A 71115-nucleotide genomic window follows, 5' to 3' on the forward strand; every position below is an offset into this window, starting at 1 on the left:
ACATGACCTGAAAGGAGCACTGCGTCTGAAAAACGGGTCTGGCCGCACTGGCGGACATTTCCCAAGATCCCACCCAGGCGCCGTGGGCGGGGCCTCGTTCCCCGGAAGCGTCCCGCTGTCCTGCCCTCCCGCTTCCGCCTCGAGGTTGCTAGGCTACCGGGACCCTAGCAGAAAGCTGTGGCTGGCGAACGCCGGGAGCGTGTTCTCTGAGCGCTGCGAGCCTCGGCAGCCGTCCCTGCTGTGCGGTGGCCTCCTGCCTGCTTAGGCTTCTCTGCTGCCGCAGGCGTCGCGCACAGCCCTGCTGCCCCAGACGGGCCGGGGAGCGGAGGCGGTCGCACCCTTCCCTCTGCCCTCCTAGGAAATCTCTACGCCTCCTCTCCGACTCTTCAGGGAAACTACCCCTCACCACCTTCCCCGGCCCCAGGAAGCTCTGAACCCCTGAATTTCATTTTCAGGACCCGCTCTCCGGGCCCCTGACCTTTCTTTTTTTATCTACTCCGAGGTAACTCGGTCGGATCCCTCCAACCCCATTTCTTTCGCTTTCCTGTCGCGTCCTGGTCGGGGGTATCTCCCTCCTCCGAGAGGGAAGCATGGGAGCAAGGGTCCCGGCGCCTCGGGAGGCGCAGACTGGAAGACAAGCCCCCCTCCCTCATTCCTCAGGTATGCCTCGGGCCCTCAAGAATAGGAACCAGTAGCCCAGTGCTTGTACGTTTAAGAGGCTGGGTTGGCTGAGACAGGATTTCTTTTCTTTTCTTTTTTTAAGATTTTATTTATTTGACAGAGATCACAAGTAGGCAGAGAGGCAGGCAGAGAGAGGGGGGGGAAGCAGGCTCCCCGCTGAGCAGAGCCCGATGTGGGGCTGGATCCCAGGACCCTGAGATCATGACCTGAGCGGAAGGCAGTGGCTTAAACCACTGAGCCACCCATGTGCCCCTGAGACAGGGTTTCTTAAAGTCGCGTGCGAGCCGCGCAGGTGGAGGAGGGTGGGGTGAAATCGGCGGTTTTTTTCAGTTGTCCTGTTCTGGTTTTTTAGCTTCTGTGTAATCAGCTGCCCTTCTGGAAACTGGGCAGGGGTTGTGGCTGGATGCCGGTGTCACTGACTTGTCTTCAGCATACCATGCAGAAGTAACATGTTCCCAGCATTGGAAACAGAGCTAAAGCAGGAGGTCGGTACACCCCCCTCTCCAGGAACTCCACAGAAATCCAATACTACTAGATCAGAAGGTATATTCTGGTGGCACCTTTTTCTAGCAGGAGATCTTGATCCTCAAGATAGAATAATTTGCATGAATGTCTTTCAGTTGGTTTGTTTACAGAAGTCCTCACGAACTCAAGAACTGTTGTCCTTTGCAACGATTTTTGTGTGCCTTTTGTTAAGAGTTCAGTGTTATTTGAAAGGACTTTCCTGATTGATTCGGCTTTTCCTCTCACAGACTCTTCCTGATCCCTATGAAGACTTTATGTACCATCATCTTCAATACTATGGCTATTTTAAAGGTAATATCACATTCTTACCTAGCATCACCTTTCCTGCCTTCATGGAGTAAATTGTTAGATTAACTGGAGAGTTACACTCGGATAAATTAATGATGGCTCTTCTAGCACCCGGGAAAGATGTAGGGAAGTGAAAAGCACTTCATTATTGATCTGCTTTGTCACCTCTCTTGAGTGCCTGTGTATACAAGGGTCTGTCTATCCTTGTACCAATACCACCACCCTTTCTTAATTACACCATATGGCATTAAATGGTCTTGATAATCTGGAAAGACATGTCCTCCATCTGTTTTTCGGAAGTATCTTCGCCATTCTTGCCTTTAACATGTAATTTCAGAATTAGCTTGTGATGTTTAAAAAATTGGAATTGCATTGAATCTACAGATCAAATTTCACAAGAAATGAGAGTTTTCCAATACTGGGTTCTGCAATCTCTTTTTTATTCTCATTTTGGGCGGTGTCCTGCAACCTATGAATATACTCTAGTTCTACATTTACAAAGATCTTGCTTAATATCTCCCAATAAAGATTTATAATTTTTTCATGGAACTTCATATTATTATGTCACCATAAATGGTATCTCTTTATATTTTTATTTTCTAACTTTGTTCCTGGTATTTAGAAATAAAATTAAGTCTCAGTATTGATTTTCTTTCTATCAACCTTATTAAATTTTCTTACTATTTCATTTTTATTTTTTAAATTTTTTTATTTTTTAAAGATTTTATTTATTTATTAGTCAGAGAGAGAGAGAGAGAGCGCGAGCGAGCGCACAGGCAGACAGAGTGGCAAGCAGAGGCAGAGGGTGAAGCAGGCTCCCCGCCGAGCAAGGAGCCCGATGTGGGACTCGATCCCAGGACGCTGGGATCATGACCTGAGCCAAAGGCAACTGCTTAACCCACTGAGCCACCCAGGCGTCCCTTTACTATTTCATTTTTAAAGTGATTCCTAATTTGTTGAAAACTGAATTTCCAGTTTGCCAGATTCAGCAGAGCCCTCAAGACAAAGCAGCTTTGGGCACCTTGCTCTTTCCACCCCACCATGCTGCTTCTCAAGTCTCTCCTCACTGTAAAATGGAGAGTATGTGCTTAACTCATGGATATTAGAATATGAAAGCTCTTTAGAAAATGGGATGTATTCTTTGTAAAGACCTATGGTGGTGATGGGTAGTAACAGAAGTAGTGGCAGTTTTGGTAGTAGTAGTGGTTTGGGTATTGACCTAGATGTTACAGGCAATGAACCGGCCTTCCAGCACTTTTAATTACATTGTGTATTTGTAGCTCAGAGAGGCAGTTTACCAAACTCAGCCACGCACCAGCATGTTTGGAAGAATAATCCTCGGTACCTGGTGAGTGGCTCTTTTGGGGAAAGAGAGGATGTGATACCAGACCCGCTGCAAAAGGAGAAGCTACTATGTGAGTAATGATCAGTGTGTATGAGCCCCAGAAACCTCACTGCCTTGAGCCACTAATTGGGGTGTTTGGGAGAACATGGCCTAACACGGGGAAAGCCAGAGGAATAGCTTTGGCCAGTTTCTGACATCACTCAAAAATGTTATACCTAGGGGCGCCTGGGTGGCTCAGTGGGTTGAAGCCTCTGCCTTCAGCTCAGTTCATGATCCCAGGGTCCTGGGATCGAGCCCCGCATCCAGCTCTCTGCTCAGCAGGGAGCCTGCTTCCCCCCTCTCTCTGCCTGCCTCTCTGCCTACTTGTGATCTCTGTGTGTCAAATGAATAAAATCTTTAAAAAAAAATGTTATACCTAGATCCACTTTGGATTACAGGTTTATTTTATTTTATTTTATTTTTTAAAGATTTTATTTATTTGTTAGAGTGAGAGAGAGAGAGCACAGGCAGGCAGAGTGGCAGGCAGAGGCAGAGGAAGAAGCAGGCTCCCCACTGAGCAAGGAGCCCCATGCGGGACTAGATCTCAGGATCTAGGAACGTGACCTGAGCCGAAGGCAGCCACTTAACCGACTGAGCCACCGGGGCATTCCTGGATTATAGGTTTAAATTAAATTACTATACATTCCAGATTACTTTTCTTCAAATTATGGGAAACTTTGTTAAGACATTGTGGTCGGGCGCCTGGGTGGCTCAGTGGGTTAAAGCCTCTGCCTTCGGCCCGGGTCATGGTCCCGGGGTCCTGGGATCGAGCCCCATATCGGGCTCTCTGCTCAGCGGGGGGCCTGCTTCCTCCTCTCTCTGCCTGCCTCTCTACCTACTTGTGATCTCTGTCTGTCAAATAAATAAATAAAATCTTAAAAAAAAAAAAAAAGACATTGTGGTCGAGAGTAGCACACTGATTTTTACACAATTGTGGCGGGTATATATGTTAAGGCACTTTGTGTAAGAGTAGTGGAAACCAATTTCAGCTAGCTTAAAAATAATTTTAAAAAATACATATATATATTTATATAATATATTTTTATATGTATGTATATATGTATTTAAAGACCAAGAAGCAGGGGCAGAGGGAGAGAAACAAGCAGACTTCCCGCTTGGATTGGAGTTCAAAGCAGGGCTCGATCCCCCAACCCTGAGATCATGATTTGAGCTGAAACTGAGAGTTGGACGGTCAACCGACTGAGCCACCCGGACAACCCCGAAAAATAATTTTTCACAAGGATTTCAGAAGTTCCTTTGGAATCTAAGGGTAGGAGTACAGATGAATTTCTCCCTCAATACATAACCGTCCAAACATCACAATTCACTTTTCCCCATATCCTCCCTAATCCCAGTTCAGGCTGCCATCATTTCTCATTGTTGAAAGAGCCTCAATAATTGGTCTCCTGAATTCTTCTCTTGTTTCATGCTAACCCCTTTCAAGCCATTTTCCCCACAGCATTATTCTTTTTTATATGCAAATCTGATTGTGTCCTTTTTCCAGTTAAAACCTTTGAATGACACAAAACCCAAAAGCCATAAAGTACCATTAATAAAGCAAAATAACAAACTTTTAAAAAAGATTGTGACAGATATGTCAAAGGATTACTTTCTTTAATATAGTAGCTCTAATATGTCAATATATAAAAGGTGGCCAAATACAAAAGTGGGCAAAAGACACGAGCAAGCTTTTCGTAAAAACAAACACAGTCGGGGTACCTGGGTGGCTCATTCGGTTGGGTGTCTGACTCTTGGTTCCTACTCAGGTCATGATTTCATGGGTCATGGGATTGAGCCCTGTGACAGCCTCTGTGCTCTTTGGGGGCTCTGTTTGGGATACTCTCCCTCTGCCCCTTCTGCATGCATGCGTGCCTGAGTGGGAGCTCTCTCTTTCTAAAATGAATAGATAAATATTTTAAAAAACACACACAATTGGGGTGCCAGGGTGGCTCAGTCATTAAGCATCTGCCTTCAGCTCAGGTCATGATCCTAGGGTCCTGGGATGGAGCCCCACGTCAGGCTTCCTGCTCAGCAGGGAGTCTCCTCCCTCTCCCTCTGCCTGCTGCTCTGCGTACTTGTGCTCTCTTGGTATGTCTCTGTTAAGTAAATAAAAATCTTTAAAGAAAAGAATGTTAAAAACCACACACACATGCAGTCAATAAGCTTATGAAGAGATGCTCAATTTCACCTCTAATTAAAGATACAAACTAAAATGTCAAGGTGCCATTTTTTAAATTAATGGGATTTGGGCAAAAATAATTTTCCAATTACACCTATACATATAGGTCAGGGTATGGGGGAGCATTCTCCTACACTGCTCTAGGGCTGTGGGTGGGTAGACTACTTTAGGAAGACAATTTGGCAGTATTTGGGAAATTTTCTTATTAGAAATTTCTGCATAACCCTAGATGCAGTAATTCCATTTTCAGATAGATGTTTGCTCACAGCCCAGTGCCCTGAAGGCTCTTCCATTCTGCATCCCAAAGCTCCTGTCAGAGAGTAGAAAGGCAGGGGTTGAGCAAAGGAAACTCATCTGGGTGGGATGGCTTATGAGCCAGCTGATTGCCCCTCTTCCATTTCCTCCTGCCACATTTACTGACACTCAAGATAATAATAAGAAATATTTGCAAGCCTTAATATCATAAACACCATGAAATTCAAAACCCGCTGGTAGAGGTAACAAAATGTGAATGAGTTTTAGTGTGTAGTAAATGATAGGGCTTCTTTTATTCATTTTTTGCTCACATTGGCATGAAGAAGATTCTTTTTTTTAAAGATTTTATTTATTTATTTACCAGAGACACAGTGAGAGAGGGAACACAAGCAGGGGGAGTAGGAGAGGGAGAAGCAGGCTCTCGCCAAGCAGGAGCCCGATGCGGGGCTCGATCCCACGACCCTGGGCCGTGACCTGAGCTGAAGGCAGATGCTTAACGACTGCACCCAGGCGCCCCAGAAGATATTTTTTTTATCATATTTGAAGCAAAGCATTTTTTAAAAGATCTTACCTATTTATTTATTTGAGAGAGAGAGAGCACAAGCTGGGGGAGGATGGTCGGTAGGAGAGGGAGAAGCAGACTCTTGGCTGAGCAGGGAGCCGGACATGGGGCTTGATCCCAGGACCGTGGGATCGTGACCTGAACCGAAGGCAGATGCTCAACCAACTGAGCCACCCAGGTGCCATGCAAAGTGTTTTTTTTAAAGATTTTATTTATTTTAGAGAGAGAGAGAGAGAACGTGAGCAGGGAGAAGGGCAGAGGGAGAGAGAAAATCTTAAGCAGACTGTGTGCCCAGGACAGAGCTTGAGGTGGGGCTCAATCCGAGGACCCTGAGATCATGATCTGAGCCGAAATCAGGAGTCCAATGCTCAACTGACTGAGCCACCCAGCTGCCCCAGCAAAGCATTTTTTTAAAAAAAGATTTATTTATTTATGAATTTTTTAAAAAGATTTTATTTATTTATTTGAGAGAGAATGAATGAGAGAGAGCATGAGAGAGGAGAGGAGGTCAGAGGGAGAAGCAGACTCCCCAAGCTGCTGGGAGCCCGATGCGGGACTCGATCCCGGAAGTCTGGGATCATGACCTGAGTCGAAGGCAGTCGCTCAACCAACTGAGCCACCCAGGCGCCCCAAAAGATTTATTTATTTAATTTAGAGAGAGAGAACAGGAGCACGAGGGGTAGTGGGTGGAGGGGAGAATCTCATGCAGACTCCCTGCTGGTCATGGAGCCTGATACCACAGCCCTGAGATCGACCTGAGCCAAAATCAAGAGTCTGAGACACCCCAGCACCCCACCAGTTTGCCTTCTTGCCAGCAAGTTCTGAGAGTACTTGTTTACTTACACCTGTGTCGGGATGAATGTGAAAACACACAAATGATTTTCCTGTCTGTTAGGTAGTAAACTAGTATCTCCTTGTCATACTGGTTGACAGTTCTTTATGAGGGAAATGGAGCAAGTTTACCATCTTTTCAAGTGTTTATTGTTCCCTCCCCCCCATTAAACTAGGGAAAAGATTAAGAGATAGAAAAAATAGAGCCCTGAAATTAAAAAAAAATTTTTTTAAAGAAAAGACAGGTGTCTGGGTGGCTCAGTTGGTTAAGCCTCCGACTCTTGATTTCAGCTCAGGTCTTGATCTCAGGGTCATGAGATCAAGCCCTGCCTTGGGCTCCGCCTGCAGCATGGAGTCTTAGATGCTCCTCCCCATCACCACAGGCTCTCTAAAATAAATAAATAAATAAATAAATAAATAAATAAATAAATAAATAAAATCTTTTTTTTCTTTTTTTAAAAAGAAGGAACGAGGGCGCCTGGGTGGCTCAGTCGGTTAAATGTCTGCGTTTGGCTCAGGTCATGATCCCAGGGTCCCGGGATCGAAGGTCACATCAGGCTCCCTGCTTAGCAGGGAGTCTGCTTCTCCCTTTCCCACACAACGCCACCCGCCCCCATCCGCGCCCCCCATCCGCCCTTCTGTGTGTTTGCTCGCTCTCTCTCAAATAAATAAACAAAATCTTAAAAAAAAAAAAAAGGAAGGAAAGAAAAGGATAAATGGGGCCCTAACTCAGGGTTGGGGGGGGTGGTCAGTGAAAGGGATAGGGAAAGAGAGCAGAGAAAAAAGTCACAGATCCTTAGCACAAACCGTGCCTCCTCCTTCCTTTTTCTAGGGCCCACATGTCTACCTTCCACCGTGCACAGACAGACAGAGGCTGTGAGCAGAGGTATTCCTTGTCCTTCCAGACCTGAAAGCTCAAACCGCTTTCTGGGAGCTGTCTTCACTCACTGCTCTCCCCTCCAGATCTGGCACTCCCACACCCGGGGCCTTCTTCCTTTCCTCCCCCTCGCCTTGCCTTTCTTTTCCTTCTTCTTCTCATTTGCCTTCTTGTTCTCTGCCCTGGAAGCCTCTTTTCCTCCCTTTTTTCTCATTCTGTTTCCCAAGAGCTCATCGTTCTCTCCTGCCCTGCTCACCCCCCTCCCCTCCCCTTGGCCCCCTCTTCATTAGTCTCTCTGTCCTCCCAACCACTGTTTTTTGATCTTGAAAATTAATTTGTAGATTGTTTCACTTGGGTATTTTTCTCTAAAATGCTAATGGGTGAAATAAAAGTTTCCTCTTTTGCCTCTCTCTAAGCAAAAATAATATGACATGATTTGATTTAAAAGACAAAAATTGGGGCGCCTGGGTGGTTCAGTGGGTTAAGCCTCTGCCTTTGGCTCAGGTTATGGTCTCAGAGTCCTGGATCAAGCCCCTCCTTGGGCTCTCTACTCAGCAGGGAGCCTGCTTCCCCTCTCTGCCTGCCTCTCTGCCTACTTGTGATCTCTATTTATAATAAATAAAATCTTAAAAAAAAACAAACAAAATAAAAGACAAAAATTTTCGGGGCACCTGGGGGGCTCAGTCGTTGGGCATCTGCCTTTAGCTCAGGTCATGATCCCAGGGTCCTGGGATCAAGCCCCACGTGGAGCTCCCTGCTCATCAGGGAGCCTGCTTCTCCCTCTCCTTCTGTCCCTCTTCCTGCTTGTGCTCTCTCTCTCTGTCAAATAAGTAAATAAAATCTATTTTTTTAAAGATTTTATTTATTTATTTGACAGAGATCACAAGTAGGCCAAGAGGCAGGCAGAGAGAGAGGAAGGAAAGCAGGCTTCCCGATGAGCAGAGAGCCCGATGTGGGGCTCCATCCCAGGACCCTGGGATCATGACCTGAGCCGAAGGCAGAGGCTTTAACCCACTGAGCCACCCAGGCGCCCCTAAATAAAATCTTAAGAAAAAAAAAAAAAAGACAAAAAATTTTCTTTGAGCTTTACATTTAAATATTTAATAGACTACACAGAATGTTAATACAACTTTTTGTAATTTCGATGCTGTAATCCTAGACTGAATCTTCTCTTTAAAGGAGACACATGTCTAGGATTGTGCCCCTGTGCTCATATTCTAATACAGTGCTTCAAGTTAGTCATCACGGTTGAGCAGCCAAGTCTCCAGGGAGGAAAAGAAAGCCATTCGCTCATTCCCTTTCCCCTTGCAGATTCCCTCATGCTTGGTTCACCACTTAAGAGCAGACAACTTCTTCATGATGAATTTGGAGAAGTAAAGCCATATCTTCGAGAACCACGAGATCTCTTTGCCTTCTTCTCCAGCAGCGGGCCACTGCAGGCTCCAAGGTGGCCAATAGAATGTGAGGTCATCAAGGAAAGCCTTTGTCATATCGGTAATGTGACTTATGTGTCGTGGTACTGCTGTTCTGACAAACATTGTTTTTTTTAAAACAAAGATTTTATTTATTTAGTTGACAGAGAGAGAGAACACAAGCAGGGGAGAGGCAAGCAAAGGGAGAGGGAGAAGCAGGGTCCCCGCTGAGTAGAGAGCCTGCTGCGGGCCTCCATCCCAGGTCCCCACAGTCATGACCCAAGCTGAAGGCAGACGCTTATCCGACTGTGCCACCCAGGCACCCCCTGACAGACATTGTTATGAGAACTTATGAAGTCCAGCATACTGAAGTACAAAGTACATATATTAGCTCATCCTGAAATGATTAAGCCCTGGAAAACTGATACATACTGATCAAAGTAAAAAGTTACACTACTGTGTAAACTCAGATGATTCTGAGGTTATTGGAATGGGAGGATATCTTTCTAGAGGCCAAAATACATCAATACTTAAATCTGCTTTCTAGTATTCCTGTCTCAGTATTAATATGGTTGGTTGAGTTTGATGAGTTGTATTTTTACCAGCCTTGGTATAATTGATGAATACTATACGTACCAGAACATAGTGGTTATTGTTTTTAATTGTATTTCGAGTTTGTTGGAGTTTTTTTTAATGGGAATGGTGGAGGTTATTTTTGTGAGATTGCTGGTTATATCTCTGAGCTATTGGTGGTGCAGGTACAATCTTTAGCATTCATTATATGAGGCATTTCTGAGGTGGGTTCCATTGAAAAGTGGAGACTTTTCTAATGGCTGGAACACTTGTGCCTATCAAGCACTGTGTCTCTGTTTTAGACTACTAGATAAACAATTGGATGTTTCTTACTTTCACACTTCCCTCTTACACTATTCATTCAGTATGTATTTATTAAGCCTCTGCCGTATGGTAAGTACAGCACTCGTGTTACAGAATGATGATGAACAAGATGGAGACACCCAGAGTTCGCATACTGGTAGGGTTGCTGAAGATATACCCAGGGCATTGCCTAGAGTTTGGTCCCTCTGGGAACACTTAACCAAGCCTGGAAGATTAGGGAGGGTTTCTGAGGAGTTGACATGTAAGCTGAGATCTGGTAAGTTACAAGTGATCCACCTGAGAGAAAATATTCCAGTTAGAGGACATGAAGAAGAGCCTGGCATGTCTGGGCAACCAGGGAGCACTGAGCATGAAAAACAAGAGCTAAAACTGAAAATACAGGGATGTGCTCAACATCTTAACTGGGCACAGAACTGCTGTTTAGGTGTTTGAAAATCTGGGGGAGGGATGGCATTTTGAGTTAGCACAATAGCTGAGAAGTCCTAAGAGCATTTGTCCCTACCCTGGATAATTTTTGAATTGAAGTCCAAGTTGATCTGGACAAACAATGGGATTTTGCTATTCCTATATAAAATGGGCAAAGAAAATTCCTGTGAGGATTTTAGACTCAGTTCCAAGAGAGGGGAAAAAGTGGGAAACTGGAATTTAATAATCACATTATTGCAGGGGTAATCCACTAAAGCACGAGATTTTTTTTTTTTTTTAAGTAAGCTCTGTGTTCAACATGGGACTTGAACTCACCACCCCAAGATCAAGAGTTGCATTCTCTACTGACGGAGCCAGCCAGACACCCTAGCACTAGATCTTTTAAAAAGATCATTAAGGGACGCCTGGGTGGCTCAGTTGGTTAAGCAGCTGCCTTCGGCTCAGGTCATGATCCCAGCGTCCTGGGATCGAGTCCCGCATCGGGCTCCTTGCTCAGCAGGAAGCCTGCTTCTCCCTCTGCCTCTGCCTGCCACTCTGCCTGCCTGTGCTCGTTCGCTCTCTCTCCCTCTCTCTCTCTCTGACAAATAAATAAATAAAATCTTTTAAAAAAAAAAGATCATTTAAAAATTTTTAAAAAAATTTTTAAAATTTAAAAATTTTTAAAAGATCATTTAAAAATCAATTAAAAATTTTTTAATTTCAAGGAAATTTAATAATAAGCATCTTAAGATTTCAACCAAATTGACAGCCTCATCACTCCCTATCACCTTAAAGATAAGAATTTAGCATTGTTTTATTACTGAGCTGTGCCTTTATTATTTTTTCTATTTTTTTTCCAAGTTCAGCCAATCAGAAGATAACATTAGAAGCAGTAAAAAAAAATTTAAGGACAGATTTTGGAGTAATTCCAGTGAGGTTCTGGGCCCAGATCTACCTACTAACTGTATGACCTTGAGCTAGTTCTTTTTTTTTAAATTCAAGTTTATTTAAACTGAAAAAACAGGGGTGGTTAGGTGGTTCAGGTAGCTGAGCATCTATCTAACTCTTGATTTTAGCTCAGGTTATTATCTCAGGGTCATGGGGTTGATGCCCACATCAGGCTCTCTGCTCAGCGGGGAATCTGAGATTCTCTCTCTCCCTCTGCTCCTCCCCATGAAATAATAAATAAATAAATCTTGGACTGAAGAAACAAAAACAATTCACCCATTTCTCCCACCCACCTCTGGCAACCACCAATGAGCTTGTTTTTTTTGTTTTGTTTTGTTGTTTTCTGAATCCAGTGTGTAAGAGAAATACAATATTTTGCCTTTTTCTGTCTTATTTCACTTACCATAATGTGCTCAAGTTCTGTCCTTATTGTTAGAGATGACAAGATTTCATTCTTTTTTATAGATGAATAATATTTCATTGTATATTTATACCACAATTTTCTTATCCATTCATTCACTGATGAACACTTATGTTATTTCCATATCTTTGCTATTGTAAAGGATGCTGCAGTGGGGGTACACTTACCTTTTTGAGTTAGTATTTCCATTTTCTTCAGATCAATACCCACAAATAGAATTGCTGGGTCATATGGTAGTTCAATTTTTTATTTTTTGAGGAACCTCCATACTATTTTTCCATAGTGGCTGCACTAACCTAATTTCCACCAACACAAGGGTTCCCTTTTCTCCATATCCTTGCTAACACTTGTTATTTGTAAGTGTAAGTAACACTTGTTATTTTGTGTGTGTGTGTGTGTAATTTTTTTATAGATTTTTTTTCATTTAGTTTCTTTTTTTTTTTTTAGTTTTATTTATTTATTTGACAGACAGAGATCACAAGCAGAGAGAGAAGGAGAAGCAGGCTCCCCGCTGAGCAGAGAGCCCGATGTGGGGCTCAATCCCAGGACCCTGGGATCATGACCTGAGCCGAAGGCAGAGGCTTTAATCCACTGAGCCACCCAGGTGCCCCTAGTTTCTTTTTTTATCTCAGGGTCGTGAGTTCAAGCCCCATGGTAAAAAAAAAAAAAAAAAAAAATCAGGGGTGCCTGGGTGGCTCCATTGGTTAAGTGTCTGCCTTCAGCTCAGGTCGTGATCCCAGAGTCCCAGGATGAGCCCCGAGTCAAGCTCCCCTCTCAGTAGGGAGCCTGCTTCTCCCTCTGCCTGCCACTCCCCCTGCTTGTGCTCTCTTCTCTGACAAATAAATAAATAAATAAAATCCTTTTTTAAAAAATGAAAAAAAAAAAAATCAGGGAGCATGAAGTCTCCAGCTTTGTTCTTCTCTCAAGATTCCTTTGGCTATTCAGAGTCTTTATGGTTCCATAGAAATTTTAGCATTATTTGTTCTATTTCTATGAAAATGCCATTGGACATTTAAAAAATATTAATTCTTCCAATCCATGAATATCTTTTCACTTATTTGTGTCTTCTTTAATTTCTTTCATTAACGTCTTACAGTTTTCAATATACAAGTTTTTCACCTCCTTAGTTAAATTTATCCTGGGAATTTTATTCTTTTGATAAAATTGTAAATGAGATTGTTTCCTTATCTTATGTTAACTATCTTTCTGATAGTTCATTACTAGTGTATAAACATGTAACATATGTTTGTGTATTGATTTTGTATCTTGCAACTTCACTGAATTTATTTATTTTAATGATTTTTTTAATCAAGTTTAACGGGGTACCTGAGTGGCTCAGTGGGTTAAGCCTCTGCCTTTGGCTCAGATTGTGATCTCAGAGTGCTGGGATGGAGCCCCGCTCAGCAGGGAGCCTGCTTCCCTTCCTCTCTCTCTACCTGCCTCTCTATCTACTTGTGATCTCTCTATATATATCAAATAAATAAAATCTTTTTTTAAAAAGTCTTTAGTGTTTTTTGCATGTCATGTAATCTGCAAATAGTAACAGTTTGACAGTTTTACTCATTCCTTTCTAATTTGGATTCCTTTTATTTCTTTTTCTTGCCTAATTGCTCTAGCAAGGACTTAAAATTCTGTGTAGATTAGAAGTGGCTTGAGTTGGCATCTTTGCCTCGTTCCCGATCTTAGAAGAAAGGCTTTCAGCATTTAAATTTTGTTTTTAAGGTTTTATTTATTTGTTTGTCAGAGAGAGAGAGAGAGAGAGAGATGCAGGACTCGACCCCAGGACCTTGGGATCATGACCTGAGCTGAAGGCAGGTCTTCACTGACTGAGCCACCCAGGCATCCCACAGCTTTTTACATCTGAGTATGCGTTTAGATGTGGACTTTTCATATATGGCATTTACTATGTTGAGGTTCCCTCTATACTCACTCTGTTGAGTTTTTATCATAAATGGATGTTGAATTTTGCCAAATGCTTTATATCAAAATGATTATAAGATTTTTTACCCTTCATTTTTTGACTGTGGTATATCACATTAACTAATTTGCAGAAGTTGAACCATCTTTGGCTCCCTGGAATAAATACCATTTGATCAGGTATATAATCCCTCTAATGTATTGTTCAATTTCAATTGTGTTTTTGTATGCCCTTGGTGTTCATCAATGGCTACTATACTTAAAATAATACTGAGAAGTTGCCCATGTCCCATATAAGAAATTTTTAGAATCGAGTGTTAATGAAAAAATTTTGTTTCCCCTGAAATAATTGATATACTTGTTCCTCTATAGTAATAAAGAAGTACGTAGCTAAACTTATTTTCCTGACTTTAAAATATTTTATTTTATTTATTTGATAGAGAAAGATCACAAGTAGGCAGAGAGGCAGGCAGAGAGAGAGAGAGAGAGAGAGAGAGAGAAACAGACTCCCTGCTGAGCAAAGAGCCCATGCGGGGCTCGATCCCAGGACCGGAGATCATGACCTGAGCCGAAGGCAGCGGCTTAACCCACTGAGCCACCCAGGTGCCCCTATTTTCCTGACTTTAAAAAGAAGTTTGGCACACCTGGCTGGCTCCATCAGTGGAGCATACAACTCTTGATCTTGGGATTGTGAGTTCAAGGCCCATGATGGGTGTAGGGATTACTTAAAAATATAATCTTAAAAAAATAAAAAATAAAAATAAATAAAAAGTAGCTCAGGGCCAAATTTTAGAGAGTTGTTATAGGTCAACTATATTAACCTTTCTGGCTTATTTTTAACTCTTCTATTTAAAGTTTATGCTTCTGTTGTATATGCTTTTTGTTAAAAATCATGTCATAGTCCATATGGAAAGAAGCAAGACATAAATTTACAAACAAATCAGAAACTTGGGGTGGGATTTGGTTTGATTCAACCAAACTAGTCACTTGAATAATAAGTATTATAATTGTATATTACTTTTGGGTAAAGAACCTTTTTATATTATTTCTTATTTTGTGCTTTTTAATGTTTTTTTTCAGAGTGGGTTCCACCTCAACCGGAATATTTCTATCAACCTACAGGAAATGAAAAGTTACCAGAAATTGTAGGAGAAGAAAAAGGCACAGTTGTCTATCAATTAGATTCAGGTATTGTTATTTACACTGAACAGTCAGTGATTAATCATCACAAAATTATAATAAGCATGTTTTCTGTAATAACAGTGGTTTTTAAAAATCTGTAGTTTAGTGATAAATAAACTGTCTTTCTAGACCAACCTAAATAGGGACCCTGATATTCATGGCCAGTCAGCTTTTAAAATTTCAGTTGTTTTTTTAAAATGATGGTATTATGTCTTAAGAGTTCTAAGCCCAGGGAGCCTGGGTGGCTCAGTTGTTAAGCATCTGCCTTTGGCTCAGGTCATGATCCCAGAGTCCTGGGATCCAGCCCCGAATCGGGCTCCCTGCTCAGCTGGAAGCCTGCTTCTCCCTCTCTCACTCCCTCTGCTTGTGTTCCCTCTCTCACTGTGTGTTTCTCTGTCAAATAAATAAAATCTTAAAAAAAAAAAAAAGAAATCAACAACAGTGGGCGCCTTGGTGGCTCAGTCGGTTGAGCATCCTACTCTTGGTCTCAGCTCAGATCTTGATCTCAGAATCATGGATTTGAGCCCTATGTTGTATTCCATGCTGGGCTTGGAGCCTACTTAAAATTAAAAATTTTAAAAAATCAACAACAGAATGAAATCTGTTTGGAAATATTTGGAAATTGAACAGCACGTTTCTAAGTAACCCATGGGATAAAGAAATCATAAGGAGAATTTAAAAATGTTTTAAACTGGGGCACCTGGGTGACTCAGGAGGTTAAGCCTCTGCCTTCGGCTCAGGTCATGATCTCAGGGTCCTGGGATCGAGCCCCGCATCGGGTTCTCTGCTCAACGGGGAGCCTGCTTCCCCCCCTTTCTCTGCCTGCCTCTCTGCCTACTTGTGATCTCTCTGTCAAATAAATAAATAAAATATTTTAATTAAAAAAAATGTTTTAAACTGAGTGAAAATAAAATGACATATCAAAATTTTAAAGGAGGCAGCTAAGCACTGCAAGGTAAACATATGGCTTTAAATGCCTATATTTGAAAGGAAGAAAGATCTCAAATCAATTACCTAAGCTTTCACATTAATAAATTAGAAAAATAAGCACAAACTAAGTCCAAAGCAACCAGAGGGAAGGATATAAAAAGGTAAGGATGGGAATCAGTGAAAATGGAAAACAGGAAAATAATCTGGAAAATCAAACTGAAAGGTTCTTTGGAAACATCAACAAAATTGACAAAACTTTAGCTAGACCAACCATGATAAAAGAAGAGGAGATACAAATTACCAAGATCAGGATTGAGAGGGGACAGAAATATCAAATCTACAAAAATCAAAAGAATTACAAGGTACAGCTTAATGCCAACAAATTAAACAACATAGAAGAAGGGGAAAAGCTGTTAGAAAAATACAAATTACCACAACTGACTCAGGGAGAAACTTTTTTTTTTTAAGATTTTATTTATTTACTCAACGAAGATCACAAGTAAGCAGAGAGGCAGGCAGAGAGAGAGAGGGGGAAGCAGGCTCCCCACCAAGCAGAGAGCCTGATGCAGGGCTCGATCCCAGGACCCTGAGATCAGGGCCCGAACTGAAAGCAGAGGCTTAACCCACTGAGCCACCCAGGTGCCCCTCAGGGAGAAACTTTAAAAGTCTGAATAGATTAAAACAAAGAAGTTGAATTAGTAATTAAAAATCTTCCTGCAGGGGCGCCTGGGTGGTTTGGTCGGTTGGGTGGCTGCCTTTGGCTCAGGTCATGATCCTGGGGTCCTGGGATCAAATCCCACATGGGGATCCCTGCTCAGTGGAGACCCTGCTTCTCCGTCTCCCTCTGCCTGCTTCTCTGCCTACTCACACTATCTCTGTGTCCAACAAAACAAAACAAAACTTAAAAAAAAAAAAGTCTTCCTGGGCGCCTGGGTGGCTCAGTAGGTTAAGCCTCTGCCTTCAGCTCAGGTCATGATCCCAGAGTCCTGGGATCGAGCCCTGCATCCAGCTCTCTGCTCGTCAGGGAGCCTGCTTCCCCCCCTCTCTCTGCCTGCCTCTCTGCCTACTTGTGATCTCTCTGTCAAATAAATAAATAAAATCTTTAAAAAAAAAAAAAAGTCTTCCTGCAGAAGGGTGCCTAGGTGGCTCAGCCAGCTAGTGTCTGGCTCTTTGGATTCTGCTCAGGACATGATCTTGTGGGTCATGTGATCAAGCCCTGTCTCAGGCTCCACACTCAGTGGGGACTTTGCTTGAGGTTCTCTCCCTCTGCCCCTCCCCTCACTTGTCCATGGGTTTTCTCTTTCTCTAAAATAAATAAATAAATAAATAAATAAATAAATAAATAATTTTTTTTTAAATCTTCCTGCAAAGAAATTCCTTGGCCAGATGGGGACAGGGCTTGTTTGAATTGTATCAAACATTTAAAGATGAAATAGTACTAACCCTTCATAGACTCTGAAAATACTAGCTGGAGGAAGTCTTTCCAACTATTTATGAAGCTATTATTCAAAGTTAGACAACCCAGGAAAACTGTATTCCTTACAAATATAAATACAAAAAATCCTCAACCAAATACTAGCAAACAGGGGCACCTGGGTGCCTCAGATGGTAAGGAGTCTGCCTTTGGCTCAGGTCATAGTCTGCAGGTCCTGGGATCGAGCCCCTTGTTGGGCTCCCTGCTCAGTGGGGAGTCTGCTTCTCCCTCTCCCTCAGCCTCTCCCCCTGCTCGTGCTTGCTTTTTTTCTCTCTATAACTCTCTGTCTCAAATGAATAAATAAAATCTTTAAAAAACACAAATACTAGCAAACCAAATCCAACAGCTTATTAAAAGGGTTATATAACATGACCAAGGGTGGTTCAAGCTAAGAAAATCAATGTGACACACCACGTTAATAGAACAAAGGGAAGAAACACACAGTCATGTCAACTAATGCAGAAAAAGCATTAGAACACTCCGAAAACTAGGAATAGAAGAGAATTCATCTGCTTGAAAAGGGTATTTATGGAAAGGATGGATCAATTTCTCACTCACTAAAATAGCTATAATAAAAATAAAGACTAACAAGTGATTGGTAGGATATGGAGCTGGTGGTAATAACATTTAAGACAGAAAGGAGATGAGGGCGCCAGGTTGGTTCAGTCGTTAGAGCATGCTGGAGGATGGGACTTTTGATCTCGGGGTCATGAGTTCAAGCTCCCTATGGGGATACGGTATAAAAATTTGCTTAAAAAAAAAGAGAGAGATAATGTTCAAGGGTAATGAACCTGGAAATGTAATAGGAACCTTCCCAAGGAAGAGGAAGTAGCTTTGAATTAATAAGGTCAAGATGCCAAGTTAGTAATAGGGAGGGGACATGGCAAGGTAAAGAAGCTGCCAATAAGGGCATCCTTTGGGGTACGGGGGTGGCTCAGTCTGTTAAATGTCTGCCTTCGGCTCAGGTCATGATCCCAGGGTCCTGGGATTGAGTCCTGCAACAGGCTCCTTGCTCAGCAGGGAGCCTGCTTCTCCCTCTATCTGTCCCTCCCTCTGCTTTGTGTTCTCTCTCTGACAAATAAATAAAATCTTTAAAAAAAAATAAGGGTGGGGCACCTGGGTGGCTCAGTGGATTAGGCCGCTGCCTTCAGCTCAGGTCATGGTCTCGGGGTCCTGGGATCAAGCCCCGAATCGGGCTCTCTGCTCAGTGGGGAGCCTGCTTCCTCCTCTCTCTCTGCCTGCCTCTCTGCCTACTTGTGGTCTCTGTCTGTCAAATAAATAAATAAAATCTTTTAAAAAAAATAATAAGGGCATCCTTTGTCATCACTAAAAATCATCTGATACTTATTGCACACAAAGGCACAAGAGCTAATCAGAACTTCTTTTTTTGAGATTTATTTATTTATTTGAGAGACAGAGACCAAGAGCGCAAAGCATGAGCAGGAGGGGCAGAGAGAGAGGGAGAGAAAATCTCAAGCAGTCTCTGTGCTGTGCATGGAGCTGAACGTGGGGCTTGATCTCATGATGCTGAGATCATGACCTGAGCTGAAACAAGAGTCGGACACCTAACTAACTGTGCCACCCAGGCGCCCCTAATCAGAACTTCTTAAGGGTTCTCTGAGGTTGGGAAATGCTGTGTTCAAAAAAATAGAAAACAAGAAAAGTATTCTCACAATTTGAAAATCAACCTCTGCTACATAGGTAATGATCAGAAAGGAAATCGATTTTATTGGAGGAAGAATATGTACCAAGTTGAGTTAGAAATAAAGTGTATCAAGTCCAAGAAATCAGGGGAGGCTTTTAGAGAAACAACCAGAGGTAGGAGGGAGGGACTGTAATGTTTACATTTCTACAACTAACTTTGATATAATTGCATATTCTCTGCTCCCAGTTCCGTTCATGATGAGCTCTCCTGTTAGTAATACTGTGTTGGAAAAACCTATATGCAGTGAAGGGAATAAGGTGAAGCAACTCACAGTTTGTCTAATTCCACCTTCTGGTGTGTCTAAGGAGGATGTGGAGAGACTTTAAACTAAGTGTAAGATCTTAAGTGGGTAGATTTAAGTTATAAATAATGGAGAATGTATTTCTCCTGCCACCTCAAGAAAGTCTTGGGTATTAAAAGTCTGTTTTACCTCCTGCGGACCTGCTTGTAGTCATTGTCAATAAATCGGAAGACCATGAATCCACACTGCTTCATCTGTTCTATTCAGAGACATTTCCGCATAGGAGGAAACCCTAGGGGTGAAAGCTTATTCTCCTGAAAGGGCAGCTTTTGTGAGTTATTCTTATTGTCCTGTTTTTTGTTTTGTTTTTTTTAAGATTTTATTTATTTATTTGACAGACAGATCACAAGTAGACAGAGAGGCAGGCAGAGAGAGAGAGAGAGGAGGAAGCAGGTTCCCTGCTGAGCAGAGAGCCTGATGCGGGGCTTGATCCCAGGACCCTCAGATCATGACCTGAGCCGAGGGCAGAGGCTTTAACCCACTAAGCCACCCAGGCGCCCCTCTTATTGTCCTGTTAACACACAGGACACTGCCAGTTGTGGCAGTGGTCTTGGTCTTGTCCGTTGTATTCATAGGAAGAGTTGAGCCCACCCTGTTGGAGGAATGAAGAAACAGAAAACCAAGAAGATGGGACTCCAGGGAGAATTTGGGAGTTTGTCAGTTTACATGCTATAAAATATTAGAGAAAAGAAACAAGTTTTGTTTTTTGAGAAATATTACTGTGGGCTATGAATTAGATCATCTTTATTGTTGCCTGAGAAACTCAAAAGAATGTTAAAACTCCCATATTAATTGTATCTGGTTGCTGGTCTATACTTTGTGGTTCTAGGAAGAGACTGGACCACATGGGTCCCCAGCTTTTAATCGGATTATGTGTGCTCTAAATTTTTTTAAAGATTTTTTTATTTATTTGAGAGAGAGAGAAAGCATGAACAGGGGGAGGGACAGAGGAACAAGCAGATTCGCTGCTGAGAGTGAAGGCTAACATGGCACTCAATCCCAGGACCCCAAGATTGTGACCTGAGCCAAAGCCAGACGCTTAACCCACTGAGCCCGAGGTGCCCCAGTTATTGGGGCCTCTTCTGCTCCTGCCTCCTCTGTGTTTGCTTTCTTCTATTATCCACTTCTTTGTATGTTTGCTTTCCCTTTTGCTCTCATATTATCTAAATGTTTATTACCTGAGTCTCCACAGTGATAGAGTTGCCTGTCAAACCAAAAGTCATCATAATATGAATATATTTGCTAATGAAATGACTAATATAATAAGGCCTCATGCATATTACTATTTAATGCTTGCACCTGTCCTGCCCCACGGTCAGCATCTTTGTTGTTATCAGTCACTAGCTGATTGGTGGATAATATTAATATCTGACAACATAATGCAAGTATAGTAAAAATCATTTGCAAAGTGAAATTATCCTTACAGGACATGCAAGATTTTATGAAATTGATGAATGTTGAAGAATTACTTGAATCACTTGGAAAGCCACTGACAAATGAGAATCTAGAAATTTCTTGTCAGTTAACAAGGAGAAAATCAATAAAAGATGACAAAACGGGTTCTTCTAGACACAATGATAAGAAAATCGTGGTACAAAGTCCTTGGGAAAACTATGAAGCCTTAAAATAGTTCTGCAAAAGTAACTGTAAAATTCAAAGATGTCGTATGGCAGCCTCACTGAATTTGTCTGAAAAATTGCAATCCAGGGCCCCTGGGCTGCCTCATCAGTGGAGCATATGATTCTTGATCTTGGGGTTGTAAGTTCAAGCCCCATGTTGGGTGTAGAGATTACTTCAAATAAAATCTTTAAAAACAAATTACAAGGGCATCTGGGTGGCTCAGTCGGTCGAGCATCTGACTCTTGGTTTCCGCTCAGGTTGTGATCTCAGGGTCTTGGGATTGAGCCCCAGCTGGGGTTCTGCACTCAGCAGGGAGTCTGCTTAAAGATTCTCTCTCTCTCTCTGCCCCTCCCAAAGCACATTCTCTCTTCCACCCTCCCAAATAAATAAATAAAATATTTTTTAAAGTTGCAACCCCCACCAAAAGGATAGAAAGAGATGACTATAATCTAAGTTTTGTAAATAAAATAAATTTTATTTTTTTATTATTTTTTTTTATTTTTTTATTTTTTAAAGATTTTATTTATTTATTTGACAGGCAGAGATCACAATCAGGCAGAGAGTTAGGCAGAGAGAGGGGGGAAGCAGGCTCCCTGCCGAGCTGAGAGCCCGATGCGGGGCTCGATCCCAGGACGCTGGGATCATGACCTGAGCCGAAGGCAGAGGCTTTAACCCACTGAGCCACCCAGGCGCCCCGTAAATAAAATAAATTTTATATTTTATTTGTTTTAGCATCACTTTAAAGATAAAATTTCAATCATAATCTTTTCTCTAAGTACTATGATATTTTTGTTCCCTTAAGTTAATTCACACGTGCCAATTCTCAAACTTCTAATTTTTTTTATGTTTAAATCTGGAAGGATATACCAAAAAATTATATGGAGCATACTTTATCTTCTCTTTTTTGTTTTTTCCTTTACCTTTTAAACTTATTTATTTTTTTAAAAAGATTTTATTTGTTTATTTGACAGAGAGAGACAGCAAGAGAGGGAACACAGCAAGGGGAGTGGGAGAGGGAGAAGCATCTTTCCTACTGAGCAAGGAGCCTAACGTGGGGCTTGATCCCAAGACCCTGGGATCATGACCTGAGCTGAAGACAGACGCTTAACAACTGAGCAACCCAGGCACCCCATCCTTTACCTTTTTAAAATTAATAAATAGATACCTTTTTTTTTTAGCATTAAGAATGTAAATGTTGGGACGCCTGGGTGGCTCAGTTGGTTAAGCAGCTGCCTTCGGCTCAGGTCATGATCCCAGCGTCCTGGGATCGAGTCCCACATCGGGCTCCTTGCTTGGCGGGGAGCCTGCTTCTCCCTCTGCCTCTGCCTGTGCTCACTCATTCTCTCTCCCTCTCTCTTTCTGACAAATAAATAAATAAAATCTTTAAAAAAAAAAGAATGTAAATGTTTTCATTTCTATGTGTAATATCATTTGTTTGAAAACATGCTTTTAAATTAGGGCTGAAATGGGTACAAACAGTATCTGAGATGCCAAGGGCACAGGCCATGCAGCCATACACCACCTTAGAGGTCTTCAAAGAAATCCAATGTTTAAAATTAAAAATCTCAGCAAGCACGGTTGGAAATCTGAATCTTCATTATTGTTAACCTAGAATGGCATCGAACACACAGAGGAACTCAGTAAATATTGGCTGGATGAATGGGTTCTAAGTGGAACCTGCCCTGAATATGTCTGTCTCATCCACAGTGCCCACCGAAGGTTCCTATTTTACCAGTGCCAGAGTGGGAGGCAAGCCAGGGATTATCAGGGAGCTTGCCGTCACACTGCAGGGACCCGAGGATAATACTCTCCTGTTTGAGTCAAGGTTTGAGAGCGGGAATCTGCAAAAAGCCATCAGAGTGTGAGTAATGGGAATTTCCCAAGGGGGCGATAACTGGAGGGACTGACCCATGTCTTCAGGAGTCATATAAGGAGTCAGTAGTGTTTTTGAAAAAGAGAGAGGTGGTAAGAAATGGTCATGAGGATGAAGAAGAATGGAATAATTGTGACTCATTTTCCCCCAGAGCAAAAATTTACCTACATTGTTTTTTCTGCTTGTGTAAGAAATTAGTGCTCATTTAAAATTTGTATCAATAGGGGCACCTGGATGGCTCAGTAGAGCATGTGACTCTTGATCTCGGGGTCGTGAGTTTGAGCCCCACCTTGTGGGTAGCAATTACTTAAATAAATAAAACCCTTTAAAAATGTTTTGTGTTAATAAACATGCATAACGTTAAAAAAATGAAGTCCTATAATCATACCTCCCTAGATACACCAGCTGTTAACAGTTGAGTATATATGCAATAATTTCCCCCTTCTTTCTGTTAATGTATAATATACAGAAATGATTTTTTTTTTAAGATTTTATTTATTGGGGCACCTGGGTAGCTCAGTGGGTTAAAGCCTCTGCCTTCGGCTCAGGTCATGATCCCAGGGTCCTGGGATCGAGCCCCACATTGGGCTCTCTGCTCAGCCTGCTTCCCCTCCCACCCCCTCTGCCTGCCTCTCTGCCTACTGTCTATCAAGTAAGTAAATAAAATCAAATAAATAAATAAAATCTTTAAAAAATAAATAAAAATTTTTAAAAATTTTAAAATAAGATTTTATTTATTTATTTGACAGAGAGAGAGAGACAGAGAGAGAACAAGCAGGTAGAGTAGCAGAGGGAGAGGGAGAAGCAGACTCCCTGCTGAGTAGGGAGCCCAATGCAAGGCTCCATCCCAGGACACTGGGATCATGACCTGAGCCAAAGACAGGCGCTTAACCGACTGAGCCACCAAGGCACCCCAGAAATTATTTATTTTTAAAAAATAGCATGATGGTATATGTACTGTTTTACAAGTTGCTTTTTGCCACTGAATAAATTTTATTTATTTTCCTATGACAGTACCACAGATTTATCTCCTTATTTTTAATAATTCATATTATTCATTTTCTTTTTTTCTTTTTTTAAAAGATTTTATTTAGGGATGTCTGGGTGGCTTAGTTGTTTTATTTATTTGTCAGAGAGAGAGAGACAGCGAGAGAGCACAATCAGAGGGAGAGGCAGGCAGAGAGAGAGGGAGAAGCAGGCTCCCGCCAAGCAAGGAGCCCAATACAGGGCTCAATCCCAGGACCCCGAGAGCATGACCTGAACCCAATGCAGATGCTTAGCCAACTGAGCCACCCAAGCACCACCCCCAAGCAAACTTTCCTTACCTAAATTTCTGCCAGCCTTATAGTTTGAGTAGGGGGACCATGTAAATTAGAAAATTAAGGCTTGATGTAGCAGTCTTTCCTGTTCTAATAAGATCTGTTTTTGCCAGGGGGAAACAACACTTTTTTGGATTTGCTTTTTGAGGGGGGAGGGATGTGAGGTGACAGAGACAGTCTTCAATTTTCTCCATTACAGAGATACCTATGAGTATGAACTCACCTTGCGAACTGACCTCTACACAAACAAACACACTCAGTGGTTTTATTTTCGGGTTCAAAACACTAGAAAAGATGTGACCTACCGCTTCACCATTGTCAACTTGCTAAAACCCAAGAGCCTTTATACTATAGGGATGAAGCCACTCATGTACTCCCAACTGGATGCCGACACCCACAACATTGGCTGGAGGAGAGAAGGAAAGGAAATCAGGTACTTCAAGAACAACACGGAGGATGGGCAGCAGCCCTTTTACTGTCTTACGTGGACCATCCAGTTTCCGCATGACCAGGACACTTGCTTCTTCGCACACTTCTACCCATATACGTACACTGACTTGCAGTGCTACCTGCTGTCTGTGGCGAATAACCCTGTCCAGTCTCAGTTCTGCAAACTCCGAACATTATGCAGGAGCCTAGCAGGAAATACCGTCTACCTGCTCACCATCACCAACCCATCCCGGACCCCGCAAGAGGCGGCTGCAAAGAAAGCTGTGGTCTTGAGCGCCCGAGTCCACCCTGGAGAAAGTAATGGCTCGTGGATCATGAAGGGCTTTTTGGACTTCATCCTTAGCAACTCCCCAGATGCCCAGCTCCTCAGAGATATCTTCATCTTCAAAGTGGTTCCTATGCTAAATCCAGATGGAGTGATCGTGGGGAATTACCGGTGTTCGCTGGCAGGAAGGGACTTAAACAGGCATTATAAAACCATTCTGAAGGAGTCCTTCCCTTGCATCTGGTACACCAGAAACATGATCAAAAGGTGAGCCCCTTGATCTGTTGATCTTCCTCCGAATGCTGTGAGCACCGTCTGATGGGTGCGGGGGCTCTTCTTACATAGGACTCGGGCGCGGCTTCGGAGACTGTCTTTACTGTTCTGTTTGCAGTCATATAGGTGTGTTCAGTTCCAAACTTTTAAGTCCTGTTTTATCTTTCTTTTCAAAGATTATATTTACTTATTTGAGAGAGAGAGGAGAATATGAGCAGCGAGAGGGGCAGAAGGAGAAGCTGACTCCCCGCAGAGCAGGGAGCCCGACGCGGGGCTCTATCCCAGGACCCTGGGATCGTGACCTGAGATGAAGGCAGACACTTAACTGACTGACCCACCCAGGCACCCCAAGTCCTGTTTTATCTTTGGGCTGAAACTGAACATGCAACATTTCAGCTAGAGGCATTTCTCTTATTAGTGAAACAATGGACTAGAGAGTTCAGAAGTCAGAGAAGTTCATAGGCCTTCGTCATGAGGCCTGTGTAGTAATAACAGCAGCACCTAACAATCAGGCAGTGTTTGTGTAGAGGGGACAGGTGATATTCTCAGTGCTTTACACACAGGACCCATGGAGTCTTCACATTAACTCTCTGACGCAGGCACAGTCAGTATCCCCAGTATGTAAACGGTGAGGAAATTAAGTCCACAAAAGGTTAAGCAACTTGCGCAAGGTCACAGAGCTAAAAAGTGACAGAGTAGCTATTTGAACAGAGGATCTCGGGTTCTAGAGTCTGAGTTCTTTATTACCTCTTATATTGCCTCTCATAAGGAAAGAATAGTAAGTAAATCAGTTAATATTTTCCAAGCTTCTGTGAAAGCAGTTGAAAGCTATGATGGAATGGCACCCGCCTTACCAGAAATGGAACCACAGCATAGAAGAATATGTGAGCGCACACACCTCATAACCGTATCTGTGCGAGGCGGGGGAGTTGTGTGGGGCCGGCAGGCAAAATGGCTAAGACCATGTGCTTGGAAATCAGACAGGCCTGGCTTCGAGACCTGGTGTTGCTACGGGCTTGTTCTGTGACTTGGAAGCAATGGTACCTCTCTGTGCTTCAGTTTTCCTGTCTGTAGAGTGGGGCTCAGCTCGCCTGCCTTGGGTGGTTAGCTGTGAGGATGAAATGGGAGGGTCCGTGTCATCTGTCTAGCACGGTGCCCTCATGCTGTGAGTGCGTGGCATTACTGTCCTCCTCATCATCATGGAGAAGGTGACCATGTTTGGAAGACTGAGCCAGGTGTCTGGGTGAGGAGGAGACAGAGGAGCTGAGCCTTACAGGAACTGGCACTGGAAAGTCAGGGACCCAGGCTTTCTTTGTTTCTTTTCTTCATCTGGGCACTTACACCTCTCTCCTTCTGTCCCTCCTTTTTTTTTTTTTTTTTTTTTAAGATTTTATTTATTTGACAGAGAGAGAGAGAGACAGCAAGAGAGGGAATATAAGCAGGGGGAGTGGGAGAGGGAGAAGCAGGCTTCCTGCCAAGCAGGGAGCCCAATGTGGGGCTCGATCCCAGGACCCTGGGATCATGACCTGAGCCGAAGACAGACGCTTAAAGACTGAGCCACCCAGGCGCCCCTACTTCTGCCCCTCTTTCACCAGGTCTGTCCCTAGATTTCCTCCACTTCGTTGTCAGCTTACACAAGGCCTATCCACCACCCCCTTCCACAGCAGGGTGTTTCCATCCCAAGTCCCTCTGACTGTCAGGGGCAAGGAGTGCTGGTAGCATGTTTATAGCAGTGGCCAAGAATGGAGATAGGGTCCTTTGAAGGGGTTGACATTTTCTTTAGAGGGACAGTAGCAAGACAAACTTAGATCCTTGATGATTGTCATGTATTTGGATGTCTACTAAGTCCTTTGTTTGCCCCCCTCAATAGACTTCTGGAAGAAAGGGAGGTTCTCTTGTATTGTGATTTCCATGGCCACAGCCGCAAGAATAATATCTTCTTGTACGGCTGTAATAGCAACGATCGCAAGTACTGGCTTCACGAGCGTGTCTTTCCTTTAATGCTAAGCAAAAATGCACCAGATAAGGTAAGCACATAAGGTAATTTCCCATCCATTGACTAAGGAAGAAGAGAACTCACTGCATCCTGTATGCCACTTTACTTTTCTTTTCATTATCTTAGATAAATCCCAACAAACTGGAACTCAAGAATTTACTCTTTTTTGTTTTTACAATACAGTGATTCAGCAGTTCTACACATTATTCAGTGCTCATCATGATAAGTGTACCCTTAATCCCCTTGATCTATTTCACCCATTCCCCCACCTACCTCCCCTCTGGGAACCACCAGTTTGTTCTCTGTACTGAAGACTCTACTTTTTTGTTTGTCTCTTTTTTCCTTTGTTTTGTTTTGTTTCTTAAATTCCACATACCAGTGAAATCATATGGTACTTGTCTTTCTCTATTTCACATAGCATTATACCCTCTAGATCCACCGATATTTTTTTTTTAAAGATTTTATTTATTTATTTGACACAGAGAGAGAGATCACAAGTAGGCAGAGAGGCAGGCAGAGAGAGGGGGAGAAGCAAGCTCCCTGCTGAGCAGAGAGCCCAATGTGGGGCTCGATCCCAGGACCCTGAGATCATGACCTGAGCCGAAGGCAGAGGCTTAACCCTCTGAGCCACCCAGGCGCCCCTAGATCCACCGATATTGTTGCAAATGTCAAGATCTCATTCATTTTCATGTCTGAATCATATTCCATTGTAGATCTATACCACAGCTTTCTCCATTCATCTATTAATGGGCACTTGGGTTGCTTCCACATCTTGGCTATAGTAAGTAATGCTGCAATCAACATATGGGTGCACATATCTTTTTGAATTAGTGTTTTGTTGTCATTGGGTAAATACCCAGTAGTGGAAGTACTGGATCATATGGTGACTCTCTTTTTAATTTTTTGAGGAACCCCCATACTGTTTTTCACAGTGGCTGCACCAGTCTGCATTCCCCCCAACACTGCACGAGGTTTCCTTTTCCTCCACATCCTTGCCAAGAAAGACATCCTTTCTTGTCTTTGACTCTAACCGTTCTGATGGGTGTAAGGTGATATCTCATTGTGGTTTTGATTTGTATTTCCCTGATGATGAGTGATACTGAGGATCTTTTCATGTGTCTGTTGGGACTTCAAGAATTTAGAAAGGTGTGGCTTTAAGAATCACTCTGTGTAGGGGCGCCTGGGTGGCTCAGTCAGTGTATTATCTGACTCTTGATTTGGGCTCAGGTCATGATCTCAGGGTTGTGGGATCAAGCCCTACCTGAACTTCACACTCAGCAGGGAGTCTGCTTGAGATTCTCTCCCGCTCCCTCTGCTCCTAATAGAACAACTGGTCTCCAGGGTGCACTACTTTAAAACCCTAGTTGGTGAGGGAACTTCCAACTGTAAAGCATTTTCAGCAGGATAAGATAGGTTGGGATGGCTGCCAAGTGTATGTTACAAACCCCAAGTAAGGAAAGAGGGTTGGAATGGTCATGAAAGACAGTGGGGGATATTGGACTCTGAGCCAAGAACATTATGTGAGAGGAAGTAAGAATTCCAGGCAGAGATTACAGGGGTGAGGCATACCCGAATCACAGATAGAGGATAAACCCAACCAGAGCCAAGGGCTCTAGTTGGGGAGGGATAGAAAAGAAACCTTAGAAAAGTCAGCTAGTGTCTTGAATGTCAAAGTAAGCCAGCATTCCCAAACAGGAGTTCAAGGCACCCTGTTCCTGCAAAATGTCCCCGGGAAAGGTGGGGAGGGGAAGAAAAGGTCACAGGCAGTAAGAAACAGAATCTACCTTCTCCGCTTTGGAGACTCACAGTCTACAATAGCATACTAAATGCTCTGAGAAGTCCTGCACAGGAAGTCTGTGTAATTTTATTAGTCCGTCCTTCCTCCTGAGCAACATGACTGTAGAACTCATTTTCTCCTCTGTAATACCTGTTAACATTCCATAGAATTGCTATTTTATGGAACATACTTTAAGAAATAATATATAGATCCCCAGGAAACCATTCTTGTATCCTGTCAATGACTCTTAGGCATCTTGTGTTTGCCAGTTTATGTTTAGCGGTGGATTTGGGTTTCTCTTTAGTTCTCTTTTCAGAGTTGTAACTTTAAGGTGCAGAAGTGCAAGGAAGGCACGGGCCGAGTCGTGATGTGGCGCATGGGCATCCTCAACAGCTACACCATGGAGTCCACCTTTGGGGGGTCCACCCTGGGTAAGCTCTCTCATACGTCATAGGTCAACCCGGTAAGGGGAAGCCAAGCAAAGCACGGAGGGCATGAAATCCCTTCTAACGCTGGAAAAATGACTGACCTTGAGGATTTTCCTAACTGCACCTTCTCCTGAACTTGACCAACCTAAATATGAGGGTGAAATGTTACCCTTGACGGGGCAGCATAGCGTAGTAGCTGCTCGGGACCTGGAGTCGGGCAGCTCCGGGTTTGACTTTTAGCTCCACTTACAAGTGGTGGGATCTGGCTAAGTCACTTAACTCTGTGAACCTCTTTTTTTTTAACCTGGCAATAACAGTAGCACCCGCCTGGTAGGTCCTACCCAATGAGCTAATGTCCATAAAGCCGTTGGCACAGCACCTACCACGGAGTAAAATTTCAGTAACTATAGCCATGTGACTGCAGATTTTTCTTCATTGTCAAAGATTCTTCTGAACCAAGCCAGAACTACAGGGAGAAAGACCCTGTCCAGAAGTACAATATTCTAGAATCAAAGGTGGTGTTGTTAAGGAGGTGTTCATAAATTAGACTGCATTTGCTCATTCAGATTTGTTAAGAAATGTTTATGATTTTCTTTTTCAGGCAATAAAAGAGATACTCACTTTACCACTGAGGATCTAAAGTCTCTAGGTTACCATGTTTGTGACACCCTTCTGGATTTCTGTGATCCTGACCGAACCAAGGTAAAAATGGGCTTTCAAGAACTGTGGTGATGCTACTGTGATCAGTTTTACATGGGTCCGAGGTCAGCCCAGTGAGATTTTAGGTGGTCTTTATTTTCCTCTTAATATCGTTCTGAAGTTTTTATTATCAATGAAAGTAAGAAAGCCCCCAGCCCGCACACCTTCTGCCAAAGGCAAGACCTCATAACTCTCCCAGAAGGTAGGAGCCTTCTTGCCGACTATCCATCAGCACACCTCTCTCTCACCTTGCTTTTTGGAAAAGCCCGGAGTCCTTTCTCTTCTCCAAAACCAACCCTGCCCTTTGCATACCTGCCAGCCCCCACTCTGTGGCCTCCCTAAGGTCGTGCCGCATTCCTTCCCTCCTCCATTTTCTGTGTCCTCAGTTTTTTCCGTCGTCTTACTTCTTCCCATCAACTGCACGTGTTCTCAGCCCCCGCAGTCCTGACTCCTGCATGGGTTTCGTCTGGCCAAGTTTCTCCAATGGAGGCAGGAGGGTACCCCTAGTTCCCTTTATCGCTCAGCTTCTTAAAAGGGAGTTTGCGCTCATGGGCTCGTTCTAACTCCTCTCTCTTGCCCCCTCTCAGATGGCCCTGGGGACACTTACACAGACTGCTCTGGGTGCAACTGCTTAAGAAAACATATCTAAAGGAGAATGCGACCACAGCATGGCCTATGAAATCACATCTGGCGTGGGCCAAAGTCTGAATGACCCCATTCTAACGTTTCCTTTTTTGCTATTCAAAAAAATAAAATAAGTTAGACCTTTGCATTAAGAAGTTTATTATTGCCTATAGCCGGGAAAAGTGCCTAAAGCAGTGTTCACTGATGTTCTGCCTTAGAAACACTTGCTACTGCTCATATAATTTATATGTTAACATGTCCTTACTAACAGAGGTGACAGCCCACTCATCTTTATGTCCCCAGCAATAAATAAAGTGCCTTTCAGCATATACTTAGTAAATATTTGATACATAAATCAATGGATAATCAAAAATGTTCTTTTTTCCACTTCCACAGTTCATGCAGTGTTTGGCAGAGCTTAAAAAGCTCTTACAACAGGAGATCCAAAAGAAATTCAATGAACTTGGACAAGATATAGATTTAGAAGGAAGTTGGAGTGACATCTCTTTGTCTGACATTGAATCCAGGTAAAAAATTTCATTTCAGAGAAAAACCAGAGAAGTTCTTTTTTTTTTTTTTTAAGGTTTTATTTATTTATTTGACAGAGAGAGACACAGTGAGAGGGGGAACACAAGCAGGGGGAGTGGGAGAGGGAGAAGCAGGCTTCCTGCTGGGTCTCGGGGTTTGATCCTAGGATCCTGACCCAAGCCGCAGGCAGATGCTTAACGACTGAGCCACCCAGGTGCCCCTATTTTTTGTTTGTTTGTTTGTTTGTTTGCTCTGCTGTTTCATTGGTTTTGAACCTCAGGTGCAAAATAATGAATAAATCATGGCATGCTTAAATATATCATTTCTTCAGCAACTATGTATTGAGTGTCTGTTCTCTGACAGCTTCATTTCTGAGTTAGGGAGATGAGCAGGCAATACGTGTAGGGCCTTTAGGCAATTGTAAAGCCTTTGTCTTTTACTCCAAGGGAGGTGGAAAGCCTTTGGAAGGTTTTAAGTAGAGAACTGTCATGTTCTGACTTGGGTTTTAGTTTAAGTAGGAATACCCTGGCTGCTATATGGAAAATAGATTGTGAAGAGGAAAGGTGTAAGCAGGAACATTCATTAGGAGGCTCTGGCAATAACACAGGTAGATAGAGATGGTGGGCTAGACCTGAGTAGTTATAGTGGTTGGGGGGTGTATGAATTGGTTGGAGTCTAGATAAATTTTGAAGTCTCAAACAGGATTTTCTTATGGATTGTATATGGAACATGAGAGAAAGAGAATGTGTCCATAATTGGTTGAATGGAGTTGCCTTTTACTAAGATGGGGAAGATCAAGGGGGTGGAGAAGGTTAGGGGAGGGATGAAGACCCAGAAGCAAGTGTTAGGCACATTCAGTCTGAGCTGTCGATTAGATATCTAAATGGAGATATTGGATGGGCAGTTGAATATATGAGTCTGGAGTTCAGTGACGTGGTCAAATAGGGTCATCACTGGATAGGTGATATTTAAACCTTGAGACTAGCGATACCTGGGTGTCTCAATCGGTTAAGCATCTGATTCTTGGTTTTGGCTCAGGTCATGATCTCAGGGTTGTGAGATCAAGCCCCGTATCGGGCTCCGAGCGGGGTGTGGAGTCGGCTTGAGATTCTCTCCCTCTCCCTCTGCCCCTTTCCCCTCTCACATGTATGCACATTCTCAAATAATTAAATAAAACCTTTTGAAAAAATAAATAAAAAGGTAAATAAGCCCTAAAACTAGATGAAATCCCAAGAGAGCAAGTGCAGACAGAGCAAAGAGAAGGTCCAAGTCTAAGCTGGGTACAACAGCTCTAAAAGGTCACAGAGATGAGGAGGAGCCAGGAAATGAGGTGAAAAATCCAGGACCCCACAATGGCCTCCAGGCTATGGGATCTAGCCATCTCCTTACAACCTCCACCGTCACCCTCTCATACACCGCTACAGCTACACTGGCCTCCTCACTCTTCTTCAGATTTGCTGGCCCTGTTCTGCCTCAGGGCCTTTGCGCCAGCAGTCCCAGCTGCCTAGAATGCTCTTCTCCCAGATATCTATGTGCTCATTCCTCACCTCCTTCAAGTCTTTGGTCAACTTTTTCAATGCGGCCTACCCTTGTTACTCTAATACTGCCACTTGCTCCCCTGCCTTTGCCTTCCTGCCATTCATTCCCTATCCCCCTGAAATGCTCTACTTTTTCCCAAAGCATTTCATCACCTCTGTCCTTCTATGTCATTTACATCTTTATTGTGTTTATTATGTGTTGTCTGTGTCCCCCTACAAGGATGTAGATCTGCAAGGTCAGAGAGCTTTATTTTGTTCACCTCTGTATCTCATGCACCTAGAACCGTACCCAGCCCATGGGGAGAGCTCAATACATATTTGTTGAATTAATTTAGTGTGTAGGATATCACCCCCACCCTAGTCATCTCCACAAGTATTTTAGGAAACCGTCAGGTGGGTGGGTGTTTCACAGATGTGCAAGAACCCCTTCTACTCCAGCTTACTGGCCAAGGTGCCCCAAGCCTGCCCTGGCTGCCCTCATTCAGGTTCCTGGGCTGGACATGGCAGTCCTTCTCCAGAGGAGGCGCTGTAGACCACAGCGGGCAGGGCAAAGGGGCTGGCTGGCTGTCCTACTCTACGTGGCACATGGATGGACATCTGGGCCCTGGAGTAGTTCTGCTGGCTGGATCTCCCAAATGTCTTCTTAGGAACCTTAAATCAGAGCATCAGGCTAGCCGGTGTGCCCATTCGCTATGTTGCCTCCTCCACTTTCCCAGAACTCTCTGCCTAGCTCTCAGGGACCACTGCATAAACCACGCTTCACTTTCAGCCTCGAAAACAAAATGCCCCTGCATGTCAACCCATTAAGATAGAGCCCAGGGGAAGTCAACTCAGAAACAGGGAGACTGCATTCTAGCCGGCCCAGCAGGGGTACTCTGATACAGCGAGTTAAAAATTATTGAAACCAGTTTGCCGGCGTCTGCATCAGGAAGCCAGCTATCAGAACCCTCCACGGGGCTCCACTTGCCCATTCTCACTGTGACGCAGAAAAGCAGACTGTGAGTATCCAACCCTGTGTGTGCGCCCACACAGTCTTCAACATTTTCTGGGGCATACTGCATCTAATGCTTTTGTCCCGTTTATTAAAGTCTTCTGTTACCTCTGAAAGGGACTTCAGAGACTATTATCCAAAGGCCTCAAAGGCTTACTATTCAGACTAGAAAAGCCTTTCGAGAACACGGAATGGGGAATTAGATCAGAGAAGAGAGGGCTTTCTTCCTGCTGCCTTACTGTGGGGTTCCTCATTGTGCACCGAAGAGAGGGAGGAGGAGCATGAACAGGATGAAAGGTGTGATAAAAAGAATGGCTTGAAATGCCATCTTTTCCCAGGAGATCTGAGTTTTGTGATTTTTTTTTTTATATATGGAGATTGGGTGGTAGAGCACAGCTCCCAGTTCTAGCCAGCCACACCCCAGGAAAGGGAAAATACAATGTGACACTTGAACAATGGATGTGATGAAGGCAGCAAGGTGGATTATCTGAGCCCTCGTTCATCGTAGCCTTTGCAGGAAGGGGGCTGACCACTTGTGAGGGAAGACTTTAGGTCAGTCCGGACATCCATCCGCAACTTTTGAAGCAAGAATTGGGGTAATGAAAGTAATGCCTCTGGTCCCCAACCTACAGATTTCTTGCTATCAAATATGTTTATGTGTGTATTCAACACAGTTTTGGGTTTTTTTAGGAGTTTATCCATTTATTTGACAGAGAGATCACAAGTAGGCAGAGAGGCAGGCAGAGAGAGAGAGAGAGGGAAGCAGGCACCCCGCTGAGCAGAGAGCCCAATGTGGGGTTGATGTGGGGCTCGATCCCAGGACCCCGGGATCACGACCTGAGCCGAAGGCAGAGGCTTAACCCACTGAGCCACCCAGGCGCCCCTCAACACAGTTTTTAAGAGTGCCTGGTAGGATTCTTGCTCTTTGAACTGGTCCTGGCCAGACAGGAATGAATGAAACCCTGCTTTCAAACAAATCATCGTCCCCTGGTCTTGCCCAGGGCTGCACACTAAGAATCTTCCAGCCTCTCACTGTCGCTGCCCAGGGCACCTTGGCCCACCTGGCCAGTATTTATTTTGCCACACGGATTGCAAAGTCCTTGGGGTCAGGGGCTCTGCCACGTTCATCTCTGTGCTCGATGTGCTGCCTGGAATACAGTACACATTCAGGATGAATGAATAAACATGCCTGTCAAGAATTCTTAGGCATCGAAATGCAGGCATTGGGGGCAAGTAGCAGACTGGATGTCCTAATCCCATGCTGCCAGTCTGCTAAATGTTCCCCTTCCTAGACATTAGTAACAGGTATTTCCCTCTCCTCATTCCTTTTGGAAACAGCACCAGTGGTTCTGACAGTTCCCTCTCGGACGGTCTCCCTGTTCACCTACTGAACATAGCACATGAGGTAAGATGGGATAGACCATCACTCCAGGAAGGAGCAGCCGTAAGGAAAGTATGGCCCTCCGGGATAGTTTGGTGGAATGTCCCAGATAAAATTTATAGAAAAGGGGTGCCTGGGTGGCTCAGTCAGTTAAGCATCTGCCATCAGCTCAGGTCATGATCTCAGGGTCCTAGGATCGAGCCCCACATGGGGCTTCCTGCTCTGCGGGGAGCCTGCTTCTCCCTCTGCCTGCCACTCCCCCTACTTATGCTCTCTCCCTCTCTCTTTCTCTGCCAAAATAAATAAATAAAGTATTTTTAAAAAATAAAATAAAATATGTAGAAAATATAGCATTGGTATCCTAACTGGTTACCCTACCCTAGAATCTTTCATTTTGCCTTTATAACTTCCCTTTTAAAAATCTAGGGGAAAGGGACACCTAGGTGGCTCAGTTGTTAGGCATCTGCCTTTGGCTCAGGCCCTGATCCCAGGGTCCTGGGATCGAGTTTCGCATTGGGCTCCTTGCTTGGTGGGGAGGCTGCTGCTCCCTCTCCCACTCCCCCTGCTTGTGTTCCCTCTCTCGCTGTGTCTCCTCTCTCTGTCAAATAAATAAATAAAATCCTTTTTTAAAAAATCTGGGGGAAGGGGCGCCTGGGTGGCTCAGTGGGTTAAAGCCTTTGCCTTCGGCTCAGGTCATGATCCCAGGGTCCTGGGATTGAGCCCTGCATCGGGCTCTCTGCTCAGCAGGGAACCTGCTTCCTCCTCTCTCTCTCTGCCTGCTTCTCTGACTACTTGTGATCTCTGTCTGTCAAATAAATAAATAAAATCTTTTAAAAAAATGGGGAAAATCTAGGGGAAAAAATGTGAGGATTCCATGTTTATTACAAAGTTCACTAAAATGAAAAAAAAGTTTAACTAAAAGTGAAAACCATCTTAAGAGATAGGAGTTATTAAAAATGACCCATACTTATTTATTTATTTAAGATTTTATTTTTATACTTCTTTCTCTATACCCAATACGGGGCTCGAAATCATGACCCCAAGATCAAGAATGGCATGCTCCACTGACTGAGCCATCTAGGCAGCCTGACCCATACATTTTTATAAGATTTTTTTTTTTTTTAAGATTTTATTTATTTATTTGACAGATCACAAGTAGGCAGAGAGGCAGGCAGAGAGAGAAGGGAGGAAGCAGGCTTCCCGCTGAGCAGAGAGCCCGATGCGGGGCTCGATCCCAGGACGCTGGGATCATGACCTGAGCCGAAGGCAGCGGCTTTAACCCACTGAGCCACCCAGGCGCCCCCTGACCCATACATTTTTAAAAAGTGTTTCTCTGTTCATGTAGTTGTAGATTGTTTTTTATACTTCCATATATTGTTTTTTGTCCCGTCTTATTCACAGACTTTTTCTTATGTAGATAATATAAAAGCTTTACAAACAGCAAAATATTTGTTATAGTTCGTTATGCACATGATTTCCTAGTTGCATTAAGAAATATCTCCATCTGAGGGCGCCTGGGTGGCTCAGTGGGTTAAGCCTCTGCCTTCGGCTCAGGTCATGATCCTGGGGTCCTGGGATTGAGCCCCGTGTCAGGCTCTCTGCTCAGCGGGGAGCCTGCTTCCCCCTTTCTCTCTGCCTGCCTCCCTGCCTACTTGTGATCTCTGTCTATCAAATAAATAAATAAAATCTTTAAAAAGAGAGAAATATCTCCATCATAAAAAAAAAAAAAAGAAAGAAATAGCTCCATCATAAGTCGAGCTGGAGGCTGAGTCAGGTGGAGCCAGCCGAATCAGACTGGACCCTGTAAGTTTTTTTTTTTTTTTTTTTTTTTTTTTTTAAAGATTTTTATTTATTTATTTGACAGACAGAGATCACAAGTAGGCAGAGAGAGAGAGGAGGAAGCAGGCTCCCTGCTGAGCAGAGAGCCCGATGCGGGGCTCGATCCCAGGACCCTGGGATCATGACCTGAGCTGAAGGCAGAGGCTTTAACCCACTGAGCCACCCAGGCGCCCCAACCCTGTAAGTTTTTTATTTTTATTTTTTTATTTTTTTTAAAGATTTCATTTTATTATTTATTTGACAGACAGAGGGGCGCCTGGGTGGCTCAGTGGGTTAAAGCCTCTGCCTTCAGCTCAGGTCATGATCCCAGGGTCCTGGGATCAAGCCCCACATAGGGCTCTCTGCTCAGCAGGGAGCCTGCTTCCTCCTCTCTCTCTGCCTGCTTCTCTGCCTACTTGTGATCTCTGTCTATCAAATAAATAAATAAAATCTTTAAAAAAAGATAAATATCTCCATCATAAAAAAAAAAAAGAAAGAAATAGCTCCATCATAAGTCGAGCTGGAGGCTGAGTCAGGTGGAGCCAGCCGAATCAGACTGGACCCTGTAAGTTTTTTATTTTTATTTTTTTATTTTTTTTTAAGATTTCATTTTATTATTTATTTGACAGACAGAGATCACAAGTAGGCAGAGAGGCAGGCAGAGAGAGGGGGAAGCAGGCTCCCTGCTGAGCAGGGAGCCTGATGTGGAGCTCGATCCCAGGACCCTGGGATCATAACCTGAGCTGAAGGCAGAGGCTTTAACCTACTGAGCCACCCAGGCACCCTGGACCCTGTAAGTTTTTCAGCTGGATTTACAACATCAGTATAAGCTTCACCACACCATAGGTCCCCAGATAATTGGTCCTGAGCTTTACTTGCTTAATTAGTAAAGCCACCTCATGGTAATAGCCAAACTGAATCTTTTAAATTTAAAAAAAAAATTTTTTAAGGGAGAGAGAGGGTGAGCAGGGGTGGGGCATGGGGGAAAAGCCAGAGGGAGTGAGAGGGAGAGAATCTTAAGCAGGCTCCTCCACACCCAGCACGGAGCCTAACAAGGAGCTCAATCCCACAACCCTGAGATCATGACTTGCGCTAAAGGAGTCGGGCACTTAACTGACTGAACCACCCGGGGGCCCAGCCAAACTGAATCTTTTAACCACACACTTAATAATATTATCTGTAGCTGACATTATTGCCATAAGTAATCTGGTTTTATGTTGTGAAACACAGATACATGGTTATTGGTGTAGGTGCCCCTTTGGCAGTATGCCTATAGTAGTAGGATTTGGGGATGTTAAATGGGGAGTGGATTCTGCTACGGAGGTAACTGAACTGTTTGTTCCCCAAAGGAGCAGGAGTTCAGCACCACCATGTACTGGGTCAGTCGTTGTGGCTTGAGGGTCGGGTGGAAGTGGGCTCCCTGTGGGTGCCCTTATTTCTGGAATCCCCAGTGACGACTTTCTCTGTGCTTTCTGGAATAGGTGAATCAAAAAAAGAAGATGTATAAGAAGAAAAAAAAGAAGCCACTTCAGACGAGGAAACAGCGAAATGAACAGTATCAGAAAAATAATTTGATGAGGGAGTTAAAGTTAACGGAAGATATCCCGGTAAGAAGGCTCTGTTGCCCACCTCTGCTCTCTGGCCAAAGAGCATTCCATGGAGGGAGCAGGACAAGGAGATAAAGTTTACCCTAAACCAGAAGGGAATGGGGAATGGGGTAGAAGGAAGCTAATTTGAGTTCAGAGCTCTTCCATGAGTCCTCTGGACATCTCTGAGCAGATCTCAGCCTTGACCCACCGATTCTGTACTACACTCTGGCATGGGTTTTGACCATGGTGGTTACTGGAGCACTGGTGGCTGGAGCCAGTCCAGGCTTGCTGGGTAGCTGGGGTGTCTGGCCTCATCCAGTATATGAGGCTGGGCTCCTTCCCAGTGTCCTCCCAGCTACCATCCCCACACCACGCCCCCTGCTTCCTGACGATGAAAATGCTTTCAGACATGGAAGTTTTACTGTTGAGTGAATTGGGTAGATTAATTGCAATGGATCAGTTGAAAATATTCTCTTTGCACTCAATCCCTCCAGGAAAGGGCAGGGTTTGCTTCTACTCTGCAAAAGCAGCCTACCTTTTTCAGAAATTCAGAGAATGCCAGTTCTTCCACGATGCGAAATGAAAAACCAAGGTTAAATGAGGTAGTAGTTTTGCTTGCTTTTTTTTTTTTTTAAACTCTTTCATGGAAAATTTATCAGAACTTTTTTTGGGTAATATATTTAAAGTGTACAATGTGGTATTTGATATATTTACACATCATGAGAGGGTTGCCACCTGAGTTAATTAACACATCTACCACCTCAAGTAATTATTTTTTTTTCTTTAATAACTGAAAGTTTATATCCTTTTACCATCTTCTCCCTATTCCCCCCACTCTCCAGCAACCACCATTCTACTCTCTGTATCTATGAGTTTGATCTTTTTTTTTCGGTTCCACACGTAAGTGATAACCATGTGGTGTTTGTCTCTCTACAGCCACTTTCATTAAGCATAATGCCCTCCGGGTTCATCCATGTTGTGACAAATGGCAGGATTTTCTCCTTTTTTAAAACTGAATAACACTATTTGCAGATATTTTCTCTCATTCCATAGGTTTTCTTTTGGTTTTGGTTTTATTGGGAGGGTTAAATTTTTTTTAAAGTAATCTCTACCCCAACCATGGGGCTTGAACTCACAGAGTCACATGCTCTCCCAACTGAGCCAGCCAGGCACCCCTGCCTTCTGATTTTGTTAATGATTTCCTTTGCCATGTAGAAGTTTTTAGTTTGATGTAGTCTCACTTGTTTATTTTTGCTTTTGGTGTCAAATCAAAAAAATCATTGCCAAGGCCAGTATCAAGGAGCTTATCCCCTCAGTGTTCTTCTGGGAGTTTTATGGTTTCGGGGCTTCGGTTTAAGTTTTTAATCCATTTTGAGTTGACTTTAGTGTATGGTACAAGATGGGGTATAGTTTCATTCTTTTGCATGTGGATATTAGTTTTTCCTAATACCATTTATTGAAGAGACCATCTTTTCCCCATTGTATATATTGACTCTTTTATAAAAAATTAATGGATTGTATATGCATGAGTTTATTTCTGAGCTCTCTATCCTGTTCTGTCTTGGACTCTTTGTTGCAGATTCTCTGATTTTTCCAATTAGCAGGTCCCTTCTACCAGCTGAAGAATACAATAGGCCCCTATCTATGTCACCCTCCTGTCAATGCCACCAGGAGCAGGGGAAGCTTAAAATTACTGGGGGCATTGACACTGCTTTGGATTAGACACTACTGAACTCTAACAACCACTGGTGATTTGTGATTTTACACCTAGAACATAAGAACAGGCTGCTGCATCCTCTGTCTATCCCTCTGGTCAGCAAATCGAACTGTGTGACCACCACATGCTTCACCTGCTACTGAGTGCTGGGAATGCAGCATTGAACAAAACACTATCTCTGCCTTAGGGACCTTGGAGTCTACTGGGGATTTTAACAAGGAAGCAGGAAATTACATCACAGAGTAGGATGAAGTAGGGGCACAGAGGAAAGGTGCCCAGTCAGTTTTTAGTACTTTGGAATTGTGTGGCTCTAAAATCCTTGCTGGATTGAGTCTTTTAAGATTTATTTATTTTAGATTGAGAGAGAAAGAGTGAGAGAGCAAGGGGAGATGCAGAGGGAGAGGGAGAGAGAAATCTCAAGCAGACTCCCTGCTGAGCACAAAGCCTGATGTGGAGCTTGATCGAACGACCTGAGCCAAAATCAAGAGTTGGATGCTCGTGGCACCTGGGTGGCTCAGTGGGTTAAGCCTCTGCCTTCAGCTCAGGTCGTGATCCCAGGGTCCTGCGATCAAGCCCTGCGTCGGGCTCCCTGCTCAACGGGAAGCCTGCTTCCCCCTCTCCCACTCCCCCTGCTTGTGTTCCCTCTCCCGCTGTGTCTTTCTCAGTCAAATAAATAAAAACCTTAAAAAAAAAAAAAAAGAGTTGGATGCTCAACTGACTGAGCCACCTAGGTGCTCCTTTGGGTTTTTTATGTATAAAAATAAGCTTTGGTGGGGCACCTGGCTGGCTCAATCAGAAGAGCATGCCACTCTTGATCTTGGGGTCATGAGTTCAAGCCCCATGTTGGGCATAGGAATCACTAAAAAATAAAAAATAAAATTAAAAAAAATTTTAAGTTTTGGTATACTAGTAGATAACTCTTAGTGGATAGGGTGGGAAACAGGCCCTTCTCATGCCGAATGCTACCCTTGGTTAGCAGGGATCTAAAGTGGTCCCACGGTGTTACACTGAAGAACCCCCACAGAGCGCGGCCCACACTGAGCACCATTCAGTTCTAGTGTGATGGCGGCAAGAGCACAGCTTTCAAGTCTGTCTTGAGTTCAAATTCCAGCCTCACTATCACTTTTCATGAGCTACTTAACCACTCCAGGACTTGGTTTCTGTATCTAAAATATTGGGGTAATAATACATGCATCATAAACGTTGTTGAGAAAGTTAGATGTGAAACTATGTGTCAAGTGCCTGCCATATGGTAGGCAACTCCACAAATATTAGTTTCCTCCTTTTCCTTGAATTATTATTCCTCTGTGGCTTGCCTCTCTTTTCGTGTTACAGTACTGTGATGACTTAACACACAGGAATAAAAAACTGTCAGTGTCTATTCTGTGTAATGACACTTGTGCATGTGGAAACGTTACTGAAAATGTGTTCGTTTATCTCCGTCACAGCTACATGGGAGAGACAAAGGCAGCTCCCTGGACCCATCGAAAATGACCTCCTTGATTCTGACAAAGAATAAAGAGAGAATGCAGGTATTTCCCCTACTGTGTTTACGTGGATGCCAGTAGCTAATCCGACTTGGCTTTCAAGTGTGTGACATGATCTGGAGGGGGAGTGAGCCACAGCCCACAGTTTCACCTCCTAGGATTTGCTCCGCTCGGGTGAACATCTAAGCCTCCCGACTGCCAAGGAACACAGCCCACAAGGTGCCACAGGATGGGAGGAATCCCACCTCGAGCCCTAGAGAATTTAGTTTCATTTTAGCCAACGATTGTTAGGTGACTGTCATTCTGTAAGTCCGTGGCAGCAGATAGTGAATAACGCAGCGGTTCTTGACCCTAGGAGATGTTAACAAGAACCCGGGGTGCCACCATCCATCGTGAGGTGTGCCTCACGCCCACAGTTACCAGAGAGCGTTCCATACCGAGGTTTGTGAATGATTTGCTTTTTGAAAGGAGTAAGTTAGAATGAGCTCGTATTCATCTAATAACATCTCTCTCGCTCATTTGCATTTGCATTTTCTTTCCTGAGAAGGAGGGAAAAGAGGTGGAGAAACAGCTAAGAAGCTGTGGTGTCAGAGAGCCCTGGGGAGTCTGTGGGAGGGTGCGGCTCACGTGCACCCCGGGCGAACAAAGATTGAGAACCCCTGGACTCACCTAGGTCTACCAGAGAGAGAATGGACGGTTCTCCCACGGGGAGGTCACTGCTGTCTTCCCAAGGCTGTTGTTCGGGACTTCTCAGATCCGTGCTCCCATATACCTGTCAGTATCTTCTGGAGACTGTCCGAGATGGGGGACCCCTGAGGACTGTGAGACAGGATCCCTCCCCTAAGGCAGCCATCCTCTAGGAGGGGTGGAAGATAAAGTGCGATAACCATGGCATCACAGAGCCTGGAGAGCAGTGGGAAGACAGGTGTAGGTAAATTCAAATCAAAGAGGATTTCTGTCCTGACAGGCATGTGAGCCACGAGCTGTCCACTGGTGCCCCCACCCCGAAGGCATTCACTGCAGGAGGTCTCCACGTTGCTCAAGCCATATCCCACCCATCCTCAGAACCTGCTAGTTAGGCTGCAACATGCAACCAGGGATTCAGTTAAACCCAATGTAGCGGGGGAATGCCACCCAGGCTTTTATCTTTACCTCCATTTTCTTCTTCTTCTTTTTTTTGATATTTTCTCTATTTGTTGAAGAGAGAGAGAGCGTGAGCAGGGGGAGGGGCAGGGAGAGAAGCAGACTCCCACTGAGCAGGGAACCTGACACAGGGCTCCATCCCAGAATCCTGTGATGATGGCCTGAGCAGAAGGCAGACAGAGGCAGACGCTTAACCAACTGAGCTACCCAGGTGTGCCTACCTCCATTCTCTGGGGGAACATTTCTCTAGCAGAGACATAGGCATTTAACTCACATAGTAAATAAGCAGAGTCACAAACAGTGGGGCAATCTCCTCTCTTGTAGATCAAGTTCTTCTCTTTGTATAATGTCTTTAGAGTTTATGAAATGCAGTCATGGCACTATGGGCCATTAAGGACCTTTCTTCGACTCTGAAGGCAAATGCTTGACTCCCCTCTGCCCTGGAACATCAACTACTTTCTACTTCTGTATTTGGGGGGAAATGCAAATACTTCTCACTAACTCCTTGTAAAACCAACCCAGCCCTAACTATAACTTTAGAAATCGCAACCTAAAGTGATTCAACTTTTATATCTTGTTTGCACAGACAGAGAAGCCAGGATTCACAGTGTCGTGCTCTCCAAAGAGAAGCACAAATCCCAGCCAAGAGCCGGTTCCAGATATGAAGCCAAGCTGGTCCAGGAACAGATATCCTGCCACAAAGAGGGGCCGCGCCACCATGACAGTGTACCCATCCTTGCACATATACACATACCCGTAGGCTGCCACGTTTTGGGTGAGACACATTCTGTAATGAGGGGAGTTGTACGACTGGGAGCTACGTTTACTTGCAGTATACTGTGTGGCGTGTTCATTGTGCACTGACCTTACGCTGTGTGCTTGCGTTGCATGCGTGTCCTCCTGATATATACCTCATGTATTAGATTACTTTTCTCATAAAGTAAAATTTTATTATGATGTTGAGAAAAGCTTCCTTTGTCAGAAATTGAAGTGTGTGCTCATGAACCTACAGCCCAGATATACCTCACTTTAACCAATAGACATTCTCTCTAAAATTATGCGCAAATCAATTTTAAGAGCTCAGATTCCATTTTAAACATATTCTGGGAGTGTGCTTTGTTCAAAAAAAAAGTCTTGCATCAAAGCTTTCTAGCACCGAATGGTCAGTTAGTGATTTATCAGGTTTGCTCCTGCTGAGGTGTTACCACACAGAGAAAACAATTCATGTGTTAGCCCGAATTTAGTATGACATATATTATGTTCAACACAGTTACGTACATTTTTTAGCCCACTGATTAAAATTCTTTCTCTCTAGCCAGTTGTTTCCTTTGATCTGTTAACTGCATCACCTTACATGAATGGGTGTTTTATATTTTCATCTCTCTCATGAGCGGCAAGCACAGCCTGTCGACTGCAGCCTGTCGTGTCCACAATTCCAGTGTCTGTGCCTTTTTTTTTTTAATTAATAGACTTTATTTTGAGAACAGTTTTAAATTTACAGAGAAATTGAGGACATAGCTCAGAGAGCTCCCGAATACTGCCCACCCCACATCCCGCCTCACACACTGTGTGAGTGTTTTTCAAGGTGATGATATCGGCCCAAGCTCTTTGCTGTTGTTTGGTTTGGTTTCTAATAGGGAACACCTCACGAATGTTCATGTCTTCCTTCTGCAGGGGTCATGCTACTCTTCCCTGTATCTGTATCTCCTTGAGTGTATGCACTGCCAAAGCAGGTGTCTGCCCTGGTCCTGTTCCATACCTTACTCACACGCTAAAACCTAAACTCACACCCGAAAACCCAGCATTTTAAGTATCTAGAAAGCAAACAGCCAAAACCCCACTTTTGTCCCTAAGAGGATATCTTTCAAGGACAAGTCCCTAAACAGTTACAAACTGCTGAGGGCCAACCTTTGAAAGTTGTTCGGAAATACTTGTTTTTGGTTCAGATAATTTTGGAGAAAGTTTGTAAAAAGTATCCCAGTATGATGATATTTTTGGAATCAAAAACCAAAATATGCAGGGGCGCTGGGGTGGCTCAGTTGGTTAAGCCTCCGACTCTTGATTTCAGCTCAGGTCATGATCTAAGGGTCGTGAGATTGAGCCCCATATCTGGCTCCACGCTCAGCTCGGAATCTGCTTGTCCCTCTACCTCTGCTTCTCCCCCCTCTCATGCACTCTCTTTATCTCTAAAATAAATTTAAAAATAAAATCTTAAAAAATAAAATAAGTTAATCTTTGAAAAATTAGAATATGTGATCAGATTCTTCCTCAGAACTTATGGAATTTCTTTTTCTGTTTTTTCTTTTTTTTTTTTTTAAGATTTTATTTATTTGAGAGAGACAGCATGAGAAGAGGGAGGGTCAGAGGGAGAAATGACCCTCTGCCAAGCAGGGAGCCTGATGTGGGACTCAATCCCAGGACCCTAGGATCATGACCTGAGCTGAAGGCAGTCGCTTAACCAACTGAGCCACTCAGGGATCCCAGAATTTATTTTTCATAAACCATGCCTTTTTATATTCAACACTGAAGATTTTATGGTCTGAGATGATTGGTCATAGTGAGTTGGCAATAATGTATAGAAAAGAATCGTAATATAGCTTTTGTACTTCACCCATTAGACTACTTGGAGTGATGGAGTGATGAAATTTTGCCTGCTTAAGCAATCAAGATCTGTGGGGTTATGATTAAATTTTTTTAAATTATTAAAAAAAAAAGATTTTAGGGGCACCTGGGTGGCTCAGTGGGTTAAAGCCTCTGCCTTCGGCTCACATCATGATCCCAGGGTCTTGGGATCGAGCCCCGCATCGGGTTCTCTGCTCAGCAAGGAACCTGCTTCCTCCTCTCTCTCTGCCTGCCTCTCTGCCTACTTGTGATCTTTGTCTGTCACATAAATAAATTTAAAAATCTTAAAAAAAAAAAAGATTTTATTTGAAAGAGAGAGAGCACGAGTGGGGAGAGGGGCAGGGAGAGGGAAAGAGAGAGAATCTCGAGCTCACTGTATGGTCAGCACAGAGCCCAACACAGTGCTCAGCATCATGACCCTGAGAACATGACCTGAGCTGAAATCGAGAGTCAGACACTTAACCGACTGTGCCACCCAGGCGCCCCTTTAAGTACTTTTTGAAAGGAAAAAACTTCCTGAGGTGGGGGCCAGAGGGAAAGCTTCCTGAGACGTGGTTTGGATGCTAAGATATTGAAGGGGCAAAAAAGAGAGAATCCATGCAGTCCAGGCACAGCCTCCACATCTAGTAATCGCCAAAAAGTGGTGCGGTTGGAGCTGAGCCCTGCTCAACGCACCGCCCTGCAAAGGAGCGCTACATGTTTTCTTTAGAAGGGAGGCAAGCTTTCCTGCTCTGGTGATTAGGAAGAAGTGCCCCACACGATATTTACATGCTGCAGCCTCTGGCGGCCGAATGCCAGTCATTTCTCATTGTCCTTTTTTTTTTTTTTTTAATTTATTAGAATGGGAGAGAGAGGGCACAAGCAGGGGGAGCAGCAGGCAGAGAGAGAGGGAGAAGCAGGCTCCCCGTGTGGCAGAGAGCCGGATGCAGGACTCGATCCTAGAATCTGAAAGCAGATGCTTAACCAACTGAGCCACCCAGGTGCCCCTCATTGTGCTATTGGTAGGAAGCTGTGAGGGGTGCCTCTAGCTGGAAAGTTGAAAATTATAAACTAATTGATTCTGTGTGAACATCACAAATGCTACAGGACAAACAACCCAAAGCATCTTGATCACTAAGAGTGAATCAGGAGAGTGGAATCAGGGAAAAGTAAAAAAAAGAGCATTTAGTCAGGTCAGAAGCCAAGATCAACTTGACATTCAACAGTTGTCGAAAAAGGTTAGGGTGAGGGGGTGGTGCCTGGCAGGCTCAGTGGTAGAACATGTGACTCTTGACCCCAGGGTCGTGAGTTTGAGCCCCATAAAGATTAGTTAAAATATATACACATTTTTTTAATGGAAAAGGGAAAAATAATGTATTTCATACTCTGTTTTCTTTATAAGTTAAATGCATAGTCACAGATAGCATTTAAGACTCGAGATGGATTTCAGGTGATCATGTTTTCTTTAGAAGTCTTACTTTTGGGACCATGTGGTCACTACTGAGGTCCTGTGTCAGTATTCCTTTCTGTCGTTGGAGAAGGGACACCTCTTGAAAGTGGCAGAAACAATTCCAAACAAGCAAGGTGATGACAGTGAGCATTCCCCTTAAGTTTCTGGTGGAACATTGGATACAGGAAGTCTGTATGGACATACAGGCTCCTTGAAAAAAAAAATCTAGGTGCGTGTTTGTTTTTTCTATTTGTCGTTAAAAATGTGCAAGAGGGGTGCCTGGGTGGCTCAGAGGGTTAAGCCTCTGCCTTTGGCTCTCAGGTTGTGGTCTCAGGGTCCTGCGATCGAGCCCCACATTGGGCTCTCTGCTTGGCAAGGAGCCTGCTTCCCCCTCTCTCTCTGCCTGCCTCTCTTCCTACTTGTGATCTCTCTGTGTCAAATAAATAAAAAAATAAAATCTTTAAAAAATTTTTTTAAAATTTTAAAAAGGTGCGAGAATTTTGGAGATCTCCTGGTACCTGGCCATTCTGATACTACCGGTGATCTCTGGCTTAGTGATGTCACCAATGTTGATCCCAGCTTTCAGCAAAAATGCCACACAAAAGGCTCTGCTTTACAGAAATAGAACTGCTACTTCTGGTTTTCCAGGCTGTTCTCAGACTAGTTGTGCTTTCATTCCCTAGAATAGCAGAGATGTTTCCAGAGCTCGGAGACTTGGCACTTTCTGCACAGGATACCTTTGACGCCACAAAGCTTACTCTGTCTTTTAAGCTACAAAGGCAAACTATAAGGCATGGCTGGGTTTAGCTGAGCTACATTCCACCAGGGACCTATTTCTTAGTGGAATATTCCCGGGGAAGATAAGCCCACCTCTGTTAATGCTTGATGAGGCCCAGCATCTTCGTCCCCTTTTTTTTCACCTCGATGCTGCCTGATCAAATAAAAGGAAGCTCCGAATTAATTTTCCCCTTTAAGTGGGTTCCAGCTTAACTTTGTGTAGCTGAGTCACCTGATCTGTGAGAAACAAGCTTCCTTGTGAAACTGCGTTCAGAAAAGGATTGCTTTTAAATTTTATTTATTTATTTATTTATTTATTTATTTATTTGCGAGAGAGTGAGAGAGAGCATGAGAGGGGAGTAGGGAGAGGGAGCCTGCTGCTGGACTGGATAGGGGACTCCCAGATCATGACCTGAGTCAAAGTCAGTCGCTTAACCCACTGAGCCACCGAGGTGCCTGGAACAGCATTGTTTTAATTAGTATATCTACAGACAAAGCTCTGGTGACAAAGCCTACACCACGTGTCCAGAGTAATGCTTGCTTTAATAAGAGTCAAAAGAAAGGAAGATCCCCAAGAATATGAAAAGAAATAACGCTACTTGGAAATTCAGACTCCCTGGGACCCTTCTTCCCTAAGATACGAACTCTTCCCACCGATCCATCCGTCAGAAAGAATGCACTGGCAGACGCCATTCCTGCCCTCCTGCTTCAAACCCAGGTAGGAAAACAGGACTTGTTCTGCGCTAAAACAATCCAGTCCAGAAGACATTCTGCTAGCTTCGGAACGTGGTAGTGGCTTAGAGAGAGCCACCAACTTAAGTTTAAAGCCCCTGGGTCTGAACCCCACCCAGACTGGTGGGGGAGGGAGTGCAGTGGCTTCACAGCTCCCAACCTGTTTCCTGCCCTTAAAGTAAATTGTCTGTCCTGAAATAATCTCCAAGGTCTCTTCATTTTTACAAAATCACATTTATTTGAACATTTCTCACAGCTGTTGATCAGGCACTATTGTGACCGAGAGAGCCTCCCTGTTCAGCCAGGGCCAGTGTGGTCTCCTCTCTCAGCCTCTGCTCCTTGAGGAAACGAAGGCTCTTCAGTTGCTCAAAGTCCTGCCCCTTCCATCTTGCCCCCTGCCAGATTTGGTCCAAGCCATCTGTACTTCCAGTCCCCTGAACTGGCTATTCCTAGACCGTGGTATTCAGTGACTACAAATTTCGCAGCCCAGCCCAAGCCCCAGTGACTCTCCTTTCTCCTCCTTGGCTTCACTTCCTCCCCAACTCAGCCCAGACTGCCGGGCGCATATGCCAGCCACTCTCTTGCCAGCACCCTGGAGTCCTCCATCTCTGTCCTTCTGCCACATCCACCTGGTAGTTCCCCAATGTTGGATCAGTCTAGCCATCCCAACCATCTGTCTTCTCTACTCCTACACCCAGGCTGCCAAGATGGCTGCAGGAAAACATGCCCTCAAGTGAACTGGGGCCCCAGCTCATGGATCCCGTCCAGCCTCTGCAACTAACTTCCTGTTTCTGAAACTGAAGTTTCCACACACACACACACCGCTTGCAGGACTAGTTCACACCCCCTCCATTTCCTTAAGCACTCTGCCCCTCCCTATTACCTTGACCGCATCAACAAACAACCTTGCTAGGAGGTGGTGGTGAAGAAGGCACTGGTGGCTGCTGGTGGGGTGGGATGGGAAGAGAAATTCAAACAAGTTCCAAACCATCTTTGGTAGGTTTGAAAATGAATACAAATGAATACATGTGTTGATGTTAAAAGAATCGGGGTTCTCAATCTGGAAGAAGAAACACATTTAATGGGGGGAAACAAAAACTGTGACAATGGATTGGAATTGGAGACATCAGTGTGGACTCATGATTTCTAGACTATGTATGTGTGAGTACATTCTTATTGTATATATACATGTATGCATGTATATTCAGCTCTGTCTGCAAAAAGGGCCTAAAATCAATTCCACTCCATTAGCAATAAAGCACATTTTGCCATAAGATCTTGTTCTCTAATACCATTCCCCCCTAAAAAGAATCAGGGTTTTTAAAAAAAGATTTATTAGAGAGAGCGCAAGAGAGAGGTGGAGAAGGGCAGAGAGAGGCAGAAAGAGTCTTAAGCAGACTCCGAGCTGATTGTAGAGCCCAATGCAGGGCTTGATCCCACAAGCCTGAGATCATGACCTGAGCTGAAACCAAGAGTTGGACACTTATTGGAGTGAACCACCCAGGCACCCCAGTAGCAGAGTGTTTTAGAGAAATGGCTGATTCCAGGGCTGGGGCATTGTAGATATGAGAGGAGAAGCCTGGACCATTGTTTTATGCCAAAAAGAAAGTATTAAAAAAAAAAAAAAAGGCATGTCATAAGATAAAGGAGCCAGCTTTGAAGGGGCTGCCAGCAGCCAGATCTGGGATATTAGGCACTAAAATGCTTAAGGCACTAATAAATTGTACCCCATCGAAAAAAATCAGAATCAGTGAGTTCATGTCCTGAAAGAGGAGAGAAAGGAGGGCTCTTGATTGAGTGGAATGACACTGAGAGTCAAAGGGGGGGTGTAGGGGTGTGCTGGAGTTTTGTAGCCATCACAGTGAAATGGACAAGAATCATCCATGGAGGCTAGATTTAGGAGGGAACATGATGATGAGCAGGAGGAAGTTTGAACGTGTCCACTCGAGGGGCCCCTAGATGATTCAATTGGTCAAGTGTCTGACTTCAGCTCAGGTCAGGGTCTCAGGGTCCTGGGATCAAGCCCTGCATCATGTCAGGCTCCCCACTCAGCAGGGAGTCTGCTTCTCCCTCTCTCTCTGCCCTTCCCTCACCCTCATTCTCTCTCGACCTCTCTGTCTCTCAAATACGTACACACAATCTAAAGTATCCACTCAAATTGTTAGTTGAAAGGGAAAAGATTAACTATGAACTGGAGAAATTGGACGCACTTTGACGGAGTGGCCACTGAGGGGCAGATAGACATCACGCGCCTTCTGATGTGATGCTTGCGAAGGAGGCATCACTTGTGTAGTATTCCGGTCAGAAATCCATACCCTGAATCTAATCATGAAGAAATATAAGGCAAAGCCAAAATAAGGAACATTCTGCCAGAAAGAAGGATCTAGACTCTGCCATCAGAATTCCTGGGTTCAAACGCTAGCTCCACAAGCTCTATGACCGTAGGAAAGTTACCCTCACAGATCCTCATCTGTCATCAGGATCACTGGCAGGCCCCACCTTTCAGGCGAGTTGGGAGGATGGGTTGGGAAAATGCACACAATGCAGAGAGGGCCCTACATACAGAACGCAATGAGGACCCATTCATGAGCGTTGCTCCTGCCCACCCTGGCTTCCTTCCCTTTGCTCTCAGAGATAAAAAGTGCCCAGCTAGGGTGTAAGGCTAATTTTCAATCCCATCTCCCTCTGTTATCTTCTCAAATGTTCTAACGTTGCTTTATCCCTTCTTTCCTCTGTCTCCCTCTTTACCAGCAACTTCCCTGTAGCCTAAAAACATACCAAGCCTCCATCATCTTTAAAGAAAACACAAAACATCCAACCATTCCTTACCATCTCCACTGCCCCCGCCACAAAGCTCTTCCCTCCCTTCTTAAAAACTACCCTTGATTCGAGGCCTGCTATGCATCATGAACTTTACCCTGCGTGCCACACAGCCATAATACGCTGTTTCACAGGTGAGAAAATTTGGGCGGAGAGAGGATTTGAACTTAGATCTGCCTCACACTGGAACTGTCCAGTTAGGTGGCCACAGAGCACTTCCAATGGGGCTGGTCCAAACTGAGATGTGCAGTAGGTGTAAATACCAGATTTCAAAGACTTTGTACAAGAAAAAAACACTGTAAAAGATCTCATTGACATTTTTATATTGATTACATGTTGAAATAATTTGGGGGATATTTCAGGTGAAATAAAATATATTATTAAAATTAACTTTTGGGCTCCTGGGTGGCTCAGTCAGTTAAGTGTCTGACTTTGGCTCAGGTCATGATCTTGGGGTCCCGGGATCAAGCCCCCTGCTCAGCAGGGAGTCTGCTGCCCCTCTCACTCTGCCTCTCCCCCCTGCTCATCCTCTCTCTCAAATGAGTAGATAAAATCTTTTTAAAATTTTTAAAATTAACTTTACCTGTTTCTTTTTACTTTTCTAGTATAGATACTAAAATATTAAAATTACGCGGCTGGCATTATATTTCTATTGGACAAACACTCTTCTAGAATATTCATCTTGCTATGAAATATGGCCTCTTGTCTTCTGCAATACCACTTAATCTTAGCTCCCTGAATGTATGCTGGGGTTCTGGGGCTTCTCCCTCCACATGCCCTACCTGGGTGATCTACGCCTGCCCTCGGCACGCGTATGTCATGACGCTGCTGGGTCAGGCTTCTCCTACACCTCAGACCACTAGATTCAACTGTCTCCCCTCCATCTCCACTTAGTTCCCTTCTGCACCTCAAAAGCAACAGGGCCAAAGTGAAATTATTCTGTTTTCTTTTTCTTAAAACAGAGCCTCCCTCTATACCCCCTTTCTTGCTGAAGAGTAACACCTTTGTTTTTACCATGCTTATAACTTCTCCCTCCCCTGCACCTCCATATCCAGTCAGAGACCACATCTTATGGACCCTACCTCATTAGTAAATCCAGAAAACTCTTCCCATAAACTTGCTGCAGACTTCAGGTTATCACTGTTGTCCTAAACTATTCAACCTGGTCTCCAAACCTCCAGTCTTTCAGATCCTGACCCTCCTTTGATAGAGTGGCCAAGGGGAGCCCCTTACCAGGCAAATCTGGTCATGCTGGTCCCCTTGCAGGACACCTCTCTTCTGCAGGACAGTCCACCTCCGACATGGCCCTACAGCTCCCTCGGCCTCCAGCTCTGGGTTCTGCCTGTTCTTTATGAACCTGAAACATTAACGGCCTCTCCCTGCTCCCTCCACAGCGACCCCTCCTTGCCCACTTCCCAAACACCTGTCACCTTTCACGACTCAGCTCAGTTATATGTCAATTATATCTCAACTTTTGAAAAAGACTCAGGGACGCCTGGGTGGTGCAGTCAGTTAAGTGTCTGACTCCTGGTTTTGGCTTGGGTTGTAATCTCAGGATTGTAAGATTGAGCCCTGCATGGGGCTCCATGCTCAGTGAAGAGTCTGCAAAGGTTTTTCTCTCCCTCTGCCCCTCCCCTGCTCTCTGCTCTCTCACTCTCTCAAATAAATAAATTAATTTTAAAAATAAAAATAGGGGCACCTGGGTGGCTCAGTGAGTTAAAGCCTCTGCCTTCGGCTCAGGTCATGACCCCGGGGTCCTGGGATTAAGCCCCGCATCGGGCTCTCTGCTGGTGAGCCTGCTTCCTCCTCTCTCTCTGCCTGCCTCTCCGCCTACTTGTGATCTCTCTGTCAAATAAATAAATAAAATCTTTAAAAAAAAAATAAAGGGGCGCCTGGGTGGCTCAGTGGGTTAAAGCCCCTGCCTTCGGCTCAGGTCATGATCCCAGGGTCCTGGGATCGAGCCCTGCGTCGGGCTCTCTGCTCTGCAGGGAGCCTGCTTCCCTTCCTCTCTCTCTGCCTACTTGTGATCTCTGTCTGTCAAATAAAGAAATAAAATCTTTAAAAAAAAATAAATAAAATAAAATAAAAAAATAAAAAAGACTCAGCTGGGGAGCCTAGCTGGGTGTTGGAAAAGCATGCAACTCTTGATGTCGGGGTCGTAGGTCTGAACCCCATGTTGGGTGTAGAAATTACCTAAATAAATAACTTAAAAAAAAAAAAAGACAGCTCAATACTAGCCCACTATGCGAACCTGGTCTTGATGCTATTTCCAAGCAGACCTCACCAGTCCTTCCTTTGCATCTCACAGACTCCCACCTCAGCCCCTGGGCCACTTCCGTGCACCAGTCAGTGTACTTGGCTGCCCTTCTTAACCAGAAGGATTTCTTCTACAATCTGCAAGAGGGAAGGGAAAAACAACAACAAAACTCAAAGAAAATGAGATGACTGCTTCACAGAAATAAGTAGTGCAGATGCAGGTCAGCTCCAGGGCTGGATAATTTATTCAGCAGCTCACTGGCATCCTCAGGGATCTGGGCCTTCCCATCTTCCAGCTCTGCCAACTTTGGTGACAACTTTGTCCAACTTTGTAGGCTATAGAGCAGCAGATCCAGGCAAACCACCACACTTAACAATGCCCAGTGGAAGAAAATATTCTTTTTTTTCTTCTTTGTATAACCTCTTTAGTTTGGAATAATTTCTGATGTCAGTGGAGCATATGACTTTTGATCTCGGGGTTGTGAGTTTGAGCCCCATGTTGGGAATAGAAATTACTTAAATCCTTTTTTTTTTAAGAGTTTATTTATTTATTTGACAGATGGAGATCACAAGTAGGCAGAGAGGAGGCAGGCAGAGAGAGAGGGGGAAGCAGGCTCCCTGCTGAGCAGAGAGCCCGATGCAGGGCTCGATCCCAGGACCCTGGGATCATGACCTGAGCCGAAGGCAGAGGTTTTAACCCACTGAGCCACCCAGGCACCCCCTTTTTTTTAAGATTTTATTTATTTGATGGGGCGCCTGGGTGGCTCAGTCGTTAGGCATCGGTCTTCAGCTTGGGTCATGATCCTAGAGTCCTGGGACTGGGATCGGGCCCCGCAAGGGGCTCCCTCCTCAGTGAGAAGCCTGCTTCTCCCTCTCTCAGTCCCCTTGCTTATGTTCCCTCTCTTGCTGTGTCTCTCTCTGTCAAAATATAAAATCTTTTTAAAAAAAGGAAGATTTTACTTATTTGAGAGAACGAGTAAGAGATCACAAACAGGGGTGAAGAAGGGTAGAGAAAGAAGCAGACTCCCCACTGAGCAGGGAGCCTGACGCAGGGCTCGATCCCAGAACCCTGATATCATGACCTGAGCTGAAGGCAGACACTTAACTAACTGAGCCACTCAGGTGCCCTTAAAAAAATAAATTCTTAAAAAAAAAAAGTCACAAAGATAATAGAGTTCCCACAGATCCCTCACTCTTCAGTTTCCCCTAATGTCATCATCTCCCATTACTGTGGACCATCTGTCAAAACCAGAAAAACATCAGTACGTTACTATTAACTAAACTCCAGACTTTCTTCAGACTTCACCGCTTTTTCATTTAAAATCCTTTTTCTTTTCCAAGATGCCATCCAGAACACCATACCACATTTTGTCATCATGTCTCCTTAGCTTCCTCTTGTCTGTGATTGTTTCCCAGACTTTCTTTATTTTTTCTTTTTGACGTGTGGTGAAGTTTACTTCGAAGATTCATCTATTTATTTGAGAGAGAGAGAGTGCAAGCAGGGGGAAGGGCAGAGGGAGAGAGAGACAATCTCAAGAAGACTCCTCACTGAGCACAGAGCCCAGCTTGGGGTTCCATCCCAGGACCCCGAAATCATGACCCAAGCCAAAACCAAGAGTTGGATCCCTAACTGACTGAGCCACCCAGGCGCCCCTGGGCTTTCCTTATTTTTCATGACTTTGACAATTTGTAGAATGGTCCTCAAATTGGGTCTGATATGTTCCTTGTGATTTGACTGGAGTAATGGGGTTTTGGAAAGAATACCACAGAGAAGGGCCCTCTTCATCACATTACAGAGGCTTTTAAAATCTTGTGGGCAGGTGTAGGCACCCAAGACAAGCTTCACATGTACGTTCCCTTGTAAAACTGCCATCTACCAGCCCGGGCTGTCCCACCTCTTTCTTTGGTCTCTCCCCACCCTCGGAATACTGGGGGCCAGTTTCAGATTTCACCTAGGAAGCCAACACCATATTACTAGGTCAAAGCATAAAAACCATATGACCGTCTCTAAAGATGCTAAAAAGCCTTGTGATAATATTCAGCATCTATTTCGTATTTGTAAAATTAGTCACTAAGATAGAAGAGATGAATACTTTCTTAACATGATAAAACGTAAATATTTTCTTTCTTTTTTTTAAAAAAATATTTTATTTATTTATTTGACGGAGAGAGAGATAGCAAGTAGGCAGAGAAGTAGGCAGAGGGGGAGGGGAAAGCAGGTTCCCTGCTGAGCAGACCACCTGACGTGGGGTTCCATCCCAGGACCCTGGGATCATGACCTGAGCCGAAGGCAGAGGCTTAACCCACTGAGCCACACAGGTGCCCCAAACGTAAATAGAATCATGTTCACTGGGAAGCACAAGAAGTATTCTCATTGAAGTCAGAAACACAAGATGTCCACTGTTACCATTATTACTCAGTATTGTTCTGGAGTTAATATCCAATTCAATTAAACAAATAAGCTAAAAAAATAGGGGCACCTGGGTGGCTCAGTGGGTTAAGCCTCTGCTTTCGTCTCAGGTCGTGGTCTCAGGGTCCTGGGATCGAGCCTCGCATCGGGCTCTCTGCTCAGCGGGGAGCCTGCTTCCCCCTCTCTCTCTGCCTGCCTCTCTGCCCACTTGTGATCTCTCTCTCTCTCTCTGTCAAATAAATAAATAAAATCTTTAAAAAAAGAAATAAATATTTATTTCCAGAAAAGGGGGCAAAATTAAAAATAGTATTTGCAGATGATATAACTCAATACTTGGAAAACCCGTGAGAATCAACTGAAAAAACAATTACAAACAAAATTCAATGATTGAGCTATGTACAACAGTTATATACCAAAAAATTAAAATCTTTCATATATATAAGCAGTCAATTAAGAAATACAATGGCGTAAAAGACCCCATTTACAATAGCCATCTAAAACAATGTGACACTTGGGAGGTCTGGGTGGCTCAGTTGGTTGAGCATCCATTTCTTGGTTTCTGGTCAGGTCATGGTTTCCAGGTCATGGGATCAAGCCCCAGGTCTGGGTCTGCACTCAGCATGGAGCTTGCTTGAGAGATTCTCTCTCTCCCTCCCCCTGTACCCCTCGCCCCTGCTCGTATGTGCTCACTCTTTCTCTCTCAAATAAATAAATAAAATCCAAAAAAAAAGTGACACTTAACTAGAATGTGAAATCGGAAATGTGAAATGTCCAAAAGAAGAAAAAAGTTAAATGCCAGGAACACAAAAGTGTTGACATATGGAAATATTCTTGTATGGGAAGACTAAATGTCATGAATATGTCAATTCTCTTTAACTTCAAATGCTAATTTCATGTGAATTTAAATTTCAAGCAAAAATACTAATTAAAAAATTTGCTAGGGCAAGCTTATTTTGAAGTTCAAGTGAAAAAATTGCAAAAGCTGGAAAATTCTGGAAGCAAAGAATAATGAGAGACTGACCCTACCAGATATTAAACCATAGCCTCCAATATTTAAAGCAGTATGGTACTAGGTTATAAACAGATACATAGGTCAATGAACAAGAAAGTCCAGCAATAAGAAACAAAGAACAATGCAAACAGTTACAACCATAAAAAGGAAAGGAAGGAAAGAAAGAAGGAAGGCCGGGGTGGTGGGGGGAAAGAAAGTCCAACAACAGAACACAGTGCATTAAAAATTGTATATAATTAAGGGCCACTTCAAATCAGTGAGGAAGAATTCTTCATTAAGAGGTTTTGGTAGGGACAACTGGGTGGCTCAGTTGGCTGAGTGTCCACTCTTTTTTTTTTTTTTAAGATTTTTATTTATTTATTTGACAGATCACAAGTAGTCAGAGAGGCAGGCAGAGAGAGAGAGAGGAGGAAGCAGGCTCCCCGCTGAGCAGAGAGCCTGATGCGGGGCTCGATCCCAGGACCCTGAGACCATGACCTGAGCTGAAGGCAGAGGCTTTAACCCACTGAACCACCCAGGTGCCCCTGAGTGTCCACTCTTGATCTTAGCTCGGGTCTTGATCTCAGGATCATGAGTTCAAGACCCACACTGGGCTCCACACTGGGCATGGAGCTTACTTAAAATGAAATTTTTTTAAAAAATCAAGTTTTGGGAACATGTAGATAGATATTTGAGGAGAAAATCAATATATACCAGAGTAAATTGCAGGTGAATCCAAAGTTTAGATATATAAGGTAAACCCATATACTTGGATAAACTATTAAAGAATATTAAAGAATTTAAAATACATAGAGAAGTCTCTATAAATATATGAGGGCTCTAAAAAGGATGTTTGAAACAAAGTGTGCTTAGTATTCAAGTTGTGCATTCTTATGGGGCGTATGTGTGATTGTGTTCTTGTCATTGTTAAGTTTAGGTACATTGACACCAGGGCATTTCAATCTCAGTGCTATAGACTTCTGGGTCAAACAATTCTTTGTTGGGGTGCCTGGGGCTCAGTTGAGTATCTGACTCTTGATCTCCGCTCAGGTCTTGATCTCAGGGTTGTGAGTTCAAGTCCCATGTTGGGGTCCATGCTGGGCATGGAGTCGACTTAAAAAAGTTTTTTAGTTTTTTTCAATAATGATTCTTTGTTGTGGTCAAAGGGACTTTACAGACATATTAAATTACTGATCTCGAGACAAAAAGATTATCCTTGGGCTACCTGGGTGAGTCCTAAATCACGAGGGTCCTTATAAAAAGGAGGCAGGAAGATCAGAATCAGAAGAAGGAGCTCTGATGAAGGAAGAAGAGGTTGTATCAATGGAGCAAGGAGCCACGAGCCAAGGAATACAGGCAGCCTCTAGAAACTAGAAAAGGCAAAGAAACAGATTCTCCTCTGGAGTCTCCAGAAGCCATACAGCCCTGGCAACAGCCTGATTCTAGCCCTGTAAGACTGATTTCAGACTTCTGACCTCCAGAACTGGGACATAATAAATTTGTGTCATTTCAAGCCACTAAGTTTGTGATACTATATTATAACAGCAATAAGAAGCTAAGATGGCACCAATACATTACACAGTAACTCGCATAGCAGCATTGTGGTGAGAAACACATTCCCCTGCCCAGTGGTCATTGGCACTTTCTCCTCCTCAACCTGCCTCTAGGGCCCAGCAAGGCATCACCACTTTCTCAGCCCCCCTCACAACTCCATTTGTCTTTCCTTTGATTTCAGCACCTCAATTTCCCTTTCAGGGAAACTGTGCCACTCAGTCATGTACTTTGGGTGGGCTCCCCACTAGATATAACCTGCATTTCAGCTCTAAAGGAAGGCATGTGGCCTGTGCATCAGCCAAAGTGCGTATCCCAACCCTCTGATCAGAATAAGTAGTTCAGGGGCACCTGGGTGGCTCAGTCTGTTAAAGACTCTGCCTTCAGCTCAGGTCATGATCCCAGGGTCCCGGGATTGAGTCCCACATCGGGCTCTCTGCTCAGCGGGGAGCCTGCTTCCCCCTCTCCCTCTGCCTGATTCTCTACCTACTTGTGATCTCTCTTTCTCTGTTGAATAAATAAATAAAATCTTAAAAAAAAAAAGGTTATAAGAAAAAAGAAAGTCCTAATTAAGACAACAGATGACAGGTGCCTGGGTGGCTCAGACCGGTAAATGTCCCACTCTTGATTTTGGCTAATGCCTCAGGGTTGTGAGATTGAGCCCCATGATGGGCTCCATACACATCGCAAAGTATGCTTGAGATTCGCTCTCTCCCTCTCCTGCTGCCCCTCCCTGCCTCATGCATGCTCTCTCTTGCCCGCTCTCTCTCAAAAAAGAGACGAGACAAGTATTTTAGTTGGAACTAAGGCAATTTAAAAACATATATGAGGAAGGACTGTGAGATATATAATCTCATCTATAATTAACTGAGGAACATGAAGGAACTCAGAGGAATGATAAGCAAGCTGGGCCTGCCTGGAAAGGAAACTGACACCCACTCTCTAGAAATTCCAGAAGTTTCCACTGGAATATTTATTCCAACAAATACGTATTGAGTGCCTTATATGTGCTTAGTACTATTCTAGGCACTGAGAATACTGAAGTGACAAAAAGGACAATATCCCTGCCCTCTTGGATGCAAGACTAGAATGCTGGGGGCAGAGGAACACATTTCAAAATTATCCTTTGAATGCTGATAAAGGTTACGGAGAAAAATAAGGGGGAGTAGGGAATGCCAGGTTGCTTTTGAAATTTTCACAACGAGCCAGTGAAGGAGGGCTTATTCATCCCAAGTTCAGCACAAAGAGCTTCAGTGATTTGCCCAAGGTTGTCAACTAGCAAGTGGCAGAATCAGAATCAAAAAATGGGGGGGGGGAATGTTATAGAACGCTTGATCTCTCTTGCAAGTTAGGCTGCGTCCCAGCCCAGCAGTCTGTTCACTGGCAAATCCACTCATTTTTCACTGGGATTCATTATTATTATTGACCTCTTGGCAGCTTTTGACACTCCTGCGCATCCTTCCTTTTCTCTTGACTTCAGTGACGCTGTTGTTCTAGTTCTGTTCCCCTTCCCAATTAGTTCTGCCCCTTTCAACTTTCCTTTTTCTTTCTTTCTTTCTTTTTTAAAGATATTTTATTATTTTTTAAAGATTTTTAAAATTTACTTGACACAGAGAGAGAGAGCACAAGTAGGAGGAGCAGTAGAGGGAGAGGGATAAGCTGATTCCCCGCCGAGCAGGGAGCCTGATGCAGGACTCGATCCCAGGACTCTGGGATCAGGACCTGAGCTGAAGGCATATGCTTAACCAACTGAGCCACCCAGGGACCCCTAAAGATTTTATCTTTAAGTAATCTCTACTCCCAACGCGGAGCTTGAACTCACAACTCCGAGATCAAGCCTACCAGGCACCCCTTGACTTATTCCTCTCACCACTTGAATATGGATCATCAACTACAACTCCCCATAGTGAACTCTATCAGGGAACACCACTCATTCAGATCTTAGTCTTTGTGAGTTGCACAGTACACAGCTCAGGCAGCTGTATATAACAACCCTATACCTTTTGCACATCTCTTATCTATGTTACTGACTTCAGTTCCTTTTCTGTAGATTCTCCCAAAACTTTATGGGTAGCTTCTGCTTTGCACCATCGGAGAACATGGTAGAACAGCCTGCATTCCCCACCCCCACCCATTCTGGCAAGAAGCTCTTTACCTCTCAGTGCCCACAGGCATCAGTGGGACAGACAGTGGATATTTTCTTGGCACCACCAATGCACAAAACCAAGAATGGAGTGCCCTTGGTAGATGGTCTCTATTGGTAATTATTGTCTGGTCAGACACTATTGTTACTTATCAATTGTATTGATGTCTAAATAATTTCTGGATTTAGTTAGAAGCAACTTGTAAGTTTCTTATAATTCTAAAAGCTACCATTTAATATATATATACATATATATACATATATATATACACACACAGATATATATATATATTTTTAAAAGATACAAGCTTTTTTTTTTAAGATTTTATTTATTTATTTGACAGACAGAGATCACAAGTAGGCAGAGAGGCAGGCAGAGAGAGAGGGAAGCAGCTCCCTGCTGAGCAGAAAGCCTGATGTGGGGCTCGATCCCAGGACCCTGGGATCATGACCCGAGCCGAAGGCAGCGGCTTAACCCACTGAGCCACCCAGGTGCCCCAGATATATATATTTTTAAAGATATTTTTAATTTGAGAGAGAAAGTGAGCACGAGCAGGCGGGAGGGGCTGAGGGACAAGCAGACTCCCCACTGAGCAGGGAGCCTGATGAAGGGCTTGATCCCAGGACCCTGAAATCATGACCTGAGCTGAAGGCCAATGCTTAACTGACCGAGCCACCCAGGCACCCCTACAATTTAATATATTTTTGTGGGCCAAGCTGGGTAGGCATATTATTTCACTCAACCCTTACAACTGTGTGGAGCAGAGATTACTATACTTATTTGTCTGAGAAAATTCAAAGAGGTCCTGTAACTGCCTACCAACACATAGTTAATAACTGGTAGAAATGGAATTTAGACCAGGTCTATTGGCCTTCAAAGGCCATGCTTCTTCTGGCTTATAAAGCTGCCTCCCAGGGCCACCGAACACCATGCTGAGTAAAGGATAATAGTAATTAAAACTATTTCAGGGGTATCTGGGTAGTTCATTCAGTTGAGTGAACAACTCTTGATTTTGGCTCAGGTCATGATCTCAGTGTCCTGAGATGGAGTTCTGAGTCAGGCTGTGCTTAGTGCAGGGTCTACTGAAGATTCTCACCCTCTCTTTGCTCCTCTCCCCTTGCTCATGCTTTCTTTCTCTCTCTCAATCTCTCTCTCAAAAAAAAAAAAAAAAAAAAAAGAAAGAAAGAAAGAAAAAGGAAAGAAAAAAAAAGAAAGGAAAAGAAAGAAAACCAAACTATTTCAATATACATTTAAAAAAAACCTGTATCCTATACATAATTCCACTTGCCAGTCAGTAATAACCCTGAGGGGTGACTGGGTGACTCAGTCGGTTAAGTGTCTGACTTTTGATTTTGGCTCACCTCATGATCTCTAGTGGTGAGACTGAGCCCCGCGCCTGGCTCCCCAGTCACACCGGAGTTGGCTTGAGATTCTCTCCCTTGCTCTCTGCCCCTCCCTGCTCAAATACACACATACATAACCCTGAGAGGTAGGTAGTAGTGTTATCCTTAGATAGAAAAACTGAATAGCAGAAGATAAAACGTTTTCTGAATCACTGAGATACAAAGGAGAGCCAGGAACCAAAAGCATGTCTTCTCCAGGTACCTCATTCTCTGAGCCATGCTGCACCTCCGTAAGCTACAGAACATGTGAACTGGAGGCTGAAGGGTTAAGGACGTTGCTTTTTTCCTTTTGCTTTTAATAGCCTGTAGCCTCCGGGGCACCGAAGTATTTGTTCATTCATGCAATATTTACTGAGCACCTAGTATGTGCCAGGCACTGAATAGACAACAGTGAACAAAGGCTGTCCCAGTTCCTGAACTCACAGAGCTTGCATTCTGGCGGAAGGCACAAACGGGTAATTTCAGACAGTAAGTACTACCGAGCGACGTGGTACGAAATAAGGGGCAGGTAAATTTAAATAGAGGTCAGAGAAGCCGTTTCTGAGAAGGTGACATTAACTGAATGAATAGCAACTTCCAGAGTAATTAATTGTTCAATATCAGATGTAACTAGTTTTTGCTGGCCATTAGGTTGCTTATGGTTCCGAATACCCTTGTACCTTACGTTGCAGATGCTCAAAGGCCAAGTGGTAGAGGGCAAAGCATAACGGAAAACCCTCTTCAATTCTTTTATTCCTCTGACCTTGCCTTTGCTGTCAGGGTCACACCCCCCCTACTGCCACGCCCATTCTTCTCCATCGGACGTTCCAGGCCTGCGCACGCGCAAGAGAAACTGCCATTCCTAGTGGAGGGCGCGGATCCCACTATAGAACGCATGCGCCCCTGGCCCGTAAGCCCCGCCCCGACCCCGGCGCCGGCTCGCGAGCGCCTGCCGTTTCTCGGGGCGGGGCGGTGGGCGGGGACTGGGTGGGGAGGCGCGCGCCGGTGCGTGCGTGCGCGCGCGCCGCGGGCGGGCCAGTGAAGCCGGCGGCCCCGGCACGTGATCCGGGAGCGGCTCGGTCGCTTGGTGGCTCCGTCTGTCTGTCCGTCCGCGGGTGCCATCATGGTGGACGCGGCCAGTCAGGTGCTCCTGGGCTCCGGCCTCACCATCCTGTCCCAGCCGCTCATGTACGTGAAGGTGCTCATCCAGGTATGAGTCGTCGCCATCCCCTTCCCCGCCCGGCGCCTTGTTCAGTCGCCGCTGCCCTCGGCGCTTGGCGATCGGCTCCAGCCTTCCGGGCCTCTAGTCCCCTGAGATGCTGTTCCTTCCCTGCTGCCCCTTCCTTCCCCTTAGGGACAGCTTCCACGGCCCGCGGCTCTTCTTCCACTGTCCGTGGGCCTTTCCCAGGTCTCGCCTCCTGCCAGGCGGGCAGGCCCGATCCTTTCCCCGCAGCCAACTGCCGTCCTGCCCTGCCTGTCCTGGTGGCTCCTCTGAACTTTGTTTTTAATTCCCTGAGGTTGATCCTGGCCAGTTGCCACCACGAGCTTCCCAGCCCTCCTCTCCAGCCCCCTCTGAAATCAGCATTCACCTCCTCCGCCCCAAACGCAAGACAGGAAATCTGTTAAAGACAAATTTGAAATTCGAGGGGAGCCAATAGTTTATTAGCTTTTTTTTCCTTTCATTTTTATTTGCTACTGTTGCTGCTGCTATTCTGTTCCGAGATTTTAGCACCAGATAACCAGGTAAACACAAGGAGCTCATTCAGAAGTGATAATGAAGTGGTTGCTGATTGAAATTTCAGAAGGATTCACTGAGCTCACGGAGCGCTCTCCAGCAGCAGCCCATGTGGCTCATGACAGCAAAAATCACCTCTGTCTGAGTGGAAATAGTTCAGATGAAAGAGTTCAAGCATTTATGTTAGTTTTTGATCTACTGTGATGTGAAACAATCCTTAGATGGTATTTTATATTCACAGGCAAGTAAGCCAGGTTTTAACTAGTGATACCCTATTCCATAGTATTTTCAATTGCCTTTCCAGAATTCCCTGTGATGGAGCATGCCATTCATTTTTTTTAAACCTTTGTTGAAAGTTGACATAATTATGTCATGCACAGTACCAAGGAAGGAGCAGTTGTTAGAACCCCTGTCCTCACTTGTCCTACCTTTCTGTCAGAAGTATGCACGACACCAGGGAGAGCCACATTTCTTAATCTTGAGTTGATAGTTCTCTAAAGTACGTGTTGCCAGGTTGACCCGTTGGATTCAGATTCCGTATGTAAAAGCCCACTATAAATTACATTATTTTAACTAAGAACAGAGACTTTGATTGAAATGTGCTGTGACGTCTAAAACAGAATTGGCACATTTGTAGCTAGATTGTGTCTTGAGGTGACGTTTCACAGTAAATCTGATATGAGCCCATTACTCAACTTCTTCAGGAGGCAGGGTTTCATAGTGACGTTGAGAGCTTTTGCTTCAAAAATTTGAATATCCTTAACCCTGTTTACACAACTTATATGTCACCAAGTGTCTTAAGGGTTTTGGTGTAATTTTTAAATACTCAGTTTTTAAAATAATGGTATGGTAACACTTCGAGGGAGCTCAGGAGTTATTTAATTGAACAGGTTAAGAATTACAGCAGTAGCGGATCAAAGCCAAGTCCTGTGTCATTCATTCTCTCAAGTTTCCCATTAGTACTAAAAATGCTGAATATATTGTAAAAATGATAATCATTAACTCTAAAGTGGTCTTCATTAGATTGTTAATGAAATGACAGTCTGCTTATTTAATATGGATTTAGCTTATAAATATTTCCCACATGAATTATCCAGCGCTCTCTGCATTTGCCTTTTGAGTGTTTCATCTTGCTAGCCAAATACAAAGTTGATGGTGGCTTAGTCTTCTGTTTTGTTCAAATATAAAAAAATGCATTCAGGGCGCCTGGCTGGCTCCGTGGGTATAAGTGTCTTTTAATCTCCCAGCGGTGAGTTCAGCCCCACTTGGGTGGGTCAGTCAGTGGGGTGTCCCAACTCTTGGTTTTGACTCAGGTCATGATCTCAAGGGTCATGAAATTAAGCCCTGCGTCAGGCTCCATTCTCAGTGCCAAATCTGCTTTAGATTCTCCCTTTGCCCCTGCCTGCCACCCCCTTCCCTAGTGCATACACACTCTCTCTAAGATAAACAAGTAAGTCTTTTATGTAGGGACTCTTGGGTGGCTTAGTTGGTTGAGCGTCTGCCTTTGGCTCCGGTCGTGATCTGGGGTTTCTGGGATCCAGTCTCACATTCGAGTCCCACATTTGGTTCCTTGCTCAGCAGGGAGCCTGCTTTTCCCTCTGCCTGCTGTTCTCTCTGCTTGTGCTCACACACTCCCTCTCTCTATCAAATAAATAAATAAAACCTTTTTTAAAAATCTTTTTTTTGGGGGACGTCTGGGTGGCTCAGTGGGTTAAAGCCTCTGCCTTTGGCTCAGGTCATGGTCTCAGGGTCCTGGGTTTTTTTAAGATTTTATTTATTTATTTGAGAAAGAGAGAGACAGCATGAGAGGACCTCTCTGGTCAGCGGGAGAAGCAGACTCCCCGCAGAGCAGGGAGCCCGATGCGGGACTCAATGCGGGACTTGATCCAGGGACTCCAGGATCATGACCTGAGTAGAAAGCAGTCACTTAACCAACTGAGCCACCCAGGCGCCCCTAGAAAGAATTTTTGATACTCCTCAGTAAACTGTAGCTTTCCTAACACAAAAGTTCCCTTATTTTATATTCAGTTTTATATTAGTCTATCTCGGCTACATGGTTTACTTTGTAGAATTTGAACCAAAAGAAAGCTTGGAGTTTATTGAAACAAGTTTTATCTGTTGACAGAATAAGAAACTGACAAGGATGATACTTCATGATTGCCTTGGAAAACATACACTGCATTTTCACTGGGGTTAAAAATTACAACCTTGCAACCAAGACATTTTGGGGAATATTGCTTGGTATTGATATATTCTCTTGTTTTTGAAGGTGGGATATGAGCCTCTTCCTCCAACAATAGGACGAAATATTTTTGGGCGGCAAGTATGTCAGCTTCCTGGTCTCTTTTGTTATGGTAAGTGTTTTTGATTTATTTGGAATTTGGAGGACATTGAGAACGGTGCTAGGTAGGCAGGAGTTATAGAAAGAAAAGACATAGAAAGCCTGTTTACATGACATTTCTATGTAACCCTTTCTTCCAGCTGGAATTTAAATCTCTGACTTGTGTTCTCAGCTCAGCACATTGCGAGCATCGATGGGAAGCGTGGGTTGTTCACAGGCTTAACTCCAAGACTGTGTTCAGGTGTCCTTGGAACTGTGGTCCATGGTAAAGTTTTACAGGTAAGAAAATCAAGTTATCTTCCCAAAGATTTCGATTTCTTTTTATGCAGTTTGTTTTTCTGACCAAGAGCAATTTCAAAGATACATTTATGACCATGTCCTTTCTTCTCTTGAAAACATTTAACTTCAAATACCCATTCTTAATTCTTCCCTGGGATGCAAAGGGAATTTGTATAAAATGAAGTGATAGATTTTGATCTGCAGTCCTTCTTCCTCTGAATCAGTCATTCTGAGCAGAAACACTTACTTGATCTCCTGTATAGCTCATTTTATTTCTTCAAAGAAGGAAGAAAGCTGATTGAAACACATAGTTCTTTCTGGAGTTATTTTCCTCCTATTTCTAACATTACCGCTAGTAAAATGTTCTCTGTTACAAGCTTATTTTTTATGTATTTATGTATTTATTTATTTTTTTAAAGATTTGTATTTTATTTATTTGACAGACAGAGATCACAAGTAGGCAGAGAGGCAGGCAGAGAGAGAGGGGGAAGCAGGCTCCCCGCTGAGCCGAGAGCCCGATGCAGGGCTTGATCCCAGGACCCTGAGATCATGACCTGAGCTGAAGGCAGAGGCCCAACCCACTGAGCCACCCAGGCACCCCTTATGTATTTATTTTTAAAGTAAGCTCCACTCCCAGCATGGGGCATGAACTCACAATCCAGAGATCATGAGTTGCATGTGCTATGGACTGAGCCAGCCAGGCACCCCAGAAACTTGTTTTTTAAAAAAACTTTAACAAAAGGAACGTAAAAGTCAGGATAGTGGTTATCTGTGGGGAGAGAGAGGAGACAAAGGGACCATGCATGGGGCTCGGGGGTAATGGAAATGATTTTTCTTCACCTGGATCATGACTACATGGATATTTTCCTTTTAATTATTTATTCTGTTTTACATTTGTATTTTATGCACTGTTTCTGCTAATGTGTTATGTCACACAGATTGGGGGGGGCAGCTTTTTTTTTAACCTCATCAAAGTACACATCAGGCTTGTGGTTACTTTTGGGAAGTGGGGGAAGAGATGAGAGGTGGAACTTTGGCTGTCTGTTTCTGTGGCATTTTATTTTAAGAAGGCCAGAGCTCTGAAACAAAAGGGGCAACTGTTAAACATGTTTAACCTTGGTAATGGATATATGTAGGTGAATTATTAATTTTTCTTAGGTTTGCAGTGTTTCCTAAAATGTTTGTTAAAATATCAAGGTTATGGGGTGCCTGGGTGGCTCAGTTGGTTAAGCGTCTGCCTTTAGCTCAAGACATGATCCCAGGGTCCTGGGATGGAGCCTCACATCAGGCTCCCTGCAGAGCAGAGAGCCTCTTTCTCCCCCTGCTTGTGCTCTCTTTCTGTCAAATAAAGAAATAAAATCTTAAAAAAAACAAACAAACAAAAAAACAAGGTTACATTTCTTTCTTTCTCATGGATCCTTTTGTTTTGCCAGCTTCTTTTCACCTCAAATGCCAAAGCTAATGATTCTGGTGGTGCTGGTTTCTCAGTTTTACCAATTACCATGTAGGTCAAACAGAATGGCCCTTTATTGTATTTATAAAGGTGTTATGAATACAAATTCTGTACCACTTAGAACAGTCCATGGGAAGGTATTTAGTGGAGTGTGGTGGAGAATATAAAACTAAGGGATTTCTAGTTCATTATTCTGTCTCCTACTGGCACCAAGGTATGTTAGCCTCTGTGCTCTTAACTCTCAAAAAATGTCACAACAGAGGCGCCTGGGTGGCTCAGTTGTTTAAAGCCTCTGCCTTCGGCTCAGGTCATGATCCCAGAGTCCTGGGATCAAGCCTCACATCAGGCTCTCTGCTCAGCAGGGAGCCTGCTTCCCTTCCTCTCTCTGCCTGCCTCTCTGCCTACTTGTGAGCTGTCTGTCAAATAAATAAATAAAATCTTTAAAAAAAAAAAAAAGTCACAACATATGCTAACCAAATCTATGTATTACTATCAACCTAGGTAATACATCAAATGTGTTAAATTCCAATTGGTTACTAACTGCTTATTTAAACAATACTTGGCACGGTCCTTCATTTACTTTTGTAGGCTTTAACATTAACCGAGTTCTAATGTTTTATCATCTGATGAGCATATCTTGATTTTGTTAAAGTTTCATGATCTAATTGGCTTAGATTTTTTTTAAGTTTTTATTTGAATCCCAATTAGTTAGCATACAGTGGAATATTAGTTTCAGGTATACAATATAGTGATTCAGCACGTCCATACAACACCTGGTGCTCATCAGGACAGCTGCCCTCCTTAATCCCCATCACCTATTTCACCCATCCTCCCCCTCCCTCTGGTAACCATCAGTTTGTTCTCTCTAGTTAAGGGTCTGTTTCTTGGTTTGCCTCCCTCTTTTTTCTTTCCCTATGATCGTTTGTTTTGTTTCTTAAATTCCACATATGAGTGCTAATTGGCTTAGATTTTAAATTCTCTTCAACCTTCCTTGATTTCTGAGTGGGAGAGGTTCTCTAGTAGTTGCCTCACATGGAAGCTGTTTCACCCCTCAGTCATTTCGTTATTCTTCACACGCATTCTTTTTTTTTTTTTTTAAAGTAAGCTCTATGCCCACTGTGGGGCTTGAACTCACAAGCCCCATGACACTGAGATCAGGAGTTGCATGCTGTACCCACTTTACACTTAACTCTTCTTGTTATGCCTGTGGGCCCGATGTGGAAACTTGCTGGTGACCCCTGGATCTGAGTAATGGAGTCTTAATGGGTCCAAGTTTTCAGTGGATTGATGACTGGCCTTTTGTCCCCAGCCACACCCTCCCCTTGGCTCAGTAAAATTGTTGCCATTGCTTAAGTGAGCTTAATGGGAAGGCATCTGTCACGGAGTCAGCTGGTTTTGTGTGTAGACTTAGACCAAAGGTGAGAGGACTGCTTGAGAACAAGTTCCTTTACCTACAGGAAAAGTAAGCTCGAGTAGAATTAAGCAGGTGCCCTGAATATGTGTTTACTTGTGGCATGACAGGGAATTGATTCTATACTTACTATCAAAAGCAGCTTTTTGCATCAGGAAAAAAGACCAGTTCAGGGTTGTTGAAATTGTTAGCTGTTATAAGAAAGAGTTCTGTATATCTGAACAAGAATGAAATTGAATTCTGTTCAGAATAATGTAGAAAGGACAGATAGGAAATTTTGTTAACAGGGTAAAAAAAGCTAAGTCTAGAAATGTGCAAGAATTTTTAAGTACGCGTGAAACTGAAACTATTAGAATTACTCTAACTAAAGACCTGGAATTTGACCCCAAAACATTTTGCTTGGTCTTGAAATTTGTTCTCTTTCTTCTGAATTTTTAAAAAAAATCTTTTTACAGAAGAAAGTGTTGTTTGTTTTTTTAATCTGGTAGGATTAGTGGCTCTGTTGTCTCTGATTCTTTCATTTCACCTATCCCATCTTCTGTTTCTAAAATATCCCACAAATAGTATTTCCTCTTCCAGTATAGTCTGAACTCTGGCAGTATTCAGTATTTTGGAAGAGAACAGAATCTTCTCTCTTGCTTGTTTTAGAAACAGATACAAACAGAAAAGTGAGGCAATTTTAGCTATTCTGACTTGGCACCAATTCTCTGTTCTTTTGTACAGTGAAGAAAAGAGCCTTGCAGTAATTTGGTATTGGTACTACTTTTTTTTTTTTAAGTGAGGTAAAACTTGGTACATAACATTTTTTTTAAGTTTCAGGTGTACAGCATTGTAATTTGACATCTGTATTTGTTACAAAATAATCTTATGGTTAACATCCATCACCATACATTTGACCCCCTTTCCCCACTTCGCCCTTCTTCCATCCCCTTCCCTTCTGGTAACCTGTTCTTCCTGAGTTTGGTTGGTTGGCTGGTTGGTTTACAGTCCACATATGAGTGAAATCACAGCTTTTGTCTTTCTCTTTCTGACTTACTTCACTTGATACCCTGAAGGTCCACCCATGTTGTCACAAATGGCAAGATTTTGGGTGCTTGGGCGGCTTGGTTGGGTGGCTGCCTTTCGCTCAGCTCATGATCCTAGAGTCCCGGCATCGAGTCCCGCATCGGGCTCCTGGCTCTGCGGGGAGTCTGCTTCTACCGCTGACCTTCTCCCCTCTCATGCTCGCTCATTTACTCTCTATCTCTCTCTCTCAAATAAATAAATGAAATTTTTTTTTAATGGCAATATTTCTTTTTTTTTTAATGGCTGAGCAATATTCCATTGTGCTTAGATACCATAATTTCCTTATCCATTCACCCATCAATGGCCATTTAGGTTGTTTCTGTATCTTGGCTGTTATGAATAATGCTGCTATAAACATCAGGGTGCATATATTTTATCAAATTAGTGTTCATATTCTCGAGAGGTGGAATAGCTGGATTTTATGGTCGTTCTTTTAATTTTTTTTTTTTTTTTTTTTTTTAACTAAGTGATCTCTATACATGGGGCACCTGTGTGGCTCAGTCGGTTAAGCGTCCGCCTTTGGCTCAGCTCATGTTCCCAGGTTTCTGGGATTGAGCCCACATCAGGCTCCTTGCTCAGTGGGGAGCCTGCTTCTCCCTCTCCCACTTACCCTGCTTGTGTTCCTTCTCTCGTTGTGTCTCTGTCAAATAAATAAAATCTTTAAAAAACAATAAAAAAATAATCTCTGTGCACAACATGGGGCTTAAACTCATAGCCCCAAGATCAAGAGTCACATGCTTTACCAACTGAGCCAGCCAAGCGCCCCTATGATAGTTACTATTCTTAACTTTTTGAGGAACCTCCATAGAGATTTCCACAGTGGCTGCACTAGTTTCTATTTCCAGCAACAGTATCAGGGTTCATTTTCCTCCACATCCTCCGTAACTCTTGTTATTTCTTGTCTTTTTGATGATAGCCAATCTAACTGGTGTGAGATGATATCTCATTCTGGTTTTGGTTTGCATTTCCCTGATGATGAATGATGTGGAACATCTTTTCATTTGCCTCTTTGCCGTCTGTATATCTT

General features: G+C 43.7%; 2 protein-coding genes across 5 annotated transcripts in view; both read left to right on the forward strand.

The window, feature by feature from the left end:
- The first annotated feature begins 1033 nt into the window (after positions 1 to 1033).
- On the forward strand, positions 1034 to 44003 carry AGBL2 (AGBL carboxypeptidase 2). Its single transcript, XM_080817428.1, has 17 exons — positions 1034 to 1166; positions 1434 to 1497; positions 2775 to 2909; positions 7538 to 7591; positions 8894 to 9076; positions 14663 to 14770; positions 22502 to 22655; positions 24186 to 24968; positions 26845 to 27001; positions 29052 to 29178; positions 29777 to 29877; positions 30895 to 31025; positions 34894 to 34960; positions 38236 to 38361; positions 38838 to 38945; positions 41509 to 41592; positions 43277 to 44003. The coding sequence occupies exons 1-17, from the start codon at positions 1131 to 1133 to the stop codon at positions 43448 to 43450; spliced, it is 2592 nt and encodes an 863-aa protein (XP_080673554.1). The 5' UTR covers positions 1034 to 1130; the 3' UTR covers positions 43451 to 44003.
- An 18157-nt stretch (positions 44004 to 62160) lies between these two features.
- The window catches only part of MTCH2 (mitochondrial carrier 2), a 19865-nt gene continuing 10910 nt past the window's right edge, over positions 62161 to 71115 (forward strand). The window contains exons 1-3 of one of the 4 annotated variants that reach the window (XM_080815443.1): positions 62161 to 62293; positions 65809 to 65893; positions 66053 to 66159. Coding sequence is in view for 2 of the 4 variants with exons in the window: in XM_080815440.1 (XP_080671566.1) it covers positions 62928 to 63014; positions 65809 to 65893; positions 66053 to 66159 (279 nt within the window). In the remaining 2 variants the exon portion in view is untranslated. Of the gene's footprint in view, positions 62294 to 62783; positions 63015 to 65808; positions 65894 to 66052; positions 66160 to 71115 lie in introns of those variants that run through there. The other 3 variants (XM_080815442.1, XM_080815440.1, XM_080815441.1) reach the window with 3 other exon arrangements.

Source organism: Martes martes (assembly GCF_963455335.1).
Source record: "Martes martes genome assembly, chromosome: 10".
Taxonomy (NCBI): domain Eukaryota; kingdom Metazoa; phylum Chordata; class Mammalia; order Carnivora; family Mustelidae; genus Martes; species Martes martes.

Coding starts and splice junctions, on each gene's coding strand:
- AGBL2 (XM_080817428.1), top strand. CDS start 1,131: ATGTTCCCAGCATTGGAAACAGAGCTAAAGCAGGAG. Junction 2,910..7,537: donor GCAAAAGGAGAAGCTACTAT/GTGAGTAATGAT, acceptor TCCTTTTTCTAG/GGCCCACATGTCTACCTTCC. Junction 22,656..24,185: donor CTGCAAAAAGCCATCAGAGT/GTGAGTAATGGG, acceptor TCTCCATTACAG/AGATACCTATGAGTATGAAC.